The sequence below is a fragment of the Triticum aestivum genome, chromosome 1A (genome assembly GCF_018294505.1).
Source record: "Triticum aestivum cultivar Chinese Spring chromosome 1A, IWGSC CS RefSeq v2.1, whole genome shotgun sequence".
Classification (NCBI taxonomy): domain Eukaryota; kingdom Viridiplantae; phylum Streptophyta; class Magnoliopsida; order Poales; family Poaceae; genus Triticum; species Triticum aestivum.
The window spans coordinates 543876135-543947546 of NC_057794.1; the positions used below are offsets into that span (position 1 = coordinate 543876135).

The 71412-nt window shown below is 47.2% G+C and overlaps 4 protein-coding genes across 5 annotated transcripts; 3 read left to right on the forward strand and 1 right to left on the reverse strand.

The window, feature by feature from the left end:
- The first annotated feature begins 6106 nt into the window (after window positions 1–6106).
- LOC123065133 (SWR1-complex protein 4) lies at window positions 6107–12857 on the forward strand. Its single transcript, XM_044488493.1, has 16 exons — window positions 6107–6386; window positions 6470–6565; window positions 7426–7491; window positions 7588–7647; window positions 7741–7797; window positions 8357–8486; window positions 9097–9164; window positions 9263–9355; window positions 9459–9506; window positions 9811–9960; window positions 10473–10583; window positions 10706–10801; window positions 10995–11066; window positions 11496–11550; window positions 11655–11689; window positions 12500–12857. Exons 1-16 carry the CDS (start codon window positions 6273–6275, stop codon window positions 12572–12574), a joined length of 1326 nt encoding a protein of 441 aa, XP_044344428.1. The 5' UTR covers window positions 6107–6272; the 3' UTR covers window positions 12575–12857.
- Window positions 12858–37680: 24823 nt separating this feature from the next.
- Window positions 37681–38460, forward strand: LOC123065145 (histone H2B.2-like). The gene has a single exon (XM_044488501.1). The coding sequence runs from the start codon at window positions 37781–37783 to the stop codon at window positions 38240–38242; it is 462 nt and encodes a 153-aa protein (XP_044344436.1). The 5' UTR covers window positions 37681–37780; the 3' UTR covers window positions 38243–38460.
- Window positions 38461–40084: 1624 nt separating this feature from the next.
- On the forward strand, window positions 40085–40751 carry LOC123065156 (histone H3.2). The gene has a single exon (XM_044488512.1). The coding sequence runs from the start codon at window positions 40169–40171 to the stop codon at window positions 40577–40579; it is 411 nt and encodes a 136-aa protein (XP_044344447.1). The 5' UTR covers window positions 40085–40168; the 3' UTR covers window positions 40580–40751.
- A 1497-nt stretch (window positions 40752–42248) lies between these two features.
- LOC123180235 (serine/threonine-protein kinase PBL27-like) lies at window positions 42249–51287 on the reverse strand. 2 transcript variants are annotated; one of them, XM_044592229.1, is made up of 7 exons: window positions 51135–51287; window positions 50425–50619; window positions 45161–45164; window positions 43308–43693; window positions 43126–43235; window positions 42772–42854; window positions 42249–42480 (listed from the first exon to the last, which is right to left on the reverse strand). In XM_044592229.1, the coding sequence occupies exons 1-7, from the start codon at window positions 51285–51287 to the stop codon at window positions 42329–42331; spliced, it is 1083 nt and encodes a 360-aa protein (XP_044448164.1). In that variant the 3' UTR covers window positions 42249–42328. The 2 variants fall into 2 exon arrangements, with proteins under 2 accessions (XP_044448164.1, XP_044448156.1); XM_044592221.1 differs by lacking the exons at window positions 42249–42480; window positions 42772–42854; window positions 45161–45164; window positions 51135–51287 and adding exons at window positions 43802–43819; window positions 50702–51035 and having other exon boundaries at window positions 42870–43235; window positions 50439–50619.
- Window positions 51288–71412: the final 20125 nt, after the last annotated feature.

The window sequence follows — 71412 nt, forward strand, 5'->3', positions numbered from 1 at the left end:
ACGCATCATTGGATAATAATATGAAGCATAAAGCACCATGTTTAAGTAGGGGGTACAACGGGTTGCGGGAGAGTGGACCGCCGTAGATAGATGGGGGAAGGTGATGAAGATGTTGGTGAAGATGACGGAGGTGTTGGTGTAGATCGTCGTCGCACGATGATGGCCCCGGCGATGTTCCGGCGCCACCAGAAGAGAGGGGGTGAGGGCCCCCCTTCTTCTTCTTCCTTGACCTTCTCCCTAGATGGGAGAAGGGTTTCCCCTCTGGTCCTTGGCTTCCATGGCATGGGAGGGGCGAGAGCCCCTCCGAGATTGGATATGTCTCTCTGTCTCTCTTTGTTTCTGCGTTCTAGATTCTGGCCTTTCACCGTTTCTTATATTCCTGGAGATCCGTAACTTCATGTCACATCCCTAGTTCTGGTATGCTCAAGGCTAGCTAGTCATGTGTGCATCATGTTTAAATTACATGTAAATTTGAATTAGGGATTTGTGAAACCCTCAGAAATCATTTCTGGAAATAACCCAGATAAAAATTGCTCCAAAAAGGTCCAAGAAAATGTTCATGTTGCTCCCTGAAAATATTGGTCAGAGGTAAAATTCAAACTAATATTTTATTGAGCTCATAAATATTTATTTTGGCCATTTAGAATTAATGCAATACTTATTTGCTTTGGATATATAAGTGTTATATATTTTATATATGTCCAAAAATTATGCTAGTTGATGAGGAGCTCTGGAATAATATCACTAGCTCCTGCAAAAATTGGCATAAGTAGATAAACTAGTTTGGTATTGTTTTTAAATCAAATAAATGTCAGAAAAATAGAAAAGAAAACAGAAAAGGGAAAAAACATCTTACCTCGGCCTCCTACCTGGCAGCCCAGCGACCAGCAGGCCAGCCCAGCCAGCTGGCCGACACCAGTCGTCCCTGACCTCTCGCCAGGAGGACAGGGCGTGTGGCCGACGCGCGCGCGCCGCCGTGCCGCCACGCCACCTGCCTGCCTAGCCTCCCCCTCATCGCCCTGGATGCTCTGCGCGCCGCCACGCACCCGCCCCGCACCTCTCTCACTCTCTCTCGCTCTCCCTCTCTATCGACCCGCCCGAGCACTGCCGTCGCCGCCGCTCGCCGTTGCCGTAGCCACCGACTCCCCCTCGCCCTCTCTCCGTGTCTGCAAGCTCCGCCACGTCTCCGTCTACCTCTCCGTTGAGCCAAGCGCCTCGGGAGGCCCTGGAGCGCCTCCATCGTCGTCGTCTTCATCTCCGGCCGCCGTGGATCCCCATCGCCGCACCGTCGACCTCAGCGCGTCCCCGAGCTCGCTGACGACGTCTACGGTCTCCCCATGAGCTCTACTTAATTCTCTCCTCCTCCCCGTGCTTGTTTGCCTCGCCTAGCTAGCTCAGTTGCCGCGCCCGAGACCTCATCGCCGCCGGCCATGGCGCCACCGTGGCCAGAGCCCGAGCCAGCCGCCCCCGAGCACCCAGTCGTGCTCCTGGTGCCACGAGGGTGTCGTAGAGCCCCTCGGGTGGCCTCCCCGTGTCCTGCAGCCCGCTCCCACCCGTAACCGTGCTCCGACCGCCGCCCCGAGCTCCGCTCCGACGAGCTCCGCCACCCCCGCAGCCTCCCGTCTGCTCCCCTAGATGCGCGTGAGCACTAGCTCCTCGGGGATGGTCTCCGCGGCCCATTTGGTCACCGGAGACGCATTCCCGAGCCCCTCCGCTGCGTTCGGCCTCGCCGGCGGCTAAACGCCTGTGGGGTTTGACCTTTGACCACACCGGCCCGTCAGGTGGGCCCCATGGGTCAGGTGATTAGCTTAAGGCTAATCACCATCTAACTAAACCCCTGAGAAACTGACCAGTGGGCCCCAGTGCCACTAACCCTATATTAGGATTAGTTAAACCCAATGTTAACTAACTGTGACACTGACATGTGGACCCCACATGCCAGGTTTGACCTGGTCAGCCACGGTTGACTCGCTGACATCATGCCACCGTCATGCTGACGCAATATATCATTTTCTGGTTTATAAATAAATTAGGAAATTCCACAAAATGATATAAACTTCAAAAATTCATAGAAATTCAACCATAGCTCAGATTAAAATAAGTTATATATGAAAAATGATCAGAAAAATTCAATCTATCCAATTGTACCATTTTCATGCATGAAAAACCAACCTATACATGTTGTATATATGAAAACACACTTATGGCATTTAAAGGGACTTAAATTAGAGTTGCATTTGAACCTTTGGTTCAAATGGACCTCTTCCAAGTTGAATGCTAAATGCATTAACTCAAACAACATCACATCTACATGCCATGTTCATGCATCATATTGTTGCATATGATTGTGTATTGATTGTCGACATCGTTCCTTCTCGATAGGTCCTGCTCCGAAGAGTGCTCCAGAGTACCTGTCTGAGGAGCAGTGCCCCCCTGTTAATCTACCAGGCAAGCAAACCCCCTTGTTCATTCCGATACAATCCTACTCTCGCTCCTGCTCTCAGGTATTGCATTAGGACAACAATGTTTCAACTGCTACTTTGTGTTGCGGTAGTTGAACCCATTCCTCTGCATGACCTGTCAATTCCATGGTAACTAGTTGAAACCCACTAGCATGTGTAGGAGTTGATTGAAGCCATTGTTGTGTTCCTACCATGCCATGCTTGCTATTGCTTAGAGTGTGTCAGGTCTAATTCATTGGGAATGAATTGGAGTGCAGTGTTCTATGTTCTGATGCTGAGAGTGAAGTGTGTGAACATGATTTGGTAAAGGTAGCGGTGAGAGGCCATGTAGGAGTACATGGTGGGTTGTCTCACTAGAACCATCCTTAAGCACTGAGTTCTATGTATGTTGTCCAATGACTCGATACTACCACACATTGGGTTCCGGTAACTCGACCCCTCTCGACTTATTAACCAACTTGATCTCTGTCCAGGAAGCGCAACTAGTTTCTGGTGTTTGTAGGTAGTGTTAGTAGTCTACCAAGTGGCATCCGGCCAGGTAGGCTTGGGACAGACTAGGCACAGTGGCACGGTGTACCAAGTGGCACCCGGATGGTGGGCTTGGGAACCCTCCTCACATCGTTTTGGGCCGTGAGCGACACCCCGGCCGGATCTCCTTGCGGATGGAACCTGAATAGGCGATGAACCTGGATGAGAGACTTGTGTGGTTAGTCAGGTCGTGGCCGACACCCTCGCTGGGCTTCCACTTGAAGGTTGCCGAGTACACGTCGTGTAAATGGCGATAAGTGGTGAGAGCGTGTGTGAAGAAGTACACCCCTGCAGGGTTTTCATGATCTATTCGAATAGCCGGGTCCGCGGTTATGGACTTCTTGGATGCTTACGTGGTACATAGACAACTTGAAATGGATACTCTAAAATGCTCAAGACAAGTGTGAGTGCTATGGATGGCCTTCTCGTAAGGAGACGGGAATGAATCCATAGTAGTGTATTGATGTGGTGATTAGTGGACTCGTGTGCGCTTTCTTACCTCAAAGGACTTACTCATAGTCGTAGAATAGGATAGCCACTGAGTCAAAGCTGGCTTGCTGCAACTGAACCCCACATTGCCTCCTCGATACTAATGCATGTATGATAGGATCTGATGTAAGTCTTGCTGAGTACCTTTGTACTCACGTTTGCTTTATTTATGTTTTGCAGATGAGACTTCTGTCTCACTAGTAGTTCCGCTTGGACTTCGACGAGTAGCTTGTTATCCCAGCTACGATCTTGTACCCTTGAGAGGGACTTGTAGATAGTCAGGCTGCTCAGCCTTTTTCTTTTGTAGTCGTCTGTACTCAGACATGTAATGCTTTCGTTGCTTGTATGCTCTGAATGATGGGTCATGAGACCCCTATTTGAATTAAATGCTATGTGGCTCTTATGGGCCTTTATCTATATGAGTTTGCGTTATGTTGTGATGCCATGTTGTACATCACATACTTGCATGTTATGCGTACGTGTAACGTGTATTGTTATGTGTGGGATCCGGCAACCTAGTTGTCTATCATTGGTAGCCTCTCTTATGGGGAAATGTAGTCTAGTGCTTCCACCGAGCCATGGTAGTCCGCTACAGCCATGTTTACTGGAGTCCTGCTAGCCCAACACTACTGCTCCGGAACACTTAGACTGACCGGCATGTGATTCACATCGTTCCTATGTCTGTCCCTTCGAAGAAATGTCACGCGGTGACATCCGGAGTCCTGCCTAGCTTGCTACGGCCCGGGTTCCCAGAGTCCTGTTAGCCCAGTTGCTACATCCCGTATTCACACGCTGCTGACCGACATGCTCGATGTTGTTTCTTGTATGCATGTCCCCGTAAGTCAGTGCCACTTTGGGTTCACGACTAGTCATGTCGGCCCGGGTTCTCTGTCATATGGTTGCTAGCGATACTATCATATACGTGAGCCAAAAGACGCAAACGGTCCCGGGTCATGGTAAGGCAACACCCGTGGGAATACCGTGCGCGAGGCCGCAAAGTGATATGAGGTGTCACATGCTAGATCGGTGTGATTTAGAATCGGGGTCCTGACACTTCAATTGGGCTGAAATTTTAACACGATTTGTATCCGGATATTGGCTTTCTTGCGGCGAAAGAAGGGCACCAACCGCCTTACGAGGTGGCCACGAGGGTGGGCGCGCCCCTGCCTCGTGCCCCCCTCGGGTGTCTCGTGTTGATTCTTCTTCCCCAAAATCATATATATTTCAAAAAAATCTTCGTAAGTTTTTATCCCGTTTGGACTTTGTTTGATATGGATTTTCTGCGAAACAAAAAACATGCAACAAACAGGAACTGGCACTGGGCACTGGATCAATATGTTAGTCCAAAAATAGTATAAAAAATTGCCAAAAATATATGAAGGTCGTATAATATTGACATGGAATAATCAAAAATTATAGATATGACGGAGACGTATCAGGTGGCGAGGTTAGGATTTCTCGTCATGCATGCATAACAACGTGTTTCGGTTTCACGGATTGATTCAAAGGCTAAACAATGACAACTGCAATTCCGGGGCGTTGATCCTTAGATGCACGTGCATGAAGACTTCTGCATTATCATGACAAGGTCAGTCCGACTCCGGTATAAACGACGTGCGGGTGACAATGGTAGTTCGATGGAACATGTACCTCATTGTAATAATTATTATATTGAATGTTTTTTTTCTAGTGAACCTCTTGTATCCTTGTGCGTTTTTTTTCTACTTATGATTACAGTCACGGAAAATGCTTGGCATCACTCGACTGAGAATGTCACATGCGTCCATCGTCTCTGTGGCCGTCATATCTGATTTTGATCGGACGGCTCGGGCGAAACCTCTTCCATAATCTATGTTTGCAACTGGTCCATTGTTGTAATCATTTCCAACGCAACAGTTGGTGTGTTGCATATTGACAAAGGGGAGGCAGTGGCGACACCATGGCTTTGGGAGCTTGGGGACGACATCATTGTCGAGTCGAAGGACAACACTGACTCGAGAGGAAGTTGCGGTGGAGGAGAGGAAATGAGATCAGGCAGCGAAACAGACTTGTCGTCGTTGGCAGACGACGGTTGAAGCTAGGCGACGCGGACGGTCGAGATGGCGGCGCCTAAGCGGGTGCTCGGCTGCTGCTTCAACGACGTCTAGCAGAAGGGCATGAAGAAGCAGAGCGAGGCGACCTCGGGGAGTGTGTCACGCCACTAATACTCATCGACGTAGGTGACGACGGCAAGAGCGAAGATGGGGTTTTTTTGGCAACAAGAGGCATATGCTACAATTGTGTGAACCCCAAATGCTTTACGCATTAAGGATCATGTTGCAACTGCAACAAGGATCTCGTTACAATGAAGATCGCATGATGAGCAATATCGCCTCACCACCTACGGATCTTTATGGTGATTTTTTTTTGTTGACAAGATTAGGGTCCTTTTTGCAAAGAAGAATACTCGATCCGTGATTACAGTTTACGTTCGTCTATTTTCCCTTCTAAAAATTAATTTCCCAACAAACTTATTATATATATATATATAAATCATTTCTCAACGATCAATCATTTTCCGACAAGCAAGGGTCGGGAAGTGATCTCCTGGCTCCTGGGCCAGATCCGGACAGCTTCGCCTACCGGGTCTGGATTGAGTTTTTTTCGGCCCGCTAACCACTGTCTTCCCCAACCCGGGATCCGTTTCCCCTCGCGAGAGCTCGAGACAGCCCCCCATGTCGCGGTAGGAGGACTGTCCGAACCCTAACCCTAGCTCCATCCACCGGCGTCCCCGTCCTCCTCCGGCCATCCCCCATGGACGCGAAGGACATCCTCGGGCTTCAGAAGACCTCCTTCCCGTCCGCCCAGGAGAAGAAGCCGCGGGCGCCCAAGGAGCCGCAGCGCAAGCCCGATGGCGTCTCGCGCGAGGTACCGCCCTTCGTCACCCTCCCCGCTCTCCGCCGCGCGTTTGGTTGTTTCTCCCGGTGCTAATGCCTGTTGCGGGGATCTAGGTGTACGCGCTCACCGGAGGGGTCGGAATGGCGCCGCTCATGCCGACCATCGAGGCCTCGCACCTGAAGCGCCGGCCTGTTGTTGAGAAGGAGAAGGTGGGCGAGCAGCTCTTCGGGCTTCAGTTACCTATTGAAAAATCTGGTTACTGCTGTAGCATTTGAACTGAGATTTCCATACATTACTGTTTGTGCATTTGAGAAATTTGGAATCCAGAGTGTGTCATTACCTGCGGAGTTGAACTAGGAGTACATGCGAAATGTTAACTGATTCAATGTACAATTAATTGCTGTTTTGAGTCGTCGGTCAAACCAGCACTTTGTTATCGGACTATATTGCATCGGGTGCATTGTATCATCTGGATAGTCGCTGGCAAAGGCTTTTCGTGCGACCCAATCGTAGAACATAATGCATATGACATGCGCCACCACTTAATGAAGCATTTTGATCTCAAACTGGATATTTCTTTTGTAATTACTCTATGAACCACAGTCTGACTTCTGTTTTTGTAGAACTGCCGACCTTCTGTGTTGCTTTCATCTCTGCTAGTGATCTGAATTTGTGCAGTTAGTGTTATTAAATAGTTGTGTAAGGGTAAGTCCAGTATCATGTATCAGGATAATTCAACTTGTGTTGAACTTCATGCCATAGAATGCACAACATGACTAGTCTTATATGATGTCCTTTCTTATTTTAGCTTAGAATTTGGTTTTCTGTTGATTGTTCCTTTAATTCAGATCATTAAAATGTTATGTGCTCTGGTCAGCAACTTTATATCGTTATCACTGCATGGGACACTAGTTTCCGCAAACCTAGTTCTAATGATACTATTGGCTTTATGCATAACATGAATTCCAAGCATGAAGTGTCCAGTTTGTCACTTGTATCTGTAGAATGCTGTTGGGACCAATGGACTGCTGTATGTGGTTTAACTTGAGAATATCAATTACTTGCGCAGGTAGCATGGCAATGGCTACCTTTCACGTCATCTGCACGAACTGACAATCTGCAACTTTACCACTGGGTCTGTCTCTGATGCTTCACTAATGTTGTGTACATCTTAAAACATTTAGTATGACCAACTTGCGGACTCGCAGTATTTCTGACCCTTTTGTTTCAGGTTAGAGTTGTAAATAATGTTCCACCAACTGGTGATTATGACTTCGCAAAATATAACACGGTGAGTATATTGTGTTAGTTACATCATGAAGCAAGACATGTTCTCTTGCAATATTGTGGGCTTACTTCTTTTTTTTGTCGCTTTCTTTTGCAGAAGGTGGATGTTCTTAAATACACCGATGAGGAGTATGAGAAATATTTAACTGAACCTGTAGGTACTGTTTACTGTAAAATTATGTAAGCTCGGTTGTTAATTCTCACTTTATTTTTACAATCGGAACATTGTGCTGATTTGCGCCAAGCTTTTAGTGCCACTTAATGTTTATAAACAATTATTGCCACTACGAGATGTAATTCTGTTTAGTTCAAAGATTTGAAACAACTTAAAACTTTTCTATTTGCCGTTGAAACTTTTGTGGTCAGCTATTTGAAGGTGCCAGTAAACAAGTCTTAATTGGTGGGACATGGCCTCTTTGTGCTTATTAGTTCTACCTTATAATATCTTTTGAGCTCTTGGATGGAACAATCAGAGTGTTGGGCAGCTTTAAAATTGCTCAATTCTGTTTTGCCCTGACCTGTGTATGTCATTGAGTTATCAGTCTGTCTTAACATAACAATGTCAGGAGCACGTGTTACTGTTTATCCCTTTGCTGTCATTTCTGGCATAGACAAACCTTTTGATCATTTAGGGTGTTGCATTCAGTTTCCATAGTACGTTTTTGTTCATAATTTGTTGTTTTTAAGTAGAACGTTTGATGTGCTTGTTTCAGACATGGAGCAGAGAAGAAACAGACCAGCTATTTGAATTATGTCAGCGCTTTGACCTTCGTTTCATAGTAATAGCAGATAGGTTTCCAACTGCTCGCAGCGTGGAAGATCTAAAGAGCCGTTATTATTCAGGTACTTCTAAATTTGTACATCTTTATGTTCAGATAAAACACACCTGGCAAATGTCTCCCATTCCTACTTTAATGTTTATACATGCATGTTACATGCTCAAAAGCAAACAACACTGAGTTACTTAGGATTGTTCCATCTGTTTTGCCATTCAATATATGGAACAATTGAAGAACTAGTTGTCTAGTTTATATAATAGATCCTTTAAACAATATGCTATTGTAACTTCTGGCCTTTTTCCGCTAAATTAGTGCATAAAGGTTGTTAATCATTCACCGGCATTTGGCCTGTTATGCATCCACACTCCTATGTGTGCATGTCTTTCTTTCTATGTACTACTCCCTCCATCCCAAAATAAGTCTCGCTGATTTAGTACAACTTTCTACTAAATTTGTTACCTAAACCAGCGGCACTTATTTTGGGACGGAGGGAGTATGTAACATTATTATGAGAGGTCAAGTGGTGTCATGACTTTTTATTTAGCATATATAACTACATGTAATTAATTAGTAAAGCTAGCATGTATGATCAGTCTAATTGTATCTCCAGTAATTCAATGTATGTATTGTTGTGAGTTTACTGTGATGTAGCTATTGTGTCTTCTTGATCACAGTTACTAGGGCCCTTCTAATTGCAAGAGCTCGATCATTCGATGAAGTTGCCGGAAACCCTCTTGTGAAGGTATAAGTTGATTCTCTTCCCTACCTAAAAGTAATTACATCAATGTTATGGTATAGATTCTGTTGTACCCACATATGTTCAATTGTGTTTCTTCTCAGGAAACCTTCAATGCTGCTCATGAGACCGAGAGAAAACGTGCATTGTCTGCACTCTTCTCCCAAACAAAACAGCAAGAACGAAAGGATGCCGAGGTTAGAAATCTCCTGCAATGATATTGTGATTATTTGATTTATGATGCCTGCCATCCTTAAGATTCTAAGTCACGTATGTGATACCCAACTGTTCCCTTTTCAGGTTTTAGCAGAAGCAAAACACATTATGGAATCTCGTGCTGCTAATAAAGTGAGTAAATCAGTACATTGGATTCCATATTTCTTATTGTTAAAGTAATCTTAACTCTTAAGCAAGAACATTTGAATGTTAACTTGTAGGATATTTTCAGTGTATAAAATCACTAATGGCAAATCTTTCAGATATTCATAATTTCGTCAAGCAAGTGGCATTTTAACCTTTTGATATTCCAGGTCGTGTGGAAGTGTGGACGTGATATCATTGCTTATTGACTAACCTTGATATTTTGTGATAGTTAATTCTTGAGATTAGGTTGTTTGCTCTGTCTGGTTAATGGTTCAAGATCTGTATGCAGAACGTGGAAGAAGCCGGAGCACCGACGAGCTTGCCTAATGCTGCGGTTCCTGCTGACGGTGTATCTCCCTTGAGCAACAATCTTCCATCTTCAGCTGCTACACATCCAGCTGCAGCAGCGAATACCTCCATACCTGATACACTGCGGATGGTAACTCTGAAACTTTCAGTTGCTTAAGCAGTTTCTTTTAAGTTGTATATTTAGCTGTTGCGCTGACATTTGTAGTTGCACTTGGTATCTTCTTTAATTTCAAATTATGTTTTCTTATGTCTTGCTTCTATCTTGCTGGATTTGTGGGATCTAAGTGATCTCTAATTGTGTTTTCTGGTCATTACATTAAAAAATGTATGCCCGCTTTCATAGTTGAGCCTTGTTTGTTGCAAGGGAAAGTGCTGTTCTTTCACTGTGTAAACACATCACAAGTACAACCCTGTCCGGAATTAACTGTCGCTGAAATGAGTGTATCTAGACATGTTTTAGTGTGTAGATACACTCATTTCAGCAACAGTTAATTCCGGACGGAGGGAGTAGTTTAGGTTAACTATGTCAAGTTGTCTTGTTATCTTGTTGAATGAAGGCGTCTATTGACCAAATGAAGAATGATATCTATCTGCATACTTTTCTTTTTAGATGAATTTGACTAACTTTACCTACTCTTTCAGCTTAAAGTGTATTTGAGAACCCATGCACTTGATCAAATGGTTCAAGCAGTAACTGCTTCAGCTGGCATTAGAATGATTAAAAGGGTGGATCAAACTCTACAAGATCTTGGGGTTTGTTTTCTTGACACCAGCCTGCTCTTGACATGCACCAATACATTAGGTTTCAATTGTGTTTTAGGTCTAATTACCAAGTTTTGCAACGAACTTATGCTGCGACTGTAACCTTTTTGTAGGTAAATTTGAAGCCTAAGGTCCCAACAAAAGCAGTTTGTGCCGAACATCTTGAGTTACGGAACGAGATACTCACACTGCTTAACATACAGAAGCAGGTAAGCTCCCAGATGCTTTAGACATTTTACATCGAAACGTATCTATCCTTCATCTATGTACTGATTTTTTGGAAGTGCCTGTTTAAAACACTATTAAAAGAAAGGAGAAAAATGGCAACATCTGGCAGCGTATTTATGTGGTTAAGTACCCTCCTTTCAACTAACAATTTGTTTTCTTCTGCATCTTCTGTAGCTACAAAATAAAGAGGCTGAAGTTTTAGCAAACAGAGAAAGTTCATTCACAGAGGCACCGACCACACCTAAGGTACATGCAGAATGGGTAACTACCCTTTTTTCTCTCTGTTTCTGTGTGGAAGACATCTGATGTGATAAAGCATCTGTATTAAATTCCAGAAAAGAAGTACCATGACAAGCTTTTTATAACTGCAAAAGGCAACTCGTGAATAGAAGTACTGATCTTATAGGCCTTACTAAATTCTTAACAAAGCGATGCAAAGCGATACCAACAGAAGTTTAATTATAGAATATCCAAAGATTAAGATGTGTGTGATAATCCATCATATATATTAACTACTGTGTAGGTACCATGTAGCTAGTGGAAAGTTCTGGCAGACACAGAAGGGGAATTCTTATCATTTCTTTAATAATTGTGCTTCCAGTGCCAAATACCAATGCCCTGCCAAACATTAATTGCTTTTAGTTAATAATAACATTTTGGTGTGTATTTTTGCAGCGTTCTAATAGAGATATTGATCGACCCTTTGTCCCTGATATGGCTGGGTTTGGAGGTAATTTAAGGCAGACCATTTCATCTTACATTCTTGATTCTTCTTTTCTCTTGGAACTGATGACGGGTTATACTTCTCTGTAAATATTTTGCATGTTACTTCAGGTGAGAGAGCAGTCAAACGGGATCACAAGAGGAAGGTTTGTTTTTTCTTTTGTTTTCTCCTTGATGTTAATACTTTGTTTTAGTTTTTTTCTTTGGTACTACCTCCGTCCTAGTTTATTAGTCCTCGTTGTATTTTTGTGTCAAATTTTGATCATAGATTTAACTAACAAAATGTTCATGCATGTCACCAAAAATTATATCATTGAAAACTATATTAAATATGAATTCAACGATATATTTTTTGTTGACATGCATTAACATTTTATTAGTTAAATCTTTGGTCAAACTTTAGCACAAATTACAAAGGGGGCCAATAAACCAGGACGGAGGTAGTATGTGGTATATGTCTTCTTTGATGCAGCGTGAATCTTCAGCGTCTCGACTTTGTACACAAGTGGGAAAGATCTAGTCTGAGCGTATACAGTAACTTCAATGATGGTGCTGTAGTTTTGTTTTACTATAGTTACGTGCAAGGCTTGGTAGGACGCATAGGCAGGTAGTAATATCTTGAATTGGCTTTATCAGAACCTGCTGGTACACAAAATGAAGTGAATAAGTATGTTAGGTCTTCCATTATTAAGGTGGAGGACATAACTTAGTTTTGATAATCATTTTGTTTGCAATCAATAATCAGTGTTGAATTTTTACAATGTTGCATCCCTGGTGCACTTCCGGGTTCCTTTGAGTATCTACATTTTGATCAATCCAGATTTCAGTAGGAAACGAGGGACCTCATCTTTTTTTTGTGTCTATAAAGATTTCTATGTTAGGTGGCTTCAGTTTGCCCCTTACATCTGACATTTGTCATCCGTGACTGATAAAAATCGTCCATTCGTTCTTGCTAGACCACTGGAAGATTTGATGGACCCCCCTCGCCAACCCAGGGCAAGAGGCCTCGGAAGATGAAGGCGTCCGATTGATAATCTGACACAGCATAAAACATCGGGATGTAGCCAAACAACCAGAGCCGGCCCTGGGCCAGGGCAAGAAGGACGATGGCCAAGGAAATTAGGACCAGTCTTTTGTACACTAGGTTAGCCGTGCACCACCTGTTTTGTAAAATGGAATTGATGGTGGTTTTAACCTTGTTGTTGGTTGTGGAAATGAACTCTGTTTTGTGCAAAGCAATGTGCATGACGATTCAGAGCAGAGCAAGAGTTTGAACTTGATTCCAGAAATACTGTGGACACCCATATTATCGAATTCGGTGAGTTCAAAGTTGCTCCTCGCCATGGACATGATGCCCGTAGTGCAAAGATAAGATTTTGAACTTCTTCAAATAACAAAGTTCTGTGGAAGTCGTGCATATGAGCATTGAGATCCACCCAACAGGCTCAAAGTTACTCACGTGGACAATGACCATGATTTTTTGGGGGAAGTTTATAGTCTGAACGTGAAGGTTGAGCATCTAAATACTGAAATTTCACCAAAGCCTACATGGGACGTACTAGTACAGTTTAGGCTGCTGATAAGCTCAAAGTTGTTTCTTGACATGGTTCAAATTATAAATAGAGAAAATTCTTAGAATGTATAACTTGCATTTCCATGACACGCAAACACAAACATTGGAATTATAGTCTTTTAGAAACCAACTCAACTTAGACAAACGAGGTGTGAACAGACTTTATCTTTCGCTTATAATGGAAAAATGTCGTGGTTAGCCAAATCTTAGATTTGATGCGATCAGAGTATAGACGTACAAAAAAGACATTGCAAAAAAAAAATCTAAACTATGTCAGAAAACACTACTGCCAGAAACACTATCCAATAACACTCTGCCCTATATTGATCTCCATTATATGCATATATGAAATGTCCATCAGCCCAACAGAACTTTGACAATGGTTACACCAACTGTTATGCAAGAACTTTAGATATTGGTTAATAATGAATAGAAGTTGGGACTTGCTCAATTGGAATGTTAGAGGTACTAGTAAAACGCCCGTGCGTTGCTATGGGCTATATACTGTATATAAATGAATCAGACAAATTATTGATATTGAAGCTTATTTCTCTCTCATACACCAACCTCAAGGTCGACGGCAGGTTCCCGCGATCTAGTGTAACATAAACATAGCCATATTGGAGGGCTGTACTGTATATAATAAAGGGGATTTGTTTTCACTGTATGTATGATACACTTTATGATACACTGTATGAAAAATGTAACAATGCGACAGTCCAGGCTCCCACAAATCCAGACCATATTGGAGAGAAAAATGTCTAAACTATGAACCCTGTTATCTCCAACACGCATACCCAACATAAAAACTCCACCCCATGACACACCCTTATATTTTCCTGTCGGACCCTCCCCTTCCGCTTGGTTTTCGCCGTAGTGAGACATTTCTCGCTGGAGCCCTCTCCTTTAAAACGGGATGACGCCCACCTTACCTTCGTCATCGCGGCCTCTCTCCTTCACACCATACTTCCCCACGGAGGGATTGCATTTAGACGTCGAAAAAAATCGATGGCGAGGGAGTCATGGAGGAGGGGTAGAGAACGAACCGATGAAAGCCAAAAAAACCTGCGTACGATGTTCGCTCCGCCTGGGTCACAGAGGAGTCCCCCTGGTAGAGGAGTTTGGGGAGAAGAGGACGGCGACGCAAGGACACGTCGGGAGGATCGCAAGGAAGGCACGCTGGTAGAGGAGATCAGGGAGAAGAGGACGACATCGCGAGGACGTCGGGATTATCGCGAGGAGGGCAGGCGATGGATTGCGTTCACATACACATTAATGGGCCAGCCCAATACTGTGATGTGATGATGTCAAAGGTGGGCGAAAGATAGGAGTGGTGGGATGAGGTGGAGTGAGGCGAGACTACCAACTAAGGCATTAGTAGTATAGATTACTGAGAGTTGGTATAACATACATAATCCTTATGGAAAATGTTAGGCTGAATCTTTGAGTAAGTGAATCTGTCTTGTAAACTCCATTGTAGACCATGTATACACATAATTCTCCAGAAGAACTGGTGCGGATTATTTGAAGGAGCTTGATATCCCATAGGCCACAGTCCTCGTGTAGTCTTGGATTGAAAGATATAGGTATGTGTTCCAGTTAGCTTGGAATGAAATAGATAATTAAATGGAAAAGTGAAGAACTGAAATGAGGTAGAACTTCCAGTAGGGTCACATTTCATTACTCAGACTAACCAAAAGTTTCAGAACCGAGTTCTTGGAGCTCTTTGTCTTTGAGGTCATCATTCTTTATAATCTAAAACGTGAACATTTGATTGGTAAAGAACATTACGTATTAAATATGACATGTTATAGCAAGCCTAATATCAGGACCACCTCTCATGGGTATAATCAACTCCCTAAAGCCTCTTTTTTTATCAGAAGCATAATGCACATCACTTACCGAGGAAGATTTTAGCCTCTTCAACATAACAATCGGCATCCCTTGTCAAAGCTCACACCAAAATAACTGCACGTGTAATCATTCTACCCTTTGATTGATAGACTGAAAATAAGTACACAAAAGATAGGAGCTACTCACATTCAAACTTCTGCCACAAGCTCGTTGATGGTCATGCCCGTTCAACATGTTCACACATAGTGCGTCAAAAAATAATATTCCTCCAACCAGCCCATACAGAATGCCACAAATTGGCATGATAAAACAAATCCAGATTGCATTATTCATTGAAATGATAAAACATGAAAACATCTCAAACCAATATGTATGTAGAACCTGAAATTATATCTTATGTATCAAAACATCTATACAACCCTCCAAAAAGCGAAGGAGGACCATACATAATACAATACTCCTTTCCAGCGCTTTACGTCGCCCGCCTTCCAATGCATTCCTTGTCATCTCCATGGCCTACAGGAGGCGCTTCACCTACATCAGGATTTCGAGATAGGAATCCCTTCTTCACCTACAACAAAATTTCGAGATCCCAACACTATCATGCTAATACAAAGATCCATGAGAAGTGTGAATGCACCAACGTCTCCGGGTATGCATGGACCATACGGGTAACTGATTTGGGAAACGTAGGCGGCGATGCTGGCATGGCCGACGGCACATGATGCATCTATAGTGAGACCGGTGGCGGCCAGTAGCACCGTGGCGGCCCAATTCGATAAGCCCGACGGTCGAGTACCTGGAAGGCCAGTAGCCCATTCCCATGACGTTGGCAAAGTAGCTCGGGATGGCAGCGGCGGATCACTGGTTCACCCGTGTCAGTGACCTCGAGGCGCCGTTGGCGCGAAGGGGAGCATGTTTCCACTGTCGCAGATCTCCCATGCGACATCAATGGTCGATAGCATCGGTCTCTCTCGATGGACCGGATCTTCCCTGTCGCGGTATTCGGAGGAGACGACGTAGGCAGTGCCAAACAGCGGAGGGAGAGGCTTGACCTGGCAGGTTCTTGAGCGGTTTGATAGTTATTTTTTTTTCAAGGATAGTTGAATGTCCTTGCGTTGCTATGGGACATCCAAGATATATATATTGATCAATAACCAGAAGGTTATTAATTCTACTTCACAAACTTCGACAATGCATGCACATTTTAATCTTCGATCAAAAAACAAAGGTAACAAACTCCTATAACAGTGGATAAAATACAAGAAATCAGTCTAACTGAAAATACCACGTCTACCTTAGAACGTCTATAATATCAATTAAGAAGTCTGCTACAAAACTTACTAACAAGTGGAAAAGGGGCAGCTAGTATCTCTCCAACAAACAAAATCATACCATACAAAATAGATTGCCTGCAGTCAATAAAACAGTACTAGGGCATCTGAACAAAGAAATACATAGGGAAAATGGAACATGTCGTTTTGAAGATTACATTAATCATGTCAATGTTAACCACAATACTGAAGGTAGGTCATAATGGCCACATGACCATCTGCACTGTACTGATAACGGAACTGCGTGTCTTCATTGCTATCATTATAGATTAACATATTTAATTGTTTCAGCACAAAGGTTCCATAATGTCAGGGTAAATTCAAGAATCTTCACACGCACTTAATAGACCATGTAATAGCATGTTGAAAACTACACAGGAAAAGCATGGTTCCGAGATACTTAAGTCTTGAGGTCAGTCCAGTCTTACCACGAAAATGAAAAGACCATATGATGTCTGGTGCAGCTCCCTATTCATCAGTAGAGAATCCTTCAATTTATTTACATGAAGATTCTTATTGGGCATGGCTGCATCAATCCGACTATATATATATCTGGATGATTGATTCCACACATGTGGAGCAGATATTGGAGATTATTAAGATTCTAGCTTATTCTAAACTTTATTTATTTTTATCCCAGTTCTAGACTTCTAATGTCTGTGAAATAAGAAAATCTTGACTGGAACACAAAATGGAAACAATAAGAAAAAGTTATCACCGGAGCAATGCAGTTAAGAGTTCCATATACCTTTCAGAAAGAAGTGACATATATTAGCATATTTTATCAGAACAATTCAATCTGCAAATTAGCAAACATGGACATTCCAGTGCATAGTAGTACGAAGAAAGGTGAAAAACAAGTGAACTGTGACACAATGTAACAGCTGAATCAACAAGGACATGTTAGAATGCGAACATATTGGAGATGAGAATTCCATTGACCTCTTGTTGGACTCTTCAAATCAGATCACTGATGGCGCTTCCAGCAGCGAGGCTTCCCCACGGCAAGGCATCTTTCTGGCTATTGTAGCTCTAGAGGATTATGCCATCAGTAGATAATCTACCATGACCTAAGGCTTCTCCATCCGGCCACGGCTGCAGCCGCGTCCACATCACCGTGGATGCTCCGCCATATCCGCCTGGACGAGCGCATGCTCTTCATCACCAACCTCTTGTTTAGCCACGATGCCACGGTGGCCACCAGGCGGCTTGAAGCCACAAACGACATGCTTGAGCACACATCGCGATGTTGGGGGCCACACCCGGCAGCGACACCATGCAACGCGTCATGGCAGCGTTCATGGAGGCGTTGGCGCGGTGCTAGCTCCCGGCATGGGCTGGCCTGTGCAGGGCACTGCTCCTACCCCGTGCGGCGCCCACGCCACCATCGCACCCTATACCATGCAATCAAATTGGCAGATAGAGTGCAAAAATAATGAAACAAAACTTACAGAAAGATGAACAATATGCAAGTGGCGACCTCAAAATACGAGGACTACTCGTTTTGAAGTTTCAAAAGAGTTGATCTCAGAAAACTTCAATTGAACGCAAGGCCGACTAGCAATGTACCCGGATCAGCAGCCAGATTTTTAGATGGTGTAGCTCGCTAATCTTCAAATCTAGTCCCCAAGAAGGAAATCAAGAGCAGATCATAAAGTTAATATACAGAGCTTTCAGAAATCACACATTCACCTACATCCAAAATGAATCCTCCACCTGCCAAAATCACATGCCTAGTTCTTATAGTGTCCCAAAGGCAGTATGTAAGGCAGTGGAATGGATGATCAAATCATAAAACACAATCTAGTATTTACCAGCGATTCAGTATCCTGCACGTCGGACTGGATCTTAGAGAGCCTCTGCTTCATCTTGTCTGCTTAGATCTCACCATGTAAGACGAAACCAACAACAATGAATAGAAATAGGCACGGGAAGAGAGGATGGCGATCTTGGCTAAGACCTCGGAGACGCAGAGTCGCAGTACTGGCGCTTGTAGCCCTGGAACACCTTACTGCTTATGATTGCTCCTCTTGATCGCCTTTCATGGCATGTATTAAAGATAAATGGTAGCTAACCATACCTGGCCGCTGCCACCACCGAGAGGAGGTTGAGTAGTCAGCCGTTTGCATAGGTGAAAGCTGCTATGTACGTCCTTGATCCATCGCCCGCTGTCCAAGATCGACCCATGCACTTGAGACAATACTGGGCGCGCATCGAAGCAAACTTCATGGCTATGTCCCGGGTCCACCGCCCCCTGTCCTGCTTGACCCATCCATAGGAATCAACACCGGACGCACCGGCTCGTCGTCGATGCCGACGAGCTGTTTCATTGTGAGGTCAAGCGGGACCGCGGAAGGCCGCACTAGTGCATGTGCTATGCGCTACTCGCTAGCGGCGTCAACTGGGAAGGGGCATCTAGGGTTTGAACAGGGAGGAGGAGACACGACTTGCGTGGATTTTTCGTTGCTTGCGTGCGTGGGTATGACGGTTTTGTTGGTTCTTTTGCCAGATCACATGGGGGTGGGACCACGTAATTAAGAAGAACGAATCACGTTTGGGGTGGAACGTACGCAGGGAAAACCAATAGCGCACGGGAGGGAGGCTCGACGAAGTAAGACGGGAAACGGAACACTGCGTTTCTTTTAGGTATTATTATTATTATTATTATTACTACTACTATTATTAGAGAATTAGAGATTAGAGATAGAGATTAGAGATTATTTGTTTCCTGAAAATCTATTATTTGTTTCCTAAAGCAAATTGCATTAATGAGAGAGATCTGTTGATTTGGCTAAGGTAGGAAAGAATCTATTATTTGTTTGCTAAAGCAAATTGCATTAATGGGAGAGATCCGTTGATTTGGCTAAGGTAGGAAAGAATCTATTATTTGTTTCCTAAAGAAAATTGCATTAATGAGAGAGATCCGTTGATTTGGCTAAGGTAGGAAAGAATCTATTATTTGTTTCCTAAAGCAAATTGCATTAATGGGAGAGATCCATTGATTTGGCTAAGGTAGGAAAGAATCTATTACTTGTTTCCTAAAGCAAATTGCATTAATGAGAGAGATTCGTTGATTTGGCCAAGGTAGGAAAGTTAGATCTGTGATCCTTTGTCATTAGGAAAGTGTTGAAAATAAACCGTACCAGACTACCAACTCCTCCATTAGGTTTTTTTGCTGGTTAATTTTTGTAGGTTTTTCTTTGCTGGATTGTCTTGGGTGCGATCGGAGGTTAGGCCCTGGAGTGTGTGGGGCGGGTGGGGGCTTTGGTACACGGTTTTTTCGGTTCGTGACGGCTCGGTGTGAGGTGGGACGAGGTACCAAAAAAACCATGGGAGGTGGGACGAAAAAAACCTGGAAGTGAGACTACCAACTGCTCCACTAGGAGTAGAGATTAATTCTCAGGAAAGATGGGATGACTTGAGACAGAAAATTAAGGAAAGTAATTGTAACAGTATATGCATTCAAGAAACCAAACGAGAACTGTTTGACATCTCGTGTCTAAGAAAATTCTCTCCATGGAGGTTCAACCAGATTGCTTATGCTCCATCCATTGGCAGCTCTAGGGTATTGTCACTATATGAAATGGCAATCTATTTAATGGCATTATCGTCAGTCAGAACTACTATCAACTTACAATCAAGCTAGTATGTGTGTTATCTGGTAATATTTTCTACGTCACTAATGTATATGGACCTTGCCAGAATGATGAAGAGCAGATTTTATTAACTGGTTGAATAATGTGGACACTACAACTATGGACCATTGGATGATCCTTGGTGATTTCAATCTAATTAGAAGCCCCGCTGACAGGAGCAGGCTTGATGGTGATTCAAACAACATGCTACTTCTCAATAGTGCCATTCAAGCACTTGATCTTGTGGAGATCCCTCTAAAGAGGAAAAGTTACACATGGAGAGGTATGCAAGACAACCCATTGTTGGAAAAACTTGTTTAGATATTTACTTATGTAAATTGGACTATTTCCCCCCAAATACTATTGCTCTCCCAATGGCCAGAATTACATCATACCACATCCCTATGCATTGATTAGTTCCTTTGGTGATCTAGAAATGAAGAAGAAAGGATTCTCGCCCTTTTCCCAAGAGGTGACCCTAAGTTATTGAACCCACGAGAGGACGGTGCCCTTTAAGCTAATGGCTCAAATAAGCTTTTGCTAGATAACTAAATTCCAGCTTTTGACTGGATCGTAAATCAAGCTGGCGCTAAAAACACTTATAGTGAAAATAGGCGTGGGTATGAGAACTTATGGTTACAACCATATATTTGTGTTGGGGTCATCCTGATCGTAATTTGTGCTCTGGAAGTCATCAATCAAGATGTGTTTGCTACTATCGAAGTGGGGGTGTGTCGGGACCCCGATTCCAAGTCACATCGATCTAGCCGGTAACACCTCATATCACTTTGCGGCCTCACGCACGGTATTCCCGCGGGTGTCGTCTTACCCTGGCCCGGGATCGTTTGCGCCTATTGGCTCACGTATATGATTGTGTCGTTAGCATCCATATGACAGAGAACCCGGGCCGACATGGCTAGTCGTGAACCCAAAGCGACACTAACCTATGGGGACAGGCATACATAATTCACATCGAGCATGTCGGTCAACAGCGTGTGAATCCGGGCTGTAGCACTGGCTACCAGGACTCCGGATGTCACCGCGTGACATTTCCCCGAAGGGACAGACACAGGAACAAAGTGAAACACATGTCGGCCAGTCGAGTGTCCTGAGTAGTAGTGCTGGGCTAGCAGGACTCCGGTGAACCGGGCTGTAGCGGACTACTATGGCTCAAGGAAGCACTAGACTACATTTCCCCATAGGTGAGGCTGCCAAGGATAAACAACTAGATTGTCGGATCCCACACATAGCAATACACGTCACACATACGCATCACATGCAAGTATGTGCTGTACAACATGGCATCACAACATAACGCAACTCATATAGATAAAGGCCCAGAAGAGCCACATAGCATTAATACAAACAGGGGTCACATGACCCACCATTTAGAGCATACAAGCAACGGAAGCATTACATGTCTGAGTACAGACAACTACAAAAGAAAAAGGCTAAGAAACCTGACTATCTACAAGTCCCTCCAAGGTACAAGATCGTAGCTGAGGTAACAAGCTACTCGTCGAAGTCCAAGCGGTACTACTAGTGATACAGATGTCTCACCTGCAAAACATAAATAAAGCAAACGTGAGTACAAAGGTACTCAGCAAGACTTACATCAGATCCTATCATACATGCATTTGTATCAAGAAGGTAATGTGGGGTTTAGTTGCAGCAAGCCAGCTTTGACTCAGTGGCTATCCTGTTCTACGACAATGAGAAACTTCTTTGAGATGAGGCAGCGCACACGAGTCCACTAATCACCATATCAAAACACTACTATGGATCCATCCTCGTCTCCTGACGAGAAGGCCATCCATAGCACTCACACTTGTCTTGAGCATTTTAGAGTATCCACCTTAAGTTGTCTATGTACCACGTAAGCATCCAAGAAGTCCATAACCGCGGACCCGACTATTCGAATAGATCATGTTAACCCTGCAGGGGTGTACTTCTTCACACACGCTCTCACCACTTATCACCATATACACATCATGTATCTCGGCAACCTTCAAGCGGAAGCCTGCCGAGGGTGTCGGCCATGACCTGACTAACCACACAAGACTCTAGTCCAGGTTTATCACCTATTCGGGTTCCATCCGCAAGGAGATCCGGCCGGGGTGTCGCTCACGGCCCCAAACGATATGTGCAGGGTTCCCAAGCCCACCTCGCCGGATGGATCTACGCTTGGTACACCGTGCCACTTGTGCCTAGTCTGTCCCAAGCCCACCTGGCCGGGTGCCACTTGGTAGACTACTAACACTACCTACAAACACCAGAAACTATTTGCGACTCCTAGACAGAGATCAAGTTGGCTAATAAGTCGAGAGGGCACTTAAGCATTCCAATGTGTGGTAGTAGCTAGTCATTGGACAACATACACGGAACTCAGTGCTTAAGGACGGTTCCAGTGAGACAACCCACCATGTACTCCTACATGGCCTCTCACCGCTACCTTTACCAAATCGTGTTCACACGCTTAACTCTCAGCACCAGAACATATCGTACCACTCCAATTCATTCCCGATGAATCAGACCTGACACAACTCTAAGCAATAGCAAGCATGGCATGGTAGGAACACCACATGGCTCAATCAACTTCTACACATGCTAGTGGGTTTCAACTATTTACTGTGGCAATGACAGGTCATGCAGAGGAATGGGTTCAACTACTGCAGCATAAAGTAGCAGTTGAATCGTTGTTGTCCTAATGCAATAAAAGAGAGCAGGAGCGAGAGAGTGGGATTGTATCGGAATGAACAAGGGGGGTTGCTTGCCTGGTAGATCAACAGGGGGGGCACTGCTTCACTGATAGGTACTCTCGAACACTTCCAGAGCAGGACCTATCGAGAAGGAACGGTGACAACAATCAATACACAAGCATATGCAACAATATGATGCATGAACATGGCATGAAGATGTGATGCTGTTTGAGCTAATGCAACTAGTATTCAAATTGAATGAAGTCCATTTGAACCAAGGGTTCAAATGCAACTCCAAATTAAGCTCTTATATATGCCATTTATATGTTTTCACCTATACAACAGGTATAAGTTGTTTTGTCATGCATGAAACTGGTACAAATGGAAAGATTGTATTTTTTGATAATTTTTCATATATAAATTATTTCAATCCGAGCTACGGTTGAATTTCTATGATTTTTTGAAGTTTGAATCATTTTCTGGAATTTCCTGATTAATCTTAAATCCAGAAAATGAATAACTGCATCAGCCTGACGTCAGCATGACGTCAGGGAGTCAACGGGTCGGTCCAGGTCAAACCTGACCAGTGGGACCCATATGTTAGTGTCTAAACTAACTAATCTAGTTTAGTTAGTGGCCTCGGGCCCACATGTCAGTATCATCAGCTAATTAAGTTTAATTAACATCTAACTAAAATTAGCAGGGGCCTGGCCCACTTGTCAATGTCACAGAGGGGGGGAGGGTTAATTGGCGGGGTTGACGCGGTCAAACCTGCCGGCGTTTAGCCGCCGGCGAGGCCGAACGCGGTGGAGGGCACGGGAATCGCCCTCCGGCGACCATTCGGGCGGCGGAGACCACGGGCGAGGAGCTGAGCCTCGTCCGCGTCATTTGGAGCAAGTGGGAGAGGCGGGGACGGCCGGAGCTTGCTGGGGCGGAGCTCGGGGCGGCGGCCGGAGCACGGGCTTCAAGCGAGAGCGGGCTGTGGGGCACGGGGTGGCCATCCGAGGGGCTCTGCGGCACCCTCGTGGCACCAGGAGCACGGTGACGTGCTCGGTTGCGGGCTGCGGTGGCCAGGGCGACGGCGGCGACATAGACGGCGGTGAGGAGCTACGGCCACGGCGGGGAAAGGGGCTACGCCGTGCAGGCGGCTAAACGGAGAGAGGGGAATGACGTAGAAGCTCACGGCGGTTTGGACGAAGCGGTCGGCGAGCTCGGGGACGCGTTGAAGACGACGGGGCGGCGAAGATGATCTCCGGCGACCGGAGATGAAGACGGCGGCGAGGCGGCTCTCCAGGGCCTCCCAAGGCGCGTGGCTTGACGGAGAGGTGGAGGATGACGTGGTGGAGCTTCTGGACTCGAAGAGAGGGCGAGGGGGAGGCGGTGGCCGCGGCAATGGCGTGCGGCAGCGACGGTGGTGCTCGGGCGGTCGCGCGGAAGAGAACCAGAGGAGGAGGGAGAGCGAGGGAGAGGGAGAGAGGTCGGGGCGGCGCGTGGCGTCGCACGGGGCATCCATACGACGAGGAGGAGAAGCAGGAGGTGGCGGGGAACGTGGCCCCGGCCGGACGCGTGGCCGCGCACACCGGCGCATGCCCCTGTCCTTCTGTCGTCGCCAGGAGGACGACGGTTGGCGGTTGGGCCAGTGGCCGCACCACTGGGCCGGCTGAGGCGCCAGATGGCTGTAGGTAAGCGCCAGGTAAGCGCCAGGTAAGCTTTCTGTTTTTGTTTCTTTCCTATTTTTCTGACATTTGTTTGGTTTAATAATAATACTAAACCATTTTATTTTATTATGCCAATTTTTGTAGGGGCTAGTGGTATTATTCCAGAGCTCCTCAACAAATGGCACAATTTTTGGACATATAATATATATATAACATTTATATATCCAAAGCAAATAATTACTGCATTGATTCCAAATGCCCAAAATAAATACTTATGAGCTCCTAAAAATATTGGTTTGATTTTCATCTCTGTCCAATATTTTTAGAGAACAACATGAACATTTTCTTGGACCTTTTTGGAGCAATTTTTATCTGGGTCATTTCCAGAAATGATTCTGAGGGTTTCACAAATCCCCATTTCAAATTTAAATGGAATTTAAACATGATGCACAAATGGCTAGGTGGTCTAGGTCATACCAGAACTAGGGATGTGACAACTCGCCCCCACTCGGAAGAATCTCGTCCCGAGATTCAGGAGTCAGCGGAAAGAAAGTGGGGTACTCAAGTCGAAGACGATCTTCACGCTCCCAAGTAGCTTCTCTCTCGGAATGATGAGACCACTGAACCTTGAGAAACTTGATATTATGACGTCGGGTGACACGCTCTGCTTGATCAAGTATGCAGACAGGGTACTCTCGATAAGTGAGGTTATCTTGGAGATCAAGCATTTCGTGGTCCACTCCGCGGATGGGATCCGAGAAGCAACGCCTGAGTTGAGAGACGTGGAAGACATCATGAACTCGAGAAAGATGTGGTGGTAGTTCCAACTGGTAGGCAACCTCTCCTCGTTTAGCGAGAATGAGAAAGGGACCAATGTAACGAGGAGCCAACTTGCCCTTGATACCAAAACGATGGGTACCCTTCAAAGGGGTAATCCGAAGGTAAGCTTTGTCGCCAATTTCATAAGCCACTTCCTTATGATGACGATCATACTGGATCTTTTGACGAGATTGGGCTGTTTTCAAATTCTCACGAATGATGCGAACTTGCTCTTCTGCCTCCTGGATCATATCCGGTCCAAAGAATTGTCTCTCACCGGTTTCTAACCAGTTCAAAGGTGTTCGACATCTTCGTCCATACAGAACCTCAAAAGGAGCTTTCTTGAGGCTGGACTGGTAGCTATTGTTATAAGCAAACTCGGCGAAGGGAAGACACTTCTCCCAATTCATATCGAAGGAGATAACACAAGCTCTAAGCATGTCTTCGAGAATTTGGTTGACCCTTTCCACATGACCACTTGATTGAGGGTGGAAAGCGGTACTGAAGGAAAGATGGGTGCCCATGGCAGTTTGGAAACTCTCCCAGAAGTGAGAAGTGAAAAGACTGCCACGGTCTGAATTGATCTCTAGTGGAACACCGTGAAGTGATACTATTCGAGAAATATATAAGTCAGCTAGCTGACTAGCAGTGATACTCTCTCGAACAGGTAGGAAGTGCGCCACTTTGGAGAGACGATCAATGACCACGAAGATATCATTATTCCCTCTCTTGGTCCTGGGAAAGCCGGTGATGAAGTCCATACCAACTTTATCCCATTTCCATTCAGGAATAGCTAAAGGCTGAAGAGTGCCAGCAGGCCTTTGATGCTCTGCCTTAACGCGGCGACAAACGTCACAATTAGCAATGAACTGAGCAATTTCTCTCTTCATCCTAGTCCACCAGAACCTCTGGCGTAGGTCTTGATACATCTTAGTACTACCGGGATGAATCGTGAGAGGGGATTCATGTGCCTCCTTAAGAATCAGTTGTCGCAGATGTTGGTTCTTGGGAATCACCAAGCGATTCTCAAAGAAAACAACACCTCTATCATCCATAGAGAAACATCCACCAACTCCCTTCTTAATGTTTCTCTTGATGCGGATAACACCCCTATCAAACTTCTAATCAGTAATGATCTGATCCTCAAGGGTAGGTTTCGCCACCAAGGTAGAAAGGAATCTGTGAGGAGCAATGTGAAGGTTAAGCTTACATAATTCCTCATGGAGAAGTGGTTGGCCCTGTTGCAACATGAGATTGTTGCAATAGGACTTACGACTTAGCGCATCAGCCATGACATTCCCCTTGCCTGGGGTGTAGGTAATTCCTAAGTCGTAATCTGAGATCAACTCCAACCAACGTCTTTGCCTAAGGTTCAAATCTGGTTGGGTGAAGATGTACTTGAGACTCTGGTGGTCGGTGTATATCTCGCAACGTTTACTGAGAAGGTAATGTCGCCAGGTCTTAAGCGCATAGACTATGGCTGCAAGCTCTAGATCATGTGTAGGATAATTCTCCTCATGTGGATGCAACTGTCGAGATGCATAGGCAATCACATAGCGATCTTGCATAAGGATGCAACCTAGTCCCTGTCGTGAGGCGTCGCAGTAGATAACAAAGTCTTTAGTGAAATCCGGTGGCACAAGTATGGGAGCAGAAGTCAGGCATCTTTTCAGTTCCTGAAAACTGTACTCACACTGTGGGGACCACTCAAACTTTTTATCTTTCTTGAGAAGTTCCGTGAGAGGTTTGGCCACTTTGGAGAAGTTCTCAACGAAGCGGCGACAATAACTGGCTAGGCCAAGGAAACTCCTAACTTGCTTAACCGTTTCAGGTGGAGTCCAATCAAGAACGGCTTGAACTCTTTCGGGATTGACAGCAATGCCCTTACCAGAGATTACGTGGCCGAGATAGGTCACTTCTGGCAACCAAAATTCGCACTTGGAGAACTTGGCCTAAAGGCAGTGTTCTCTGAGTTTTTCTAACACAAGTCTAAGATGTTCGGCATGCTCTTCCTCGTTCTTCGAGTAAATAAGGATATCATCAAGGTAAACCACGACGAACTTATCTAGGTACTCCATAAAGATCGAGTTCATCAAGCGGGAGAATCTAGCTGGAGCATTGGTTAGACCGAAGGACATGACGGTGTACTCGTACTGGCCATAACGAGTGACGAAAGACGTCTTAGGAATGTCCCCGTTTCTGATCTTGATTTGGTGGTAGCCTAACCTCAAATCCATCTTGGAGAAGACTGAGGATCCAGCGAGTTGATCATACAGATCATTGATCCTGGGGAGCGGATACTTGTTCTTTATCGTGACCAAATTAACGGGACGATAATCTACAACCATTCGGTCCGTACCATCCTTCTTCTTGACGAAGAGAACGGGGCAAGCCCAGGGAGAAGAACTAGGACGGATGAAACCCTTTTGCAAGGACTCATCAAGTTGTTTCTTAAGCTCGGCTAGCTCTAAGGGTGCCATCTTGTAAGGTCTCCTAGAAATTGGGGCGGTTCCGGGGATAAGATCTATAACAAACTCTACATCTCTGTCAGGTGGAATACCTGGCAGTTCCTCTGGAAAGACATCCGGAAAGTCGCGGACTACCGGGATATCTTCAAGGTCTGGAAGAGGGCTGGCATTTAGAGAATATAGTTGACGCCTTGCAATTTTGGTGGAGACAGTGACTATCTTGCCAGAGGGGTGTGTGAGCTGAACATACCTGGTGTAACAGTCAATCTTGGCATAATGAGCTTTCATCCAGTCCATACCCAAGATGATGTTAATATCTGAAGACTTGAGGGATATCAAGGAAGCTAGAAATACAAGTCTGTCAACATGTATTTCATTGCCATAACTTATCCTAGAAGTTTGCCACTTGGATCCAGGGGTTTGAATGAGTAGTGGGGAGGGCATATCACAAAATGACATGTCGTGAAAACGGGCGTAACTTTCGGAAATGAAGGAGTGAGATGCCCCAGTATCGAATAGAACCGAAGCTGGGTGATAGTTGACAAGGAGTGTACCAAGAACGACATCTGGATCATCATGAGCGTCTTTAGCTGAGACGTGATGCACACGTCCAAGTTCACTGGGAGCTGACTTGGCTCTGATCATCTGGTGTGAAGGTTTACTGCCACGGCCAACAGACTTCTCGGGCTGGGGTGGAGCAACACGGGTCTGAGTGCAAATACGGGCAATGTGGCCTGGCTCTCCGCACTTGTAACAGATCTTGGAGGTAGGACAAGGACCCGCATTGACAAGTGGTCTACCAATAGGCATGGGTGTAGCATACGGTTGAACTGTGTGAGGTGCCACACAAGAAGGCCTTGGTGTATAACCGGGTGGAAGAGCGGAGTTCGGAACCCAAATCCGGCGCTTCTGAGAACTAGAACCGGAGGAAGAACCCAAATCACGGGTGTGTTTACGAGATTCCTCGTAGGTGAGTTGAGCTGTCTCTGCATTAATGGCCTTGTTCACAAGAGCGTGGAATGTATTGCAATGATGCAAGTGGAGATCACGATGCAACTTGGGGTTGATACCCTTCCGGAACCTAGCCTGCTTCTTGGCATCTGTGGACACTTCTTCTGTAGCATAGCGGGCAAGGTTCTCAAATTCTCTACTATAAGCATCAACAGCCATCTTACTCTGGGTGAAACTACAAAACTCTTCTCTCTTGTGGTCAATGAGAGCCTGAGGGATGTGATGCTCGTGAAAAGCCTCAATGAAATCTCTCCAGGTGGGTGTCTGGCCAGCTGGAAGCATAGCCTCATAGTTCTGCCACCAAATACTAGCAGGACCTTCCAGGTGATAAGCAGCATAGGTGACCTTGTCACCTTCAGCTACGTTCGCAGAATGCAGCTTGTGTGTGATACTACGGAGCCAGTCATCTGCATCAAGTGGTTCAATGGAATGATGGAAGGTAGGTGGTTTCAGGCAAATGAATTCATGAATGGACACAAACTCTTTGTGCTGCTGGGAGGTGTTCTCCTCAATACGTGCTAGCAAGCGGTTAGACTCACGCTTGTTCCTCTCCATCTCTAGCATGAACTCTGCCAACGAAGACTGATCGGGAGGATCCTCATCCCTACCATCTCCGTGGTTCCGGCTACGAGCAATAGAACTTCGGTTAACCGGCAACATCCTGAAGAACAAAACCAAGGAAGACAAGGATGGATTCAGCATCAACTATAGATTGTAGAGGGTAGCACAAGAATTTAGTATCTCTCAAACTCCTAGAACAATTTCGGCAGCATAACGGCAGTAGAATGCTCAAAATGAAACATTCTGCAAAGACGGTAGCACCAACCTCAACATCATCACTCAAGGTTCAAAAATATTACTAAACAGGCTACACCGGAGATACTCGAACTGGGATATGACTCAGATCAACCAATCCTAAGAACTACGGAGTAGTAACACGTGATCCTGATAGACAGAAGAGGAAGCCTAGCTCCTTAACCCTGTAGGAAAGATAGGATGACTCAGATCAGAAGGCATGAGGTATAAGGAGTAAAAAGAGCCTTACGTTCCCTTCCACAATCAATTCCTTTACATAACTAAAGAATTTCTAGACTCAACTTCGACCAGGTTGGCTTGGAAGTCCTACATGCAGTCAGGCTCTGATACCAAAGCTGTCGGGACCCCGATTCCAAGTCACATCGATCTAGCCGGTAACACCTCATATCACTTTGCGGCCTCACGCACGGTATTCCCACGGGTGTCGTCTTACCCTGGCCCGGGACCGTTTGCACCTATTGGCTCACGTATATGATTGTGTTGTTAGCATCCATATGACAGAGAACCCGGGCCGACATGGCTAGTCGTGAACCCAAAGCGGCACTAACCTATGGGGACAGGCATACATGATTCACATCGAGCATGTCGGTCAACAGCGTGTGAATCTGGGCTGTAGCACTGGCTACCAGGACTCCGGATGTCACCGCGTGACATTTCCCTGAAGGGACAGACACGAGAACAAAGTGAAACACATGCCGGCCAGTCGAGTGTCCTGAGTAGTAGTGCTGGGCTAGCAGGACTCCGGTGAACCGGGCTGTAGCGGACTACTATGGCTCAAGGAAGCACTAGACTACATTTCCCCATATGTGAGGCTGCCAAGGATAAACAACTAGATTGTCGGGTTCCATACATAGCAATACACGTCACACGTACGCATCACATGCAAGTATGTGTTGTACAACATGGCATCACAACATAACGCAACTCATATAGATAAAGGCCTAGAAGAGCCACATAGCATTAATACAAACAGGGGTCACATGACCCACCATTTAGAGCATACAAGCAACGGAAGCATTACATGTCTGAGTACAGACAACTACAAAAGAAAAAGGCTAAGAAACCTGACTATCTACAAGTCCCTCCAAGGTACAAGATCGTAGCTGAGGTAACAAGCTACTCGTCAAAGTCCAAGCGGTACTACTAGTGAGACAGACGTCTCACCTGCAAAACATAAATAAAGCAAACGTGAGTACAAAGGTACTCAGCAAGACTTACATCAGATCCTATCATACATGCATTTGTATCAACAAGGTAATATGGGGTTTAGTTGCAGCAAGCCAGCTTTGACTCAGTGGCTATCCTGTTCTACGACAATGAGAAACTTCTTTGAGATGAGGCAGCGCACACGAGTCCACTAATCACCACATCAAAACACTACTATGGATCCATCCTCGTCTCCTGACGAGAAGGCCATCCATAGCACTCACACTTGTCTTGAGTATTTTAGAGTATCCACTTTAAGTTGTCTATGTACCACGTAAGCATCCAAGAAGTCCATAATCGCGGACCCGGCTTTTCGAATAGATCATGTTAACCCTGCAGGGGTGTACTTCTTCACACACGCTCTCACCACTTATCACCATATACACATCATGTATCTCGGCAACCTTCAAGCGGAAGCCTGGCGAGGGTGTCGGCCACGACCTGACTAACCACACAAGACTCTAGTCCAGGTTTATCGCCTATTCGGGTTCCATCCGCAAGGAGATCCGGCCGGGGTGTCGCTCACGGCCCCAAACGATATGTGCAGGGTTCCCAAGACCACCTCGCTAGATGGATCTACGCTTGGTACACCGTGCCACTTGTGCCTAGTCTGTCCCAAGCCCACCTGGCCGGGTGCCACTTGGTAGACTACTAACACTACCTACAAACACCAGAAACTATTTGCGACTCCTGGACAGAGATCAAGTTGGCTAATAAGTCGAGAGGGCACTTAAGCATTCCAATGTGTAATAGTAGCTAGTCATTGGACAACATACACGGAACTCAGTGCTTAAGGATGGTTCCAGTGAGACAACCCACCATGTACTCCTACATGGCCTCTCACCGCTACCTTTACCAAATCGTGTTCACACGCTTAACTCTCAGCACCAGAACATATCGTACCACTCCAATTCATTCCCGATGAATCAGACCTGACACAACTCTAAGCAATAGCAAGCATGGCATGGTAGGAACACCACATGGCTCAATCAACTTCTACACATGCTAGTGGGTTTCAACTATTTACTGTGGCAATGACAGATCATGCAGAGGAATGGGTTCAACCACCGCAGCATAAAGTAGCAGTTGAATCATTGTTGTCCTAATGCAATAAAAGAGAGCAGGAGCGAGAGAGTGGGATTGTATCGGAATGAACAAGGGGGGTTGCTTGCCTGGTAGATCAACAGGGGGGCACTGCTTCACTGATAGGTACTCTCGAACACTTCCGGAGCAGGACCTATCGAGAAGGAACGGTGACAACAATCAATACACAAGCATATGCAACAATATGATGCATGAACATGGCATGAAGATGTGATGCTGTTTGAGCTAATGCAACTAGTATTCAAATTGAATGAAGTCCATTTGAACCAAGGGTTCAAATGCAACTCCAAATTAAGCTCTTATATATGCCATTTATATGTTTTCACCTATACAGCAGGTATAAGTTGTTTTGTCATGCATGAAACTGGTACAGATGGAAAGATTGTATCTTTCTGATAATTTTTCATATATAAATTATTTCAATCCGAGCTACGGTTGAATTTCTATGATTTTTTGAAGTTTGAATCATTTTCTGGAATTTCCTGATTAATCTTAAATCCAGAAAATGAATAACTGCGTCAGCGTGACATCAGCGAGTCAACGGGTCGGTCCAGGTCAAACCTGACCAGTGGGACCCATATGTTAGTGTCTAAACTAACTAATCTAGTTTAGTTAGTGGCCTCGGGCCCACATGTCAGTATCATCAGCTAATTAAGTTTAATTAACATCTAACTAAAATTAGCAGGGGTCTGGCCCACTTGTCAATGTCACAGAGGGGGGGGTTAATTAGTGGGGTTGACGCGGTCAAACCTGCCGACGTTTAGCTGCTGGCGAGGCCGAACGCGGCGGAGGGCACGGGAATCGCCCTCCGGCGACCATTTGGGCGGCGGAGACCACGGGCGAGGAGCCGAGCCTCGTCCGCGTCATTTGGAGCAAGTGGGAGAGGCGGGGACGGCCGGAGCTCGCCGGGGCGGAGCTCGGGGCGGCGGCCGGAGCACGGGCTTCAAGCGAGAGCGGGCTGTGGGGCACGGGGTGGCCACCCGAGGGGCTCTGCGGCACCCTCGTGGCACCAGGAGCACGGTGACGTGCTCGGTTGCGGGCTGCGCTGGCCAGGGCGACGGCAACGACATAGACGGCGGCGAGGAGCTACGGCCACGGCGGGGAAAGGGGCTACGGCGTGCAGGCGGCTAAACGGAGAGAGGGGAATGGCGTAGAAGCTCACGGTGATTTGGACGAGGCGGTCGTCGAGCTCGGGGACGCGTTGAAGACGACGGGGCGGCGAAGACGATCTCCGGCGACCGGAGATGAAGACGGCTGCGAGGCGGCTCTCCAGGGTCTCTCAAGGCGCGTGGCTTGACGGAGAGGTGGAGGACGACGTGGCGGAACTTCTGGACTCGAAGAGAGGGCGAGGGGGAGGCGGTGGCCGCGGCAATGGCGTGCGGCAGCGACGGTGGTGCTCGGGCGGTCGCGCGGAAGAGAACCAGAGGAGGAGGGAGAGCGAGGGAGAGGGAGAGAGGTCGGGGCGGCGCGTGGCGTCGCGCGGGGCATCCATACGACGAGGAGGAGAATCAGGAGGTGGCGGGGAACGTGGCCCCGGCCGGACGCGTGGCCGCACGCGCCGGCGTGTGCCCCTGTCCTTCTGTCGTCGCCAAGAGGCCGCACCACTGGGCCGGGTGAGGCGCCAGATGACTGTAGGTAAGCGCCAGGTAAGCTTTCTGTTTTTGTTTCTTTCCTATTTTTCTGACATTTGTTTGGTTTAATAAAAATACTAAACCATTTTATTTTATTATGCCAATTTTTGTAGAGGCTAGTGGTATTATTCCAGAGCTCCTCAATAAATGGCACAATTTTTGGACATATAATATATATATAACATTTATATATCCAAAGCAAATAATTACTGCATTGATTCCAAATGCCCAAAATAAATACTTATGAGCTCCTAAAAATATTGGTTTGATTTTCATCTCTGTCCAATATTTTTAGAGAACAACATGAACATTTTCTTGGACCTTTTTGGAGCAATTTTTATCTGGGTCATTTCCAGAAATGATTCTGAGGGTTTCACAAATCCCCATTTCAAATTTAAATGGAATTTAAACATGATGCACAAATGGCTAGCTGGTCTAGGTCATACCAGAACTAGGGATGTGACAGGGTGTGTCCAAATTACGTGTTGGCCGACACGCGTCCTGCATCAAGAGTCAGCTGTTCAGTCGAAGGCCCTATACGTCTCGCAGGGTTGCCCCAGTAATTAAGATAGCAATAATCGGACAAAACCATTGGGTGTTTAATGACTATGCCACTTGAATCCCTAATGATAGGATATGTGTTACCGTACTAAACCTTTCTGTCACCGGTGTTCAGAATAACACTTAACGGTTTCGCTGCCCTTAGCCTCTCCGTGACTCGCTCTCCACGATCCCGGGTACCTGCAGGGATGAAGAACGCGGACGAGACAAGAAACAACTATAAAACAATTGTATGCTACACATACGAGGACGTTAAGAGGTACTTCCATCGATCCCACCAACAAATACATCTGGTTACAAGGCCCTTGCCTCAACCTGTGACCTTACCGAACTACTCACACATGGAGATCACATCACACGAAGAACTCACCGAAGAACACACCATGAAGATTGATTGATATTATGTCTTACAATGGATGTCGTGTGTGATACACGATTACAAGCATGGCTAGATGGTTGAGAACTATGGTGGCGGTGAAGGTTGTGGCTATGGAGATGGGAAATGGCGGCGGCTAGGGTTGATGGAGATGGCTACTATGAAGATGACGATTACTGGCTTGTTCTGCGATGCTCTGTTGCTCATTCGGTGTACGCCTTTTTATAAAGGTTGTTCAAGTGGATTAGGCACCTTGGCTGGCACGCCGTACGACCACCCATACGAGCGGGCACGGTGGTATGGAACACCATCTTCTACTCTGGCGCCTTTGTTGCTCCTCCCACTTGATCTCCCCTCTCCACTTTACTTATTTCCATGTATTGACTCGATTTCGTCCATGATTAGCCCATTTCATGTGAAACAAAATAAATATCAGATATTTGGAATCTTTTGCATTCATTAGTCATTCGTGACAACTCCGGAGCGAATATCTCGGTTTAAATGAAATATTTTGGTTTAAACTCAGGTTAGAGGAGTGCAAGAATAACACTCATCATTGATACGTCTCCAACGTATCTATAATTTTTTATTGCTCCATGCTATTATATTATCTATTTTGGATGTTAATGAGCTTTATTTTACACTTTTATATCATTTTTGGGACTAACCTACTAATCGGAGGCCCAGCCCAAATTGTTTTTTTTGCCTATTTTAGGGTTTCAAAGAAAAGGAATATCAAACGGAGTCCAAACGGAATGAAACCTTCGGGAACGTGATTTTCTCAACAAACGTGATCCAGGAGACTTGGAGTGGCCGTCAAGAAGCAAGGGAGGAAGGCACGAGGCAGGGGGCGCACCTACCCCCCCTGTGCGCGCCCTCCACCCTCGTGGGCCCTCCGTTGCTCCACCGACATACTTCTTCCTCCTATATATATCCACGTACCCCCCAAACATCCAGGAGTACCACGAAAACCTAATTCCACCGCCGCAACCTTCTATACCCGAGAGATCCCATCTTGGGGCCTTTTTCCGGAGCTCCGCCGGAGGGGGCATTGATCACGGAGGGCCTCTATATCAACTCCATGGCCTCTACGGTGATGTGTGAGTAGTTTACTTCAGACCTATGGGTCCATAGTTATTAGCTAGATGGCTTCTTCTCTCTCTTTGGATCTCAATACAAAGTTCTCCTCGGTTCTCTTGGAGATCTATTCGATGTAATCTTCTTTTGCGGTGTGTTTGTCGAGATCCGATGAATTGTGGGTTTATGATCCAGATTATCTATGAACAATATTTGCTTCTCCTCTGAATTCTTTTATGTATGATTGGTTTATCTTTGCAAGTCTCTTCGAATTATCAGTTTGGTTTGGCCTACTAGATTGATATTTCTTGCAATGGGAGAAGTGCTTAGCTTTGGGTTCAATCTTGCGGTGCTCGATCCCAGTGACAGAAAGGGAACTGACACGTATTGTATTGTTGCCATCGATGATAAAAAGATGAGGTTTATATCATATTGCATGAGTTTATCCCTCTACATCATGTCATCTTCCTTAAAGCATTACTCTGTTCTTATGAACTTAATACTCTAGATGCATGCTGGATAGCGGTCGATGTGTGGAGTAATAGTAATAGATGCAGACAGGAGTCGGTCTACTTGTCTCGGACGTGATGCCTATATACATGATCATACCTAGATATTCTCATAACTATGCTCAATTCTATCAATTGCTCGGCAGTAATTCGTTTACCCACCGTAATACTTATGCTCTTGAGAGAAGCCACTAGTGAAACCTATGCCCCCCGGGTCTATCTTCCATCATATTAATCTTTCAATACTTAGTTATTTCCTTTGTCGTTTATTTTACTTTGCATCTTTATCATAAAAATACCAAAAAATATTATCTTATCATATCTATCAGATCTCACTCTCGTAAGTGACCGTGAAGGGCTTGACAACCCCTTTATCGCGTTGGTTGCGAGGTTCTTATTTGTTTGTGTAGGTGCATGGGACTTGAGCGTGATCTCCTACTGGATTGATACCTTGGTTCTCAAAAACTGAGGGAAATATTTACGCTACTTTGCTGCATCACCATTTCCTCTTCAAAGGAAAACCAACGCAGTGCTCAAGAGGTAGCAATCATGCATATCAAGATTGGCAGTGATATCCCCAAAGCATCTATATTCATATTTGAAAATTATTGGATGGAATTTGATGGATTTCATGAAACTGTTAGGGGATGTTTGAACTTAAATTTCTCACTAAGCAACACAACTAGAGATGTGTCTACGAGATTCAATTGTGTCATGTAGGGTTTAAAGAAGTGGAGCAAAAACGTATCCATACTCAACTCCATTGTAGAAGCTTGCAACTATGTATCAACTCTTATGGATGGTATTGAAGATCAGAGGCCCCTCACTCTGATTAAAAACAACTTCAAGAATATTCTCAAGAAACACATACTAAAACTGTTGGAAGCTAAAATAATATATTGGAAAAATAGATACAAAAGGAGAGATGTCATCTTTGGTGATGAAAATTCCGCGTGGGCTTTGCCCGACAACGGCGGTAGGAGTGATTGGGTCTGAAGGAGGTGTGGCGGCTAGGGTTCACCCCAAGCCTGCGAATTGCCTCGTGTTGCAACTCAGATGACACTCCTCACTGAAACGAGTATAACACATATGTATACCTAGCTCAAATAGATGTGATTTTGAATTCCGTTTAAAAGAATTAAAATGTATCCGCTCGGTTTTTTTCGGTAACCGCATTTCCCACCTCTTAGGCTTAGGATTCGGTAGCCAAAACCTTGGGTCGTAGTACTTCTCGTGTTGCTGTGTGGTTGAGCTCCGGAATGAAAGAAGCTGTAAGCCTGTGTATGTACGACATTCGTCAACCCTAAGTACTACAATCTCCATTTTTTCGCAAAAGAAAAACCAAATAAACCTACCCTAAAAAGAATAAGAAAATCAAGCAAAGCTGGTTCTTGACCTTAAAAAAAAGGCTGCCCATCCTATTTCTACATTCCTCAAGAAACAAGTTGGCTTCACCCTTTTCTAGAAAAAAAGAAGAGAAAAATGCTTATCTCGCAAAAAAAAAAGAGAAAACAATGCTTGTACATATACAGGTTTGGGGTAGGAAATAGTACAACAAAGCAAATATACTCGCAAAAAATAAAAGCAAATACATTTGCATCACATGCCGCCTTGTTCTACGATGCCTTGGATGTGCTTTGCGGTTCGAGAGCGGGACGATCGATACGAAATATACGGTTAAGATCTGTCCGGCGAGGCAAACAGAACGCGCATCCTATCGGTCCACGTCAGCGATCCGGGGCGCCAACCCCTCCACCAATCAGCGCCCACCTCCCCCCCTCTATAAATCCCAGCACCCACCCTCCTCAATTCCCCACACCATCTCAGCCCCCACCTCCCCTGCCTCTCTCCAGCAAACTCACGCCCCCCACCACCGAAGCTCCCAACCCCACCCGAAGCGGCAGCCATGGCCCCCAAGGCAGACAAGAAGCCGGCGGCCGAGAGCAAGGTGGAGAAGGCGGCCGAGAAGACCCCCGCGGGCAAGAAGCCCAAGGCCGAGAAGCGGCTGCCGGCGGGCAAGACGGCGTCCAAGGAGGCCGGCGGCGAGGGCAAGACCCGGGGCCGCAAGAAGGGCAGCAAGGCGAAGAAGGGCGTGGAGACGTACAAGATCTACATCTTCAAGGTGCTGAAGCAGGTGCACCCCGACATCGGCATCTCCTCCAAGGCCATGTCCATCATGAACTCCTTCATCAACGACATCTTCGAGAAGCTCGCCGGGGAGTCGGCCAAGCTCGCCCGCTACAACAAGAAGCCCACCATCACGTCCCGGGAGATCCAGACCTCCGTCCGCCTCGTCCTCCCCGGGGAGCTCGCCAAGCACGCCGTCTCCGAGGGCACCAAGGCCGTCACCAAGTTCACCTCCTCCTAGACTGACGACGCGCCGCTTGTTGTGACAGATGTGGCCGTCTGCTGTATCTGTAGTCGCTGTTGACTCTGCTTATCTCCATCTGCAAGTAGTGGTAGCTGTAGTGCGCGTGCTGGGTGATGATTGCCAACGCTTTGTTGGCTGGTTGGATGTAAGAACTGAACGTGTTGCTTTTGCAAACTGATGAAATCTATCTAGAAAATGTCGCAGTTGTGGTACTACATGATATTACTAATGCTGTCATTTCTACTCTTATAAACCGAGCCTTTTCATTTTATTTGCACAAGTAGTGCCATTACTGGTTCGGAAGCGCTGATTGCTTGCCGAATCTTGTTTTGCAAACTGAGATGGGATTTAGAGTGTTGCATTTCCGCTGCTAGTAATTACGATCAGTCCGACCTGATTTGTACCAGTAGCAAGTGCCTGTACTAATCTCCGCCATGTGTTTGTAGCAACACAAGTTAAGTTTTCAGATGAGATATCGCTTTCAGATTCTTCTGAAACTGAACGCATCTATGTTTGGCAAACTGATGATATGTGTATCTTTGTTGAACTCTGGTTATCTGCAAGTAGCAGTACTCTTCATGGATTGGAGTGGAAATTGCTGCATGGTGCTGCAACTTGTGCAAACTGATGATATGTGATTAAGAAATAATGATGCATTTCTGTTGCTGGTGATTTCTTCTGATGATAATCGCACTTGTGTGATTATCGTTAACGTTTGCCTTGCCCTGTCCTGTTCTTGGTTCGGTACCCCAATAGTATATCAGTCAGTTCTGCGCGCTACTCTGAAATTGCCAAACGTAAGTCGTTTTGCATTGCTTGTTGGATAAACAAGACGAGGTTCTAGAGCGATGCTTCTTTGCGTTTATTTTCTCGCTGTTTACTGAAGAAAACTTGCATGCCGTTTTGTGCACAAAAGATTGTGGCCGTAGGTTCAGACTTGGCAGCATCTGAAGATGGATTGGTAACTTTTTTGTGACCGGCCAGCGCCACGGTAGTATCATCTACAGTTCGGGGTTGTGATATCTTTGGCACATTTGTTTCTTCATTCAGGACCGAGGAGAGGAGTCAAGTGAGTGACTCATAGCTGAAGCGACAGTGGCATGGCCTCGGTGTATCAACTGATTCTAGTTTCTTTTTTGAACATAACTGAATATAGTTTTTGCATTCAGCTAATTCCTCGTGTCGTGTGATGCTAGTTTGCAAACGGTGCTGCAATACGTAGAAGCAATGCGTAGCACAATTAAAATGGGATGATAATATATTCTGAACGAGAAGAAAGACGCACAATTTATTCCTTCTTTCTCTTTTGATTCGAGGAACACTCGCCCACAAATCGTTCAAATTCGAATGCCAAAACAATTGTTTGTACTGTAATATTTCTATTTTTTTTTTGCCGGGAAACTGTTTCTAGTTATCAGTAGGTTTTTTATTTGGGCACCCCGCAAAAAAAGTTTTTTTTATTTGGGCGTGTTGGCGGCAAAGAGCGAACACGATCGCGCCCTTCTCCCAGGCCATTTCGTTTCGTCTCCGGCCTTCAGTGTGCACGCAAAATCAGTGGCGCGGGGCACGATCCGGATGACTCCTCTTCGACCAATCAGGGCACGCGAGCCACCTCGCCGCGGATCACCCCCTCGGACTCCTCTTCAACCAATCAGAGCGCGCGATCCCACCTCCCACGGATCGCCCCCTCGAAACCAGATCGCAGCCGTCCACGCACGACGCATCCAACGGTCCACGCCCCACCATCCCTCCCGAAAAACCAAAACCAACGCGCGGCTCCCCGCTCCAATCCCCCGCCCGCTCGGCGCTCCCCTCCTTCCCTATTTAACGCCGCCCATTCCCCTTCTTCCTCCTCACCCCAAATCCCCCAACCCTCCCAGCGCTCCCCCCTCCTCAACAACCTCCCGGCGCATCTCCGACTCCATGGCCCGTACCAAGCAGACGGCGAGGAAGTCCACCGGCGGCAAGGCGCCGAGGAAGCAGCTGGCCACCAAGGCGGCCCGCAAGTCCGCCCCGGCCACCGGCGGCGTCAAGAAGCCCCACCGCTTCCGCCCCGGCACCGTCGCGCTCCGGGAGATCCGCAAGTACCAGAAGAGCACCGAGCTGCTCATCCGCAAGCTACCCTTCCAGCGCCTGGTGAGGGAGATCGCCCAGGACTTCAAGACCGACCTCCGCTTCCAGTCCTCCGCCGTCTCCGCCCTGCAGGAGGCCGCCGAGTCCTACCTCGTGGGGCTCTTCGAGGACACCAACCTCTGCGCCATCCACGCCAAGCGCGTCACCATCATGCCCAAGGACATCCAGCTCGCCCGCCGCATCCGTGGAGAGAGGGCCTAAGCTCTGTGCGTCGTCGTCTGTTAGTCGTCGTCTTAGCCAGATGTGTTCAGCGGTGAAATTGTGCGTGTTTGTAGTGTCTGTTCGTGCCATGGTGGATGTAGTGTTCCTGATCTGATGTCACCTCCTTGCTGTCATCAGTAACTGAAATGAAAATGTTTGTTATCTGTTCTAAGACCTGTGCCTTCTGATGCTTGTTTTTCATTGTTTATGAGCTTGTTGTTGAATGTGGTTCCTCAACTGGTGCATTTGATTAACCCAACTTGTGAAATTTACCGTCAGTTATAGCTACCGTGCTGTAATTTCGCAATCACTAGTAATCTTTTTTTGGTTGCATCTGAATCTGAACGAATAACCTTGGCTCGTCCTTCAGTTCTGTGTATCCATCTGTTCTAATTTGTGTCTCTGTTTTTCCTGTTTCCAATTTTTAATTTCGACTCTTGCAACTGCTGGAAAATGACTCTTACTCAGATGTACCATGATCACAACTACACCACTAAATATGATGCAGATAGACAAAAGATGTTTCTATTTTGCAGGTTCATATTTGTTTGTTCTATGATCGATGGATTTCCTCACCTGCAAATTCTGCAGTGTGATTGAGGTAGAAAGTGTAACTAAAGATGGCACAGGTGAAACTGCTAGATCAGAAAGAAATATAGATCTGTTGAGTAACTTTATGTTGGAAAGAGGTCATTTGATGAAAAAGGAATGTAGAACAGTCTTTGACTTGTTCATAATGCTTCGCTGCAGAGGAAAAAGGATGCCAGATTTCTGGTTTAATGAACTGAAGAACCATGAAATCCTAGCTGAGGAGGTGAGACGCTGCATATTTTTGCAATAGAAATTCCTTCTCTGAACGGTCGGACATGTTTTTGCTCCACTTTTCTTAAGATCCATCTGCATATAATTTTTGTTTTGGCGTCTATTTTATCGTTTATTTACATGTACCCAGGTCCAGGAAAGACAGACAAGGAAACTCTTAGGAATTCAATTCAAGGTACAGAATTAGCATTGAAACTTCTGCGTGAGCATGACTTTATTTATCTCTCATTTCAGTATTGTAGTTGCAAAACGAAATGGCGCTGTATGTAGTAGTGCAGTTCTGTGCTTTAAGGTTTTTTCTCTGTTCTAAATGTACCTTGTTGCTTGCCAGATTTGCCTATCTTGCCCGCCGCATCTGTTGCGAGACGTCCTAGTTTGAGTCGTGCCTGCGGGTGGATAGATGTGCTAGGTCGTCAGTTTGTGTCGAGCGGTGGAAATGCTCTGGTGCTGTAGTAAAAAGTTACCTTGTTCTTGCCGTGGTGGCGTGATCTTGATGGTAACATCCTTTTGTCATCAGCAAGTGAAAAATTGGATATGTGTGCTGATACATGTGCTTTTCAATCCATATTTTTTCCTTATGTGGCTGTCTTCGAACGCAAAATTTCGTAATTCAATAATTTAGTCTGTCGCCTCTGAACCAGAACGAACATCATGCTAATATGCTCGTCTTGTGTTCTGTGCATTGACGAGTTGCAGGCTTGCAGCATAGTAGACCTGTTTTTCCTTGCATCTGAGCCTGTCCTCGAATGTGACTCACCAAATGATTCCCAGTTCGGTGTCATATTTCCTGATGGTTTTTAGGTAAATCGCTCCGATTCTTATCAGCTTAAAATATCCCTTGGCAGCGTCAAATTTCATATTCAGTCATCCGTTTTGCTACCTCTGAACTTGAATGAACAGATGTTAAAACGCTCCTACAGTTATGTGTTACATAACAATAGCAGTATGCTTGATGTCCAGTATGCAGATTCTTTTGAAGGGCCTCCTGATAACCACATGTTTGTCCTGTCCGATGACTAGAAGTGATCCTAGCTGCCACCATGCCTCAGCCATGGGTGCATGCATGCCCACTGCAAGTGCTGTATGTTTTTTTTAAATAACAAGTGCTGTATATTTTTATTTTTTTGAAATAACAAGTGCAGTATGTTTGATCATGGGTCACTGACAATGTTGTTTCATGATTGTAATATCCTGATGGGTGCGGTTTTATCCTCTAGACTTGCTGTTGCAAGCACAAAGAAGAATAAAGCTATCTTGAGGGAGCTCCACTGCCAGCTGAAGGACAAGAATATGCAAGCAACTTCAGACTCCAATTTAACTTGTTTCCTTCTCTCTTAATTAGTCTGCCTCTTGGAATGTATGGAAGATACCGGGATGGATCAGTTCAGCTGAAACTTGCCGATCTTGCTTATGCCGCCCACACACCTTTCCACCTCTAGAACCAAGACAACCTCTGAATGCATATTAATACAGGCCAGGCACTTGTTATTCTTATTCCACACCAAGCAACAGTCACATATCACAGCAAGCAAGGAACTACTATAACTTGATGATGACCGATGCATCTGGAGATGTCGGGCGCATGATCATTTCTCTACTAGCTAGGTTAACTAGGTGCCGCAGGGTGTGATGATTCGGGTGGATCGACATCATAGGCGAGGCGAGACAGAGCTGTGACGACGGTGCCGATGGGCGATCTCATGGCCGGCTGTTGGTGGACGCACATGGAAGCAACTGTGAGGGCCTCCTCCAAATCCATGGACAGGTACCGGCCCTGCAGCGCCGGGTCTGCCATCCTTCGCAATCGGCTCCTGTCCTTCATCAATCGTGTGGCCTGATCCAGCAGCAAACATGACATCATTCACTCTGTAGATTACAAATAATATGTGAACGGTAATGGACTTACCCATGCGATAAGGTTCCGATCCTCGTCGGCGGGCTCAATGGGCCTCCGCCCTGTGATCATCTCCAGCAGCAGTCCGCCGAAGCTGTACACGTTCGACTCCTTGGTCACCTTCCCCGTAACGTATGTCTCGGGGGCAATGGTAGTGCTTCCCCAGAAATCAGTACACCAGCCTTTGTTATCCTCTGCAAGCAACCGTCCAAGGTCTGCCAGTCCATGCTGGGACATCTTTGGGTGGTAGCCATCTCCGAGCAGGATGTCCAAGCTACCCATGGATTTGCGGTACACCACACCTTTGTGGTGCAGATACTCTAAACCTTTGGCCACACGGGCAGCTATGTTCATCCTTGTGTTCCAGTCCAACGGTGCTTTGCCTGCTGAAGACCGGTCTGGTGAGGGGAGCACAAGATCGATCCGGTGGTTAATTAACACAAACTCAAGCGATCGAATCATGAGCGGAATTTACAGGGTTTGGCATGATCCAAACAAAAATTTACCACGGGGGTGGAGGTGATCTTTTTTTTTTCCGAGAGTACGCCAATAGCGTACCGTATTTTTATAGAAGGGAGAAAAAGTTTTACAAGAGACGAGCGATCAATGCGAACATCGATCACCCAAGCACCCACTCACACCTACGGTAGATCAATCGTGATCTCTCACAAAACGTTCTAATCCACCCACTCCAACACCTGCAATATGCCAATCACGAATCTCCTCAAGGATGGCTCTAGCTAACTCATTGTAGTCCTTAACCTGTTCCGATCTGTTGAAAACTTTAGCGTTTCTCTGTTTCCATAGCGACCAAGCCGCAGCAATTATGAGTGAATCGAAACCTCGCTTTTGCTTCCCATGGAATCCCACTCGTGTCCTTAGCCACCAGTCGACAAAAGTGTCCGTGCTGCTGGGATGGGGTATGTCAATTTCCAGGGTGTCCAAGCACTTATGCCACACTTGTCTAGCATAGACACATTGCACCAAGATGTGCTCAGCCGTGTCCTCATCCTGCAAACAAGTATAGCATGGCGATGGGTTATCTTGCAGGCCATGGCGTACCCGTCTGTCCGATGTCCACAATCGATGCTGCACCGCAAGCCAGGTAAAGATTTTGCACTTTAATGGCGCCCAGCTACGCCAAATCGCCACAGCTGTAGGTGATACGATCGCACCCTGGTTGAGTCTCATGTAGGTGGATCTCGCCGTGTATAAACCTGATGGATCATGCGGCCAAGAGAACGTGTCCTCCAGTAGCTCATCTCTCGGCACTGTCGCAATGGCATGTCTCAAATGGACTGTTTGCAGCAATGCTCCGAAGGTTGTCTGTGGTTGCACGTCGAGTGCCCACCTTTCTCCGATCAAAGCCTGGGCAACCATGCGTGAGTTTCTGACCCTATTCTCCACTCCCGCCACAAGCAACGGCGCTATATCCCTGACGGAGAGTCCATGAATCCACCGATCCCTCCAAAACAGGATCTTGTCTCCTTTGCCCACTGTGATCTGCACCAAGCTATCGAAAACGAGCCTCGCATCTTCATCCACCATGAGTCCCAGTCCATGCCACGGCCTTTGAGGGTCTGTGCGCCTCATCCATTCCCAGCGCACCCTAAGTGCGAGCGCTTGCAGTCTCAGGTTTTTCACTCCCAGGCCTCCGAAACAAGTCGGCTTACAAATCGTGCTCCATGCCACTAAGCATTGGCCTCCGTTCACTTGATCTTTCCCCGCCCAAAAGAACGCTCGCATCCATCTATCAATATCCTCGAGCACCCAGCCAGGGGCCTTCATCGCGAGCAGTTGATGCACATGTCTCGCTGCGATGACCGATTTCACAAGTACAAGCCGGCTTGATCGCTGCAGCAGACCCCTCTGCCAAGCCGGGAGGCAGTGCCGCACTTGATCCAAAAGGGGCTGCCAATGCGCCTTCGTGAGATGCTTGATGGCCAGTTGCAGTCCAAGGTATTTGCACGGGAATTCTCCAATGGGGCATTGCAACAGATTCTGCACTCTGGCTTTGTCTTCCTGGTCCTCCGAGATCAAAATCGCCGACGATTTCCTGTAATTGACCCCCAGTCCCGAAGCTTCTCCAAATAGCTACAGTGCGATCCTGACGAATCCCAGATCCTGAATGTTTGGCTTGACGAATAACGCCACGTCATCCGCATATATAGATAGTCGCTGGGTCGCCGAGATTCCGGTGTATGAGCTTAGAACTCCATCAGCCATGGCTTTGGAAACCAAAGCCGTGAGGACCTCCATTGCAATGACAAAAAGCAGCGGGGAGACCGGGTCCCCTTGTCGCAGCCCTTTTGCATGCCAGATCCTTCTTCCCGGGGCTCCATTGACTAGCACTTTGGTGCTCGAAGTATGCAGCAGGACAGTTATCCACCTGAGACATCTCCCTCCAAAGCCTTTGGCGCCGAGCACTTCGAACAAGAAGGGCCAGGACAGGGAATCGAAGGCACGAGATATGTCGAGCTTTAGGAACACACCTCTGGTTTTCCTCGCGTGAATCTTCGTGGCCACTTGCTTAACAAGGAGGTAGTTGTCATGCAAGCTTCTTCCGCGGATGAACGCGGACTGATTGGCAGCCACTAAATCCTTCATGAAAGGCCTAATCCGATTAGCCAGTAGCTTGGCGAACAGTTTGGAGAAACTGTGTGGTAGACTAATCGGTTTGTAATCGCCCACCTCCATAGCATCCTGCTTCTTGGGTATCAAAACGATCAGCGCGCGGTTTAATCTGGCGAACCCTCGGTCATCCCCAACGCAAAGCTTTAGGAGCGCTGCCATGATGTCATCCTTGATAATTGACCACGCCTTTTGGTAGAATTCAGCTGTGAATCCGTCCGGCCCAGGGGCCCTGTTCGGGGCCATCTCTCTGATAACAGACCAAACCTCCTCGACAGTAAACAGCGCGTCCAAACTGCTCAAGTCTTGCTGCGCCAAGCCTAGCTCTTGAAGATTGAGCGTGTGATCCCTGGCCTGTGCTGTGCCAAGGGAGTTTTGAAAGGCCTCTGTGAAAATCTCTTCTTTGCGGGTCTGGTCAGTGGCAATCTCATCTCCTCGTTTAACCTGCGGTATGAAGTTCTTCGCTCTCCTGCCGTTCGCAATCAACTGGAAAAACTTTGTGTTAGCGTCTCCCTCGCGAAGCCATCTATGTCTTGATCTTTGCCTCTCGATTGTACGTTCAAGTGACGCCAGCCCCAGAAGTGCAAGCTTTAGCGTTCTTCTTAGCCACGTCTCTAACTCGGTGAGCCCTCTAGATTCCATAGCTTGATCCAGTCGGAGGATTACTAGTGTGGCAATGGCGATCTGGAGTTTGATGTTCCCCACTTTCCTCTGACCCCAAGCTTGTAGCGCCACCGCGGCATTGCGGAAGAGCGCGTCTAGTCTCTTGAATGGGTCCACAATGGAGTGATCACAAACCCAGGCCTCCCGAACCGCCTGCTCAAAACCCTCCAATTTGACCCAGAAGCTCTCAAAACGAAACCTCTTCTTCGGCCAATATGTTGCACTGGTCGATAAGTGTAGCGGCGCATGATCCGAAACACCAGTCGAGAGCGCCTGCAGTAGATAATCAGGCCGCGCCAATTCCCAGTCTACGGACACGAGGATCCTGTCTATTTTGGTCATGATTGGGTCATCTCTCTCGTTGGACCAAGTGAAACGACGTCCGTGCATGTAGAGCTCTTTCAACTCATTGCTGTCGACAAAACTTCTGAATTTGTTCATCATGGCCCGATTAAGATTCATATTATTCTTCTCCGAGGCGCGGAGGATTAGGTTGAAGTCACCTAGAACCATCCACGGCCCCGGACATGTGGTTCTCCTCGTGCACAACTCCTCAAGGAAAAGGGTCTTCTGGTCGTCGCCTTGTGGCCCATATACCACGGTGATCCACCATTCCTCTCCAGACTTTGGATGCACCAAGCCTGTAAGGGAGTTAGTGTCGCGCGTGATACTATCCACCATCATCACGGTGGTATCCCACGCTAGAATGATCCCACCTCTCGTGTCCACCGCCGGCAAATAAGCAAAGCCGTCTAAAGACGGGCCACAACATTGCATTATGAGAAAATTATCCACTACATCGAGCTTAGTTTCTTGCAAGCACACTAAGTTAGGCCGCACCGACACTAAAAAGTCTTTCACCGCTTGTCTCTTGGATGGGTTGTTCAAGCCTCGGACATTCCAACACGTCACCGATGGGTTTGTATCCATGGAGCAGATGTGCATCCAACGCCCAGCACGCCACACATCTAGTGTGCACCGATTCCAGCCGCAGCCCCAGAGCAAGTGCCACTGAGCTGCCCTGGCATCTCTTTGCCGAACAGGGCTGCGATCACGCGCACGTGCTGCTCGCGAAGAGGCGAGTCAAACAGTGCCTTAAGCTCTTGCACGGCTGCGTCTTCTACGTCCAAGTCTTCCGGTACGAGTCCCAGCGTGCGCAAGAGAACGTTCTCCGCTGGCGTGGCCCTTGGCGCTACATGCACTGCTGATTTCTTGGCAGCACGAGTGGTTCTTCTGGGCGTGAATGGCTCAGCCTCGACCCGCAAGGTGGTGGCCTGGACTTCCCTGAGAATTGGTGGGGCCAATTTCTTCACAATGCTTGAGCAGAACACCTTGAGCTTTGCGTACATCTCCGCCTCCTTGGTAGTCAGTCCTGTTGCTGGACCGTCCGTCGCTACAATCTCCATACCTGTCCCCTTGTCACAAACATCCGAGGGCCGCTGTGCAGGCAGATTGCCCATATGCATCACCAATGGCTCGTGTACGTGGATCGTATTGCATGCAAGAACTGCGTGGTTCCCATCAGTGCGGGGCCCAGTCATCCTGAGGCCATCCATCGATTGCATGCATTCATCCAGGGGGGTGTTGCCGGGTGTCCCTTGAGTCTGCGTCTCCACCATGGCCTCATGTGTCGCTGTGTCCTGCGTGAACACGGGGGGCGCGCTCGCCAACTCACGTGTCGGCTCTACCCGCGGTGCGACAGGATTGGTCACATCCGGGGGCCCAATTTCCCCACCGCCTTGGGATCCTGGTCCTGCCTTCTCCGAAGCGACAGGAGGCACAACCACAGCAGGCTCTGCACTCGTTTTGGCCGTAACCGATTGCCCAGTGGCCACTCCTCCTTGGGGTTCTTGGTTTCCGTCCTTAGTGGCCACCAGCACAAGAACTGGCCCCATCTGCTGCATCGGGGCTGCCACCTGCGGACCCACCCGGAGCATTCCAGACTGGACAACCGATGGGCATGTGCCTTCCCCTTCTTTTCTCTGCTCAGACTCTGCACGCCTCAGCAACCGAGGCGGAGGATTGGCCGTTGCTTCCGGAACCGTTCCACCACTCCTGTTTGAAGTCGTCATCACTTCACCCCTAGTAGCATCCACAGTTGGCGCGCGATTCGAATCCTCTCTCCTGGCCTGACCGGTCAAACGCTGAAAAGCTGAAACTCGTCTCGTCAGCCTGCACAGGATAGGGATTGGTGGGGCCCCAGGCGTAGCGACCGGCGTGGCCTCCATGGGAGGGAGGCGCCAATCGTGTCCCAACGGTCTGGACCAGGCCCCACCCCCGCCACCAGCGGCGACGCCGCCCAGGCCGCCGGAGCGGGTGTCAGGGACCCCAAACTGCCACACCAACCTGCGCGATCTGGGTCCGCCACCCGCAATGTCGTCGTCGTCGGGGAGGCCGCTTTGGCCGCTGCCCGACGAGCTCCCAAAGAACCAAGGCTCGCCAGCCTCTCTCAGATCCATGATCATGTCGGTGTGTATGAGCACCTTGTACTGCAGGAGAGCGGGCGGCGCCTCCAGTCCAGGCTCCGGCACCGCCTGCCATCTGAGAGCAGGAATCTCATCCGGGCTCGCCGTCCATGCCGTGAGCTTGAACGAGGACAGATCGGAGCGGGAATCCGTCTCAGGAGCCACCTCCTCCACCTTGCAAGAAGACCCAAGCAGTACCTCCACCACAGAGCGATCCCACGCATGGGGGGGATGCCCTCGATCACCAGCCACACCTTGAATCCGAACACCGAATGGACTGCCTGTGATTGCCTATTCCATGGCCTGAAAATCAGACGATCACCTTCAAACTCCACCGAGGGGCACGTCGTCACTCTGTTCCGCATCTCCGCGGTCGCAAAGACCACCAAAAAGTCCTCCGGCCTGTAGAAGTGCACCGAGACGAGCTCCGGGGCGATGTCGAGCTTCCCGGCGAGGATCTCCTTCACACGCGCCGGTGCAAGAACCCTCCTTTGACCAGCCACGTATGCCACCATGGCGAACTGGAGGCGCCGCTCAAGGTCGGACACAACAGCAGAGCGCTTGACGACGCAGAGCTCCGCCGGCGCCTCCTCGACTCTGCTCTCCACTTGCAGACGCGGCGGCGCCAGAGGTGGCCACTCCACGTCGACACCCGGCGCCACGTTCTGAACCGACAAGCTGACACCTTGGGGCGCGGACGCCGGCGCCAACCGCGGCGGGGGAGATGAGCGGCGCGCCACCTTGGCCACCGCCTCCCTGCGGAGGTCGTCCACCGACGACGGGCTCCTCGGCCTCTTGCAGTCCCGGGAGCCATGGCCGGGCAAGCCACATCTGAAACAGACAATCTGATTGGTGCACTCCTTCTTGTAGTGGCCCTTCTCCAAACACTTGAAGCACTTGTCACGCATCTCCGGGGCAACCACAACGGGCGGCGACGCAGGCCGCGCCGTCGGCGAGCGCACGGTCGGGCCAACAGGGCTGCGCCTCATCCTCCAGAGCTCTTTCTTGGAGGGAGGCGGGCGCTCCCACGGAGCCTGCCCGTCCCCCGGAGCAGGAGCGTCGAGCTCCGCCGCAGCAGGCCCCTGCGCGTCCGAACCCTCGGAGCCGGAGGAGATCCCCAGACCCGACACCACAGGGCGCTCACCCGGCGGCCGGAACGACGAGGTCACAGATCTGGGACTGGCGGCCATGGGGAGGGGGGAGAGGCCAGGGGGAGGGGGGAGAGGCTAGGGGCGGCGAGGGATGGCCGCCGGGAGGCAAGGAGGTGGTCGCCGCAGTCGGAGTGGCTGCGGCGAGAGCGCCCAGGCGCGGTGGACGCCGGCGCCGGAGTAGCGCGCGGCGGGGAGCGGGAAGCGGGGAACTGTGGTTACTCGGTGGAGGTGATCTTCGAGAGAACCCAATGGCACGTGCTCGTGAACCAAGATTCTGTATTGGCCGTCCGCGCAGAAGCCAATGAGGTTGACGACATTCGGGTGGCGCAGCGCGCTCAGCGTCAGGACATGGGCGAGAAACTCGCTGTTGAGTTGCTCCGCGGCATGCTGCAGGTTAATACTCCTACTAACGATCTACAAACGAATACGTATGACATGCCGGTACATATGGAACTGAGGAAAAAAGGATTAGTCTGCCACCCAGGACTGTCACCACCTGGTTGATGCTCTTGAGGTAGCCTTTGTAGAGACCCGCCTCCGGACCAAAGACGCGGGAGTCGTCTCCGAAGTTCCTGGTCGCCGCCGCCAGCTCGTCCAAGGCGAAGGCCGCGAGCTCGTCCCAGGCGAAGGTTCCTGCCGCAGCGGCTCGGCGCGGTTCGGCCCGGGGAGGCGGTGGGACTTCCTTCTTCCTTGGGCCCAGGCAGAGGAAGCAGCTGGCTCGGCTGAAACCACCCATTATTCAGCCCTTCGCCGGCGGCGAGGTTGGTGTCGGCTTCTGCTTGGACTGAGGAAGTTTGAAGCGTGGGAGTGCCTCTCCCTCAGCTGACACACCGCGCACACCGCATGCATTGCTGGTTGGTTGCGGCCTTAAGTAGCACGGCGTAGCTTGTCGAAAATGGAAACCTCAACCTCCAAGAAACGGTACGTACATGCGGGATGTGGAGGACGCCTGTCGCAGGGTCACCAGAGTACTCGGTGCCTGCTCCTGCCGCTGCCGTAGCGACACCGACAGACATGAAGAGAGAGGCCGGTGTGCCGGTTCCGGTCAGCGACGTGTAAGTTGTCTTAGCGGCATCGAACATTTAGCCATGCTTAAGGCCCGTTCGGAGGCTCTCCACTCCTCGACTCTCTCCCGGAGCGGCCGGAGCTACAGTTTAAAATTATGGAGTGGCCGAAGAGGTACTCCGCAGATCCTCGTATTCTGCGGAGCTGGGCCAGTGCCGAACAGGGCCTTAGTGTCTAGCTAGGTCTGCTCGTCTGTAATTTCTTTTAGCTGTCTTTGATTTCTGTTTCCTCTGCTTCGCTGTCTTCTCTTTTTCTTTCACCTCTATCGCTCATTTTTTGGGTGCATTTGCAGTGGATGCTTTTTTTTTTTGCCTTGTGGCCGTAGAAAAAGCTCAACTCCAAATCGATCATATTCTGCTCCTCTCTCCTTTTTTCTCCAAATAAAGCGAGTACAAAAGCTTGGTCATATTCAGTGTAGGTGTCGTTGAGAATGTCATTTTCATTAGTGTTGTCGGTAATTTGGGTAATTTTTCTGAAGTTGCCTTCATGTATAGTTAACTGTCTTAGTTCTTCCAAATTGTCGAGTTGGAGGAGCACACGATTACAGTTCTCAATGAGTAAACTCAATTTGGAGATCGATTTGTTCCAACTCTTTTAGTGCATACCTGAGGCGTTTTAACTTAGCAGGCAGAGATGTGGCACTTGTTGTAGCTTTAATGAGGGCAAACCAAGACTGCTGAATTACCTCGAGAAAACCCGGATGCTGAAAATTTTCTGAGGTAATTCAGCAGTCTTGGTTTGCACTCATTAAAGCTACAACAAGTGCCAAAAACTTCCGGATGCTTTAATGAGGGCAAACCAAAACCTTCCGAATCTGAAAATTTTGCATCTCAGAATTCCAGTCTGAATCGAAAGGGCACACAGAACATGGTCTGAGATGGGACAAGACAAAGGATCTATCTATCTATCTATCTATCTATACCTATACTAATTACAGACTCCCTAGAAATTACCACGTTAATTAGATTTTACGGGCTGTTAATCTGGTGGGACCGAATTATTACGGTTTAGATTGACTCATATAACTCTCAGCTGAAATTTTGGTCAATTGTGAAAAAAATCAGGGCCCACAATTGTTCATTTGTTGTAACAATAGAATCCAATTAAGACACAATTCTACTACCAATCCACCATTTCTTCTCCTCTAATTAAAGCAATCTCTTTCTTTTTTAGAAAACTCATCTACTCTAGCTCCTTCTGTAAAAACAAAAAGACGAAAGAAAAATTTAAGCTTCTCTCATCCAATCTCACGATGTTGGTGTCCTATCTATTCCTCTTCTATCAACAAAAAAAGCAACGCATCTGGCATTCTCATGTTCTTGATTTTTGCTTTCCAATCCAGCCGGAAGCTCGCAACCATGTCCACGTCTTGAACTGCCTCCAGTTGATTCATGGGTGGTATGCCCACGCCTTGAAGTGCCTCCAGTTGATTCGTGGGTGCAACATGAAGAAACCAGGTCTGCCTCATCCACCGTGTGATTTCTCAGCATCATGCAGATTGTTTCCTTGAGTTTTCATGTACGTTTTTTTTCAGGTGGCATACGTGTTCTCATGAAACTCCCGGACCACAAAACCAGCCCCAATCTTCCAAATATTGATGTTTTTATCTATGGCAGGCTCTCCCGCATATCATTGATCCATGCTTTTCTCCTGGGGTTTTTTTTGCTGCCATACAGGTACACCTGCTATCTCAACTGATAGAGAGAGGGTGACGTTGTAAAGGGGAGAGTTAGAGCGTTTCCTTCTGCTTGGAACAGTCCCATGTGAGCGAAAGGGGGAAGAAAGATGGGAAGGGAGATATTTTCTGAGATTTAGCCTCCTTAATAGGGAGAGTGAGATACAAAATATGAGAGGAGAGAGCAGTTTTTAAGAGAGAGAAAGTAGCGGGAGATTTAGAATTGGAGAGAGATCTCTCAGATCCGTACGAGAGAGAAGCTTTGAGAGAATAGAAGGGGAGGAGAGAAAGCTGCTCTTAAGAGAGAGAAAGTGGAGGATATATATATATATATAGAGAGCCGCGTGAGAGAAAAGAAAGGTCGAAGGGAGAGATAGAGAGAACAGGATTACAGGAGAGAGAGTATTTGTCTTCGTGCTGTGCTGGCTGCTGTACTGTTCTGAACCGAAGTCAAATAACAAGGTCTGATAATGCGTCAGCTAACCTCCAACTCGCTACAGTCAAATGCTTATATGTCCAGGTGCATGCACGGTATAGATAGGTGGTGTACATGCTGCTGATTCTTTCACACGTTACCCAGCCGCCGCCTCGCGAGCGCATCCGCAAGATTACTGTCCTGGAGGTTTGTGTGTTGTTTTCCACTAAAATCGATGAGCATATGTCCGTTCCGCCCAGATTCATAATATGTGTTCTCCAACCTGAAACTTTGGAGAGTTGGATAATTGTGCGGATTTTATTTTTTAGGTCTTGCCAGCGGGGTAGCAAGATGTGTAAAGAGGATTTCAAGTCCAAGATTTTTTTCATGACATGTGTCAACCAAAATCATTACGTAGGAATCTGTGCGGCCTTGCCCCATCCCCAACTTTCGCAACGATCACACCATAACCTACTGACCTTCAGATTATTGGCTACAGGCTAATGGAAATTAATCTGCAATACTTTTCACTTTTCTGCTATATATGGTTTGTCTCCACGGATTGAGTCTCGAACCTCTCACCAGGCTCTCCTCCTCCATTGGCTATCTGCTACAGATTCTTTTGCATGTTACATGGCTGCCGCCTCCCGAGTAACTATGAAGCACCTTGGCATGGCCATTGCCCTATTGCACTCTTACCTCCTGCAACATCTTTTGAGCATGTAATTTAGTGTTTAGCAACGCCCTCATTGGAAGAGCGACGAAAACATGATAACTACCATGAACACAGGCAAGGAAGAGGTAGCTGGTATCCTTCAATTTCTTCTTGGAGTTCTGAACTTCTGATAGATTGATCTTTCCTGTTATCTCATATAAAGCTATGGGTGATTTATTGCATATTTGTCATACAGGTTGATCAAGGAAGGTATGAGATTATGATGCACGTTAAATGTCAGCATGTCCTGCAACCACAGGAAGATGAGCACGACGCATGTCATTTGCAAGCAGCAACAACTTTACTTTGCCGTCGATCAATACAACAAGAAGAAGCTCACCCCCATCTGCATGCGTTACTACTCTTGCGGCATAGTACAATAAATGTTGCAGCATATATATACCCCTTTTCTCTCGCCAGTTTCAAACATCCCTCCTCTGTCTACCGGTTGGACCAGCTTGCCATACATGTCTTTAAGGATTTGAGGTAATGTTCAGAGAAAATAGCTATGAATGCGTCTTTTCTTTTCTGTTGATTGTGGAGATTTAAAATTGAAAAGGATAAATTTATGTATATAAGCGAACGATATATCCTTTGAACCAATGCTCAAGGTCCTAAATTGAGGACACCATGCATTACATGGTATTACTCTAAGAGTAGCTTCTGTTGTGCAGGTAGTTTTTCTACATGCTGGCTAGACATGCTATATGCAGATTCTTATCGTTGAAGTGAATCACATATAGTATTTTACAATTATTAAGTAATAGTAACAGTTGTTGTTGAGTCGTGTGTAGATTAAAGAGTTTGTCTACCAGCCATTATTTTCTTATATGTACTTTAGAAAAAGTCAGACCCTCATCTCTCTCATGTTAAATGCTAAAAAATGGGTGCACGTAAATTCTGACCCTCATCTCTCTTCAAAAACTCCAGCCATTATTTTCTTGCAGCATGTTCATCATCGGCCAAGTAGTGGTAACATTTTTTTCTCACCAACTCTACTTGAGTACATTCTAACATTGGCTATTTTTACGAAACGGTCAAGAGCATGCAGCTATATCAGTTCTGTTTTCTCCTATTATACTTGGAACTGATTTCTTCTAGCATGCTACTCCTAAATAGTTCATGGGTTGGTCAGGTTCATTTTTCTCTTCATAGGTTGTTTTCCTACTAGGTTTTTTCTCACCATGGTTAGGCATTGACTTAGCTGTGGACAAAAGCCTGTTATTTGCAAGATGCTCAGCTACAGGTGGTTGTTTAGTTATCAGGTATCTCACACAGTGACCAAATGGATGTTCATGCTGTCAATCTGTATCTCCAGGTCGTGTGGTACGAAGGCCAAGATGACTGGTATATGATTAACAAGATTTTGTGTCGATCGAGTACCACTACTGAAATTACATTCGCTTAATAATTAAAATCATTGCCCACATCAGGTTAGAGAAGCTTCCTTCTAAAATTTTACTCTTCTAGATTCTCGAGTTTTTGAAGATGACAAGATGGATGATGCAATTTCTATTTCCTGAATGGTAAATTGGCATAAAAGAATATGTTTCATGTATTGATTTCTTTTGTTTTTCTCACTGGACTCACGGAGTATTCTATTTTTGCATAAAAAAAGATTATGACTCTTTAAATTTTAATACATTTAATCATCATACTCAATGCTGAATTTATACACCATTGTCAAGGTGAAAATACTGACTACATCCCCGGTTAAACAATAAGCAAACTTTCACCATAAAGTTACTCTAACTTTCTAACCCTCGGATTATTTAACCAAATAAGTTAGTGCTAACCAATACACGAGGTTTTGCAAGATATATGTTTCTTTTTCACACATGCAAGTGTGACTAACCATTTTATCCATGTTGTAACTATGTTGTAGATATTTACGTAAATTTAAATGCTTTCTTATCAATCCCAAACAGGATTCTGGTATATATAAGAATGCATCGCCATTTGAAAAAGCTACAGTCACACAAGTGGGCATGCACACCTAAATAGGTTAAACCCATTAAAGTGAGAATATGGATTGGGACCCAAAAGGGGCATTTTGCATGCTTTTTTATATTAACGGAAACAATTACATGCTCTCAATAATATCTTTAGGAAAACTATAATTCTAAGTTAGCGTACAAGTTAACAGTCTCATATGAATCATTCATGCATAGAAAAAAATGGGCAACACAAAGCAATTGATATATGATGAAGTAATAATGTTATGTGCAATCGGACTAACCCGTGTGAATGCACGGGTTGACGACTAGTTAACATAAATGTTTGGAAAAGCTGTCGTCCATTCAACAGATGGTGAATTGACGGCCTTTAATGGGGAGTCCATTCAACAGATGGTGAATTTGACAAGTTTCTATTTTTGAGCGATCTTATAGAGTTAAAGTCGCCAATGAAAAGCCAAAGATCTTGTATGCCAATTTGCAATGATAGAAATCAATTGAATGATTGACAAAAAACTACCACTTTAGGGGTTCCCGTCCCACAGAACTACCCGTTTTAAAAAAACTAACCGAATACTATCAAAATTTTCTAATTTTGTAACTAAAAACTACCAAGTAGAACTGATGGCCGTTTGAATCGTTTTAACCGCGCTTCTGACACGAGTGGCCCACCTGCCAGGCTGTCGGTCGGCCTAACGGCTAACGGCGCCAAACTTGGGCGGCCGTTAGTGCAGCCGCTCGGTCGGACCGGGTCGCACCAGGTCAAACCTGGCTGGCCGGCTCGCTCCGTTCCCCACCCTCTCTCACTCTCCCTCGAGCTCCTCCCTACCCCTAGCCATCGGCAGTCATGGCGGCTGTGGATGCAAACTCCGACGACGATTCATTTGGCGGCATACCTCCAGACGTGGTCAGCAGCGGGGTTTGCGACTTCGCGACGCAACAGTCTTCTCAGTCCGAATCTCATCCTTCGCAGAAGTTGGGTTGGTCGGCGCCGGCGCGACCACCGACGACGACAAGAAGCACACCTCAAGGCCATCAGAAGCTTCCTCGTTTCGCGGGCGGCGGCAGGTACGACATCTCATCTGTTTGTTTGGAAGTTTATCAGAGATTTCAATTATTTTCATTTTGGAGGAAATTTAGGCTAGTTTTTTGCATAGTTAGATTCATCTTTCTATCATGTATGATAACATTGATGCCCTTGAAAATTGTTAAAAACTTACACTTTGTTGGGTAAGAAACTGAAAAGAACAATCTATCAGAAACTCAATATTGTGCATACTTAGATTCAGTTATCCAGATTTCAGTTAATATAGGTAATTCATTCAATAATTTTTCATAATTGATGACCCAAAGTGGGCAATTTGGTTCCATTTCAATGCCAGAGATTCCGTGGTTCGAAATCTGTACCAGTCAGACATATCATATTTGACAATGCTTTCTCTTATTGGGAGTGAGGGCTTTGTGGTTGATGATTATATGTACTATGTATTTGTTGAAGGTTTAGATCAAATATGCTGTGAAGATGATGTGCAACAGATGTTGATCCACTCTCATAATGAAAAAATTCTAAACATAAGAGCAGTGGGAGCTCATGAGGCATGTAATCCAGATGAAAATATAGATCGTTATTTTGCTGAACATTGCATTAACACTCAACAAAGTTGCACCAAGGTGATGGATATAAGCATGGACAAAAAGGATGAGCTCAAGAAAAGCATGGTGCAGACAGAAGCTAACCTTAACCATTTTGAAGGTGACACTGATGTGTTTGAATTTCTTTCTGATGATGCGCAATCAGATTCATATGGGAACGATGTGGATGTTCAATTAGAGTATTCCTCTGAAGATGAAGCTGCAAAACAAGAAACAATAGTGGTATAGAAACTCAAGGTAGTGAGAAAACCTGGTCCAACCAGTAGATTCCACCATGAGGTTGAGAAAAAGGAGAAACCAGATTGGTTCCTTGAAGCAGATGAAAAATGTTTCCCTGATGATTATGGCATCAGCGATGAAGAAGATGAGCCCGAAGGATCCTATAAACTACCAAGTGGTAGGAAGAGAAGGAATAAGAAGTTGAAAAACAAGATATGTTATGATCACAACTTCCAAGACCAGTAGAGCAATTTTATAGGGGCTTGTGCTTCACCACTATGTATGAGTTCAGAGATGCACTTAGGATTTTCACATTAGGACTTTGACAAATTATCATTATCACAGAAATGCCCCAGATAGGATTATTGTTTGGTGCTTGAAGAGAGCCCAAGGTTGTGATCTTTATATATGTGCCTCTAAGTTAGCTCATGAAAAAACCTTTTGCATCAAGAAGTGTGATATGTTGCACACTTGTAGAGCATGTGCAGAGTCCACAAAGGTTACTACTAAGTGGTTGTCAAGGTCAGTAGAGGCAGCATTGAGAGAAGACATTAGATCTCTTGTGGATGCGTTAATTAAAAAGACCAAGACTAAGTTTTCAGTGGATGTGTCAAGAAGTGTGGCATATAGGGCAAGGAGGAAGGTTGATGTAGTTCAAGGTGACCACAAGTAGCAGTACTTGAGGCTCAGGGATTATCTTCAAGCAGTTCTTGACACAAACCCAGGTAGCAGGTGTATAGCAACATTTGAAGATCCAGATAATGCAACACCTACTCCTAGATTCAAGTATATGTTCTACTGTTTAGCAGCTTCAAAGGAAGGTTTCCTTAATGGTTGCAGACCATTTATAGGTCTTGATGGATGCTTCATTAAGTTAACCACTGGACAACAAATTCTTGCAGCCACATGAGGGGATGACAACAAAAACATTTATCCCATAGCTTTTGGTGTGGTTGACAAGGAAGATGCTAACAGTTAAAATTGTTTTTTAACTCAATTGAGATGTTGCATTGGCAGTGGCAACAAATTTGGAACATACACTATCATATCTGATAGGCAAAAGGTTGGGAACAATTTCATTGAGCATTTTAGTTTTAGTACTTTTTTGAATTATTTCATTCTGATCAAGTGTAGTAATAATTTGTGAATGTACAGGGCTTGCGTAAGGCAATAAATGAGGTATTCCCTGATTCACCTCAAAGGTATTGTCTTAGGCACATATATGCAAATTTTCAATCTGCTGGGTTTAGAGGCAGGAACTAAAGAAGTGTATTGACAAGGCTAGCTACTCCTACACTAAACATGGGCATGAACTAGGGATGACAGAGCTGAAAGCACAGTCTGAGGAAGCTTGGAAATGGCTCAAAAAATTGAGGTCTCTACTTGGGCTAGGTTTGCTATGGATCATACATGCAAAACATATTTAGTTGTGAACAATCTTAGTGAAGTCTTCAACAAGATGATAGCCTCATACAGCTCAGGCCGAAGACCGAGGAAGTTGAGGAGAGATGGGGAGACCCAATTGCTGCCGGTCGATACAGACAGGAAAGGGGGTGGGGTAGAAGTTAGGGCCAAACCAATAAAGACAATGTTTGAAGGGATTAGGACCAAGCAAATGATCAAGAGGCAACAAACTAGGGAGAAGTTACAGATTAGCAGGTGGACAATCACACCTAACTACTCAGATATTTTAGAAGAGAACAAGAAGTATGCCAATATTGCGAAGCTGACAGAGCTGGTCCAACAATTTGGCAAGTTACTAGCAAAGAAAAACAGTATTGTGTGGACATGGAAAGGTATACATGTGACTGCAAGATATAGAACATGACTGGTGTACCTTGCAGTCATGGCATATCTGTAATGACAAAGCAAAAGCTGCATCCTGAGGTCTATGTCAATGAGTTTTTCAAGAAGCCACTATACTTAGAGACATACACATAAATTATATACCATGTTCCTGGTCCAGATTTATGGCCTCATACAAACACTCCAGACATTGAACCTCCTGTGTTCAAAGAAAAGGCAGGCAGAAAACAGACTGCAAGGAGGAAAGGGAAGTTTGAAGTTCCTGGCCCAAGAGACACCAGTAGGATGGGGACAATTATCTATGGAAATTGTGGGTTGGAAGGACACAAGTATACAAGTTGCAATACGACTCTTAGGCCTAAGCTTCAAATGAGGAAAAACAAACATCAGGTAATTACCAAGCATGAGAGCAATGTTTCCTTTTACATGGTTTAATAAATCTAATGATTGTGAAGTTGGACCTTTTGTGCAAGAAAACATGGCAATTTTATGCAGATTCACCTGCTCATCTGCTCCAGCACCAGGCCCAACTGCATCAACACCAACACCAGCTCCTGCCGCATCAGCACCAGCCCCTACTACAAGAGCTAAAAGGGGTAGGTCTGTAGGTGGAGGGAGAAACAAGGGATTCAATGCACCAAGAGCTGCTGCTGCAACTTTAGATGTTTTGGCTGGTACCAAAAGGAAGAGGTTTGCAAACAACAAATTAAAGGGTTACTTCTATGCAAGTGGTAACTATTGAAGTGACACAGTGGTAAGGAAGAACTTCTCTCTGTGGACCTGTTTGAATTCGTTTTGAACATGTATGTACTTTTCTGCATGAGTCTGTCTAAATTAGTCTGCATCTTATCGAATTTGCCATGTACTTGAGCTGCTTGAATGGGCCTGATAGTGGGCTTTTGTGTTGGACCTATCTTACCCCCAAGCCTGCCACACTGTCTACATAAGACAAAGCCACTAGATCCCTGTGCCTCATTCCCCTTGACCAAAACCTAGCCGCGAGAAACCCACTAGATCCATATTCTTGCCACAGATGGATCCACAGTTAGGAGAGGTAGTTGATAAGCAAGAGGAGGTTGCTAGGGCTAAAAGAAGGGCCAACCGTCGAGCGCAGGCACATGAGCAACATCGAAGGATTGCTGCCATGATTATGGCACAACGCAACTAGAATGACGCCAAGAAGTTCAACGAGGTGTTCCCAGAAGGAACCAACATCACAGATGAACTAATCATTTGGTGGGCCAGAGACAAGGCATCCTTCAATCGATTCAAAGCAACAAGAAGAGATGGACTCAGATCCTGGCTACAGCTAAAGGAAGACATGACTAGTTCAATGCAGTAGTTTTTGTCTAAATTATGGTTTTAAATAATTGTTGTGGCTTTGTCTTGATCTGAATCTTGTTCATCTTGATATGTATGTGCAACTGTCTGAACTGCTATACAATATTATTGTTAGGTTGTCTGAAATTGTTTGAACTTCCTGAATGCAGTGAAGGATGCAGCAAAGGAGATGCAACATCCATGATGAAGACGATGCAAGGTGGCTGCACTTCCCCTTCTATATCTAGTTGAAAACTTGTTTTTATGTTGAACAATCTATCTATCTATGTTTCTATGTTTGGGTTGTTGTAAGAAATCTATGATGACGATGCTTAGTTTGTAAACTTGTTTGTATGATGACCATGCCACAATCTATTTAAGTATGAACTTATGCCTGAATCCCTATATCTGCATTTCTCTGAATATTTCTGAATGCTTGGACTTTGTTGTACTTTTTTTTTGCAGAATTCCAAGTTTTTTTGTCACTCCAATTTTTAAAATACTTTGACCATCAACTACTCCACTGATTTAGCACAAGTTTCAACAAAGCCATTAACTGCAACACAACTACCAGCATTTCTCATAACCCACTACTACTTCCCCACTGTCACACTCCACCGCACTTTCACTACTCCAACATTGAAGTAGGCCGACAACTCACTCAATCTCTGCTCATTCTATCTTCCTCTCCAAAATCCCGGTCACAAGTATCCTCCTACCTACATTCATGGTTGGTTCGTTCTCTATGCGAGACCCATGGTTGAACCCCTTCCCTGCCGACAAGGGTTGGGTTGCCATGCTTCTTGAGTCAGCTCGCGGTGACCAAGACCTATTCCTCGACTACATGAAGATTGCCATGAGATACAACAACACAGAAGGGCTTGTGGATGCATCAGAGGAGGTGAGGAAGAAGGCGATGACTGAGGAGAAGCAACGCATGGACCAGCGCTATGGAACCCCACGTAAGGGGATCCTGCCCATCGACATGCTGCTGTGGGCAATGAAGGAGGCGGACTCCAACAATGCTGGGTAGAGGCAACAGTGGGCAGCCCACCGCTATATCCCTCCTCCACATGCTACCAATACAAAAAAAGACACATCCATGACATTTTGGGCCGAACGATTTTTTTCTATCATGCTTATGACACTTCTATAACGATAATTGTGACAAAACCCAGTATCATCATAGATGTGGTGGGCTCCTACTTCTATGACAAAAAATGACATATAATGGGCTTTTCGTCCTGGGCGGGCCGGAGACGCACATGCATGACATTCTTTGGGCCGTCCATGATGAAAAAAAAACCGTGGTAGAAGCGAGGGCGAGGAAAATATCGGGGAGTCCCGGTTACGGTGGGTGGTCAGGGCCGAGCGATGCATGGAGGGATTGAGCGTTTCTCTCGTACACGTACACGCGTGGGTGCGAGGCATTGGGCTCTAACTGAATCCGAGCGAGGCATTCGCCTACTGAACCCGAGCGATTGCACTGCAGGCTACGCGTTACTGAACCCGAGCAATCGATCGATCTGACTGTTAATTGAACCCGATCGAGCGATTCCTTCGCTACTACTACTAACTGAAGCCGGTCGAACCTGATGCCTCTTGATGAACAGTGCGCGTTGTTGGGGGTTGAATGAACAGTTCCCGGCTGGGGGTGGATGAACAGGACCCCGTGGAGGGCTGGATGAACAGCAACCGGTGGAGGGCTGGTTAAATAGTAGCTGGTGGAGGCTGGATGAACATGAGCTCGTGGATGAACAATAGCTGGTGGAGGCAGGAGGGAGACATTGTGGATGAACAATCCCAGGTGGAGGCTGGAGGAGGTCGACGATGGATGAACAGTAGCCCGTGGAGGATGGAGTGAGGCAGTAGACGGTGGATGAACAGTAGCCGTGGAGTCCCATTTTGCGGTACACCACACCCTCCCGATGAATAGGACCCCCGTTTCGACCGTAGGAGGTCGAAGAGAAGTCTGTTTCCTCCGTTTTACGGTACGCCACACCCCTTCCGATCAATAGGACCTTGTTTCAACTGTAGGAGATTGAAGAGAAGTTCGTTTCCTCTGTTTTGCGGTATGCCAGACCCCTCCCGGTGAACAAGATCCCGTTTTGACCGTAGGCGGTCGAATAGAAAGTCGTTTCCTCCGTTCTGCGGTACGCCAGGCCTCGTTTCGGCTGTTTCGTCCAAGCCGGTTGGCTCCCGATGAACACGATGCATTCCGTTGCCTCCCAATGAACACGACGCAATTTCTCCATTCCGACCTAGCCTGTTGGCTGCCGATGAATAGGACGCCGTCACTGCCCTCCGATACCTCTCCATGTACACGATCCCTGGCAGTATGTATGCGCGAGTAGGCGTTCGAGACCCCGCCCGTATTTACGTACGTGGCCGTATTTTACTTTATTGCATCATGACTGTAGGTATGTGTACACGATATTGACGGGACTGCATGACATGCTACGTCCGCGCCTCTACTACTACACGTGCCCTTCCTTACTCAGCCACGGTTCATCGCTGCAACCTGCAGACAGACCGATCGACCAGTATGTATGTACATGTTCGCGACCAGAATGACAATGCTACGTACACTTCGACCTGGTGGGTATCGACTGTCAGGGAGGATAAGGAGGCACTTTCTTGTGTGCGAAGATATAGCTGGTGGGTCCCATCTGTTAGGGGGAGAATCATATTTTTCCCCATAATATGGACACACTTCCTTGCGTGCGAAGATGTAGCTGGTGGGTCCCAGTAGTCAGGGGGGAACACTTTTTTCACGAAATACGGTGGCCCGTCTGGTGGGTCCCTGTTGTCAGGTGGAGGAATTATTATTTTATGCGTAATAAGGTTGCACTTCCTTGCTGTGGTTGTGGACCCAGCTGTCAGCCTCTCTATATGCAGTACTCTTCTGATGGAAGTCGTTCCTTGACCACATTGACCACGCCGCACCGAGAGCACCAAGGCGGTGGATGACGGTGAGGCCTAGGAAGGGGACGACGCGGAGCCTGGGAAGACGCGGTAGTGGATGCCCATACAGAGAGGAGTACGAGGGTTGACTGGTTCGGCTGCGTTGTGAGGCCGCCGTCGCCACAGAATAACATGGGGTGTGGGTGAGTAGAGGGATGGCCTGGCCAGTGGTGGGAGTAGTAGAGGCGGTAAGGCCTCTGCCGCAGCATAGCCGGCCACGGGAGGCAGGAGCAGGCGACAGGACCGGTGCTGGTTTGGGCGGCTGGAGCAAGAAGACTAGAGGTTGAAAAAGCACTACGACCGTTGGATGGACATCGTAGGGTCACTAGAGCTAGAATCGTTCATATTGACTAAGTTGACAAAGCCCTTCGTCCGTGTCAACTTAGTAGGCCCACAAGTCAGCCTCCCACTATGGTGGGTCCCAGCTAGCAGGGGGAGTATTCATTTTTTATGTGCGTAATAACGAGGCACTTCCTTCCGTGCAAAGATGTAGTTGGTGGGTCTGAGCTGTCAGCGGGGGAACATTTTTTTCGCGAAATACAGAGGCCCTTTTGGTGGGTCCCAGCTGTCAGGTGGAGGAATCATTATTTTGTGCATAATAAGGAGGCATTTACTTGTGTGTGGCTGTGGACCCAGCTGTCAGCCTCTCCACGTACAATCCACTTCTGATGGATGTCGTTCGTTGACCACATTGACCATGCCGTGTCGAGAGCACCGGAGCGGTGGACGACGACAAGGCCTAGGAAGGGAACGACACGGAGCCGGGGAAGACTCGGCAGTGGTTGCCCACACAGTGAGGAGTACGAGGGTTTACTGGTTCGGCTGCTGTTGAGGATATCACTACTGGGCGTAAACCGGCCTATCTGGGCCGGGTTAACTTCTTCAGTAGTTAACTATGTTGAAACCCAAGAAGGCAGATGAGGGCTCAAGGCCCATAGCCGGTTCAAGGCCTGTAGCCGTAAACCGGCGTTGGTATGTAACTTGTATTGTAAGTTAGGAATAAGTAGAGACCAAACTAGACACATCTATGAGCCGGTATTGGGAATCTGTGAACCGATGGGCGTCACCCATGTATATAAGGGGACGACCCGGCGACGATTCAGACAAGAGACAACAACTCGAGAGATAGGCGAAGCTTGTTTGCTCCCTAGTCATTGAAACCCCATCAATCCCATCACAACTAGACGTAGGCTTTTACCTTCATCGAAGGGGCCGAACTAGTATAAACTCTCTTGCGTCCCTGTGTCCGCTTTAACCCCTTCAAGCTAACCCGTCGCGATGGCTCCACGACTAAGTCCTTTCTCTAGGACATCTGCCGTGACAAAACCACGACAGTTGGCGCCCACCGTGGGGCTATCGCACGATGGTTTCAAGTTCTTGGAGGGCCGCTTTGAAGGACTCAAGGGCTACGCTGTGGGCCGGATGACTAAGAGTCGTCGCGGCAAGCTCTACATCGATGATGCAGGCTGGGGCCCCGAGGCCGGCTCAGTTGAGTACGGGTATCGGGTCCCCTTTGGCGGCATACACGTTTTCATCGGCAAGATCGGTGAACCGGGCCCTGAGCCGGACATCTGCACCGACCTCGTCGAAACGGCTCAGCGTGCGCGATCCGCCCGGGTTAAACCGGCCGTGAAGCGTGCCTTCGTGGGAGTCATCCATGGAGGAAGTTATGAGGATGGATCGGAATCTCGCGGCGAGACCGTCGTTTATTCCGGCGACGAGTCATCAACCGGAGAAACCGAATCTCTATATCAGCTACAAGATGGCCGGATTGGGGGCTGTTCCGATGGCGACAGTATTCCGGACCCCTCTGATCAACCCAACCGAGTTGGAATATTCATGGCCGGCACACAAGCAGCGCTTCATTCTTCGACCGCTGCGCCAATAACCTCCGGTTCAGTAGCGGCGACAGCTGCCGGGGCAGGAAGCTCTGCACGCCCGCCGGCTCAAGTTCTATCAGATCTATTTGATGCATTGGCTGCGCTTATGGCAGAAGCTAATCCGGCGGATCAGGAAGTCCACAACGCGGAGATTGCAAAGGTGAAGGAACAGATCACCCAGGCCAAGGCGGACCTGGCAGCTGAGAATGCCAGGATGACCACAGAGCGGGCCGCTTTAGACGCACAAGCCTACAGGCTCATGTTGGACCAGAACGCGTCGCATGAAGTCATGAGGAGGAAGTACCGATCCCGTTTGCCTTCGGTTTTCGAGGCCAGAGACCTTTTCAACACCCCAGGAGCAGGAACCAGTAATCCGCTGGAGGGGAACCGGGCGGAAGCTCCTGGGACCGGTGCGCCGGTTCAGCCCCGTCTGATGGATCTGCCTCGTCAAAACACTGTTATACCTCAGGCTGTTTCAACACCTCCGGGTCACTACTCCAACCCAATGGACAATCTTGTTGCCGCTGCTGCACGGCTGGAGGCCATTCCAATTGAAGGTGACTCACCGCAGGCGATAGAGACGCGACGGGTCAAGGAGCTTCTTAGGACAGCTTTGGACCAACAGGAAGCATACTCATACAGCCGCGACCGGATCCACTCGACCCCTCGCCCAAGCCGGAGCTATAGCATGTGTATGGATGAACCGGCGGTGTCAAGCAATGAACAACGTGGAGCACCCCGCGGCAACAACCCGGCGGGTGGTGCTGATAACGCTCAGGAGGTGGTGGACCGGGCCCGAGCACGCAGGGAGGCCGAGTTAGCCGCACAGTATCAGGCTCGGCAGCTTACGCCGGTTCGTCCAACTATCTCGGTCGAACCCGATGTTACTTCTAGTTCTTTGGGGGTGCCTTGCCTTGTCCCCGCTTTACGCAATGTGCGCCTGCCCAAGGATTTCAAGGGCCCGCGCAAGGTACCAAATTACATGGCGGATCAACCCCCAGAGACATGGGTGGAGAGCTATGAGATGGCCATGGAGATGTTTGATGTGGATGATGCGGCATGTGCGAAGTACTTCACCATGATGCTTGAAGGAACGGCCCGCACTTGGTTAAAAAGCTTACCGGCCAACTTTATCAGTTCGTGGGCCCAATTACGGGCCCGGTTTATCAGTAATTTCAAGGATACATGTAAGCAGCCTATGTCGATAGTGGACTTAGCTGCCTGTGTCCAGGAGGAAGGAGAATCGACGACTCATTGGGTGCGCCGGGTCTCACAAGTGTTGCATTCATCAGACCGCATCAACGCTGACACCGCAGTCTTAACCCTAGAAGGCAACTGCCGGTTTGGGCCCCTAAAGCTGAAGTTGGGACGGATGAAGCGCCATTGCACTGACATGGGGACCCTCATGGCTGCTTTGGTAAAGTATGCTGATTCTGATAGTACCAAGGATCCCGAATCTGATGATGACAAGGCAGGGAAGGGAAAGAGGAACAACAACTCCAAAGGTCAGCAGCATCACTTGGCAGGCAATGGTGGCGGAGGCAAGCGTAAAGCGGATGGTAACATGGACTTTGTGGCTAATACCAACGCGCAGGACAAGGGCCAGCGACGCAAGGGTAAACCGCCAAATCGCAGTGGGGCACCCAACCCTAACCCGGACCGCCTAAATTATCTACTGAGCCAGCCCTGTCCAAGACATGGGACGAAGGAGGTGCCAGCAAACCACCTTTGGAAGGATTGCTTCATTATGCAGGAGTTCAAGAATTCTAATGCTTTCCGGTATGATCACGGCTCCGGCGGTGGCTCAGGATCCGGGCCGGGTTACGGTGGAGGAAATTCCGGTTCAGGATTTAATGGTAATCCGGGCGGACATAATAATCAAAATAATCAGAACAACCAGGGTGGTTACAACCAGCAGCAGCAACAGTCAGGTTACCAGAGCAACCCAAAGCAGTTGAATAGTGGGCAGTACCATGTCTTCACCACTAGCTTGGACAAGCGAGACCGGAAGGTTCAGAGGCGGGCAGTCAACTCTGTTGAACCGGCCGTGCCCCGTTATCTACGCTGGTCTGAACAGCCAATCATATGGAGCAGAGAGGATCACCCTCCCCAGGTTGATAATCCGGGTCAGTTGGCTCTGGTGGTGGCGCCTCAGGTGGGAGGTTACAAGTTCACCAAAGTGCTCATGGATGGAGGGAGCAGCATTAATATCTTGTACTATGAGACCTTCCGTCGTATGGGACTAACAGATAAAAATCTCAAACCGTCTAATACGGTGTTCCACGGTGTGGTACCTGGCAAGTCAGCATATCCTGTTGGTAAGATAGCTCTGGAAGTGGCCTTTGGAGATGATCATGATTCCAGGTCGGAAACATTGACGTTTGAAGTGGTGAAAATCCAAAGTCCATATCACGCCCTGTTTGGGCGACCGGCCTACGCCAAGTTTATGGCACGGCCCTGTTATGTGTATTTGCAGCTCAAAATGCCGGGTCACAAGGGGACAATAACGGTTCACGGAAGCCGTAAAATCGCTTTGGAGTGCGAGGAAGGAGATGCGGCCTACGCAGAGTCGGTTTGTGCCACCGAGGAGCTGAAGTATTATAAGGACAATGTTGATCCGGCGGACATGACTCCATTAAAGAAGCCAACTACGGAGCATGATCCGGCCCTGAAGTTCAAATCGGCAGCAGAAACTAAGCTTGTTGACTTCGTACCTGGCGATTCGTCCAAGCAGTTCAGCATCAGTGCCAACTTGGATCCGAAATAGGAAAGCGCGCTCATCGAGTTCATCCGTGAGAATCGGGACATTTTTGCATGGAAGCCCTCTGACATGCCAGGTGTACCGAGGCAACTCGCTGAGCACACCCTTAATGTGGATCCTAAATACAAACCGGTGAAACAGTTCCTCCGCCGGTTTAACGAAGAAAGACGCAAGGCGATTGGAGAAGAGGTAGCCAGGCTCTTAGCAGCTGGCTTTATTGTTGAAGTTTTTCACCCTGAGTGGCTTGCCAATCCGGTGCTGGTCCTTAAGAAAAACGGCACCTCGCGCATGTGTGTGGATTACACAGATCTTAATAAGGCTTGTCCAGCAGATCTTTTTGCCCTCCCCCGTATTGATCAAATTATTGATGCTACGGCAGGTTGTGAGTGTTTAAGTTTTTTGGATGCATATTCTGGCTATCATCAGATCAAAATGGCAGTTAAGGACCAGGAGAAGACGGCATTCATAACTCCCTTTGGAGCCTTCTGCTATGTGTCTATGCCCTTTGGGCTCAAGAGTGCCCAGGCAACTTATCAACGGTGTGTACAAAATTGTCTTCACAAGCAGATTAGCCATAATGTACATGCTTACGTGGATGATATCGTGGTTAAGTCCAGGGAGAAGGAGACTTTGGTTGACGATTTGAAGGAAACCTTTGATAACCTGAGGACGTACAAGATGATGCTTAATCCGGCCAAGTGTGTCTTTGGTGTACCGGCAGGCAAGTTATTGGGTTTTCTGGTGTCCAACAGGGGAATTGAGGCTAATCCGGAGAAGATCACAGCCATCACCTCCCTGGCTAAACCGAAGTGTATCAATGATGTTCAACACCTGGCAGGCCGGATTGCCGCATTAAGCCGGTTTATCAGCCGCCTTGGTGAGAAGGCAATCCCTTTGTATCAGATGTTGAAGAAGACGGATCAATTCGTCTGGAGTTCCGCTGCTGATGAAGCATTTGAGGACTTAAAGCGGCAATTGGCCAATCCGCCTGTGCTCGCCGCTCCCATTGACAAGGAGCCGTTACTGCTATATGTTGCTGCTAATGCTCGTGCGGTCAGCGTGGCTATTGTGGTGGAGCGAAAGGAGGCAGGTAAGGAGCATCCGGTTCAACGTCCGGTCTATTATATCAGCGAGGTACTCATTGAGTCCAAGCAAAGGTATCCGCATTGGCAGAAGCTGGTGTACGGAGTTTTTATGGCAAGCCGGAAGCTTAAGCAATACTTCCAAGGGCACCCAATTACGGTGGTCAGTTCTGCTCCTTTGGGGGATATCATCCAGAACCGGGAAGCGACTGGCCGGATTGCCAAGTGGGCTATAGAGCTTGGGCCGCACGGATTGAAGTATGTGCCTCGGACGGCGGTTAAGTCTCAAGCACTTGTTGATTTCATCAATGATTGGACGGAACTGCAAGCACCTGAAGAAAAGCCGGATCACACATATTGGACCATCCATTTTGACGGATCCAGGCAATTGGAAGGCTCGGGGGCTGGAGTCGTATTAACTTCCCCACGAGGTGATAAGTTTTGTTACGTTCTCCGCTTAATGTTCCCTTGTACTAACAATGCAGCTGAGTATGAAGCCTTGCTCCATGGTCTCCGGATGGCTAAGGAGATGAATCTAAGTCGAGTTAAGTGCTTCGGTGACTCGGACCTCGTGGCTCAACAAGTATCTGGCACTTGGGACTCCAAGGACCCACTCATGGCAGCGTATCGTCGTGAGGTGGATATTGTTGCAGGTCACTTTAAAGGCTATCAGGTGGACCACGTGGACCGACGGAAGAATGAAGCGGCGGACGCTTTAAGCCGGCTGGGCTCTCAGCGCAAACCGGTCCCGCCCAATGTTTTTCTGGATGTGCTGCACAACCCGTCGGTCAAGCTCCCTGGTGAAGCGGATTTGGCTATTCCTGATCCGGAGGCTCAATTGGTGGCAGCTCTTCATGTCATTCCGGATTGGACGCTTCCTTACCTGGCGTACATGAACCGGGGCGAGTTACCAGAGGATGAGACTCTGGCCCGACAGATAATCCGGCGGTCCAAGTCCATGACTATTGTCAATGGCGAGTTGCATCATTGCAGTGTATCAGGGGCGTTTCAACGCTGTGTGTCTCCTGAAGAAGGCTGTGAAATTTTGCGTGAGATCCACGAAGGAGATTGTGGTCACCACGCCGGTTCAAAATCTTTGGTAGCTAAAGCGTTTCGCCATGGCTTCTATTGGTTAACTGCTCATGCTGATGCGGAGGATCTGGTCAGACGATGTGACGGTTGCCAAAAGTTTTCAAGACGTGCTCATGTGCCGGCTCAAGAATTGAGAATGATTCCAATTACTTGGCCGTTTGCGACTTGGGGGCTGGATATGGTTGGGCCTTTCAAAAGGTCCAAAGATAAGAAGACCCACCTCCTGGTGGCGGTTGACAAGTTTACAAAGTGGGTGGAAGCAGAACCTGTTAGCAAGTGTGATGCGGCCACGGCGGTTCAGTTCATCAAAAAAGTGATTTTCCGGTTTGGCTTTCCACACAGTATCATCACAGATAATGGTACCAATTTGTCCAAGGGTGCCATGAAGGAGTTCTGCGAACGGGAGCACATCCGGCTTGACGTTTCATCAGTGGCACACCCACAGTCCAATGGTCAAGCAGAAAGGGCTAATCAAGAGATCTTGAGAGGCATCAAGCCCCGGCTTATGGTTCCTTTGCAGAGAACGCCGGGTTGTTGGGTAGAAGAGTTACCATCTGTGTTATGGAGCATCAATACTACACCCAACAGATCAACAGGATACACGC

Excerpts from the sequence above, each read along its gene's own strand:
- LOC123065133 (XM_044488493.1), top strand. The coding sequence starts at position 6,273 with ATGGACGCGAAGGACATCCTCGGGCTTCAGAAGACCTCCTTCCCGTCC. Across the intron at positions 8,487-9,096 it reads AAAGAGCCGTTATTATTCAG|TTACTAGGGCCCTTCTAATT; the intron begins GTACTTCTAAAT and ends TCTTGATCACAG. Across the intron at positions 11,690-12,499 it reads AACGGGATCACAAGAGGAAG|ACCACTGGAAGATTTGATGG; the intron begins GTTTGTTTTTTC and ends CGTTCTTGCTAG.
- LOC123065156 (XM_044488512.1), top strand. The coding sequence starts at position 40,169 with ATGGCCCGTACCAAGCAGACGGCGAGGAAGTCCACCGGCGGCAAGGCG.
- LOC123065145 (XM_044488501.1), top strand. The coding sequence starts at position 37,781 with ATGGCCCCCAAGGCAGACAAGAAGCCGGCGGCCGAGAGCAAGGTGGAG.
- LOC123180235 (XM_044592229.1), bottom strand. The coding sequence starts at position 51,287 with ATGTTCGATGCCGCTAAGACAACTTACACGTCGCTGACCGGAACCGGC. Across the intron at positions 50,620-51,134 it reads GCGTCCTCCACATCCCGCAT|ATCGTTAGTAGGAGTATTAA; the intron begins GTACGTACCGTT and ends ATTCGTTTGTAG. Across the intron at positions 43,236-43,307 it reads ATCGGAACCTTATCGCATGG|GCCACACGATTGATGAAGGA; the intron begins GTAAGTCCATTA and ends CTGCTGGATCAG.